This window comes from Pinus tabuliformis, chromosome J (assembly GCF_031772625.1).
Source record: "Pinus tabuliformis cultivar Carrire ecotype Pingquan chromosome J, CPIR1, whole genome shotgun sequence".
Taxonomy (NCBI): Eukaryota; Viridiplantae; Streptophyta; class Pinopsida; order Pinales; family Pinaceae; genus Pinus; species Pinus tabuliformis.
The window spans coordinates 1,428,067,931-1,428,140,019 of record NC_142295.1 but is presented as its reverse complement, the minus strand read 5'-3'; the positions used below and the strand labels follow the sequence as shown (position 1 = coordinate 1,428,140,019).

Sequence of the window (72,089 nt, the reverse complement as noted above, 5' to 3'; positions counted from 1 at the left end):
TCTTTATCGTATCATTAGAAGCACGTTTTGTTTAAAAAACATGTGCCTACTCTCTAAAAATTCAACACGTATTAAAAGCGTTCGCTCACTACCTTGATCCAGAATCCAGATATGAGTTTTTGTTAATACATGTATGTCTGTCTTAAAACCTAACCTCAGTTATGGTCGGTCAAATGATTGATTATGAGTTTTTGTTAATACGTAACCTGAATTATTTGTGTCACAGGATTTGAGATTGTGACGTAATTTATTTTTAAAAAGTCAAAATAAATATATCTTTCAAAAATATTATAATTTCTATACATGTGATAGAATTGATCTTAAATTCCCATAAAGTGTCTAACACGGAAGTTAGACTTTTATAAATTAATTTTGTTTTAAAATAAAATTTTAACATTATAATTTTTTGGTTTACATGTCATAGTTTTAAATTCTAGTCAAACCTACCTAAGGCTTAAATAAGATTGGTATAAAAACACGAGAGCTTAGTTAAACTATTGGGAGATGGACGAGAATGTTGCATTGCAAAACACTAATAACATTAAAAATATTGTTACTTCTAAGTTCAAAGAAAAAATGTGGTGTGAGAAAGATTTAGGAGCTAAAAGAAAATTAAGATATTATAAGGAGGTCATCAACCCCACCCTAGAAGATCAAAAGTATCTCTATGTTTTAACTAGCTCAAAGAAGAAAATTAATATAGCCAAGATTAAAACGAACACTCATGAGCTCCATAGTGAAACACCTAGTTGGGCAGTTCCTAAAACACCATGAATGGAAAGGATCTGCCATCTGTGTGAGAATATGAACATCGAGGATGAAAATCACTTCCTCTTAGAGTACCCAGCATACAACCACATTAGATCTCTATTTTGCAACACTGACCTTCCTAGCCTTTTACGATGTCAAAATTATAGTGAGCTCGGGAGGCTTCTCTCCAAACTTTTTGAGCATAGGAATAAAATCATAAATCAAACTAAATAATTCATTTCTTTAGGTCCATAAACCAAAATTTGGGGTGAGTGGACGTTAACCATCATGACCATCATAAAAAAATGTGGTTCATTGGATATTAAAATTAGCTATTTTTATGGAAAATCAGGTATAAATGAGTTGGTTAACTTTCATGTAAAAATTATTTTAAAAAATAAATATGTCAATTTTTCATAAAGAAATTACTCTCAAAAACAAACATTTCAATCTAGATTAAAATTGTAAAGAATAAAAACTAATTAATATATATATATATATATATATATTTCCAAAAAACAAAAATGTCAATCTTTCATATAAAAATTATTTCAAAAAAAAAAATTCAATCTCAGTGAAATTGTAAGAAGAATAAAAACAACTCTATATATAAATAATATCACTCAACTTTTGAAATTATTCCTAAGAAACAAACATTTCACTCTCAGTAAAATTGTAGGGAAAATAAAAGCAAATACATATAATATGATATTGTTTATTTTTTGATGGTATATATAATACGAGTTGTTTTTAGTGTGATTTTTTGAATGACTTTTCTTGTTTAATTTCTATAAAATCTGACAAGAATTTCATTAAATTCACAAGTTTCATGGGTAACACCTACAGAATAGATTTTTCGTCTAGCCTCTAGGAGGTGGGTGGTGGTTTGATCTCGGATCTGCAATGGCACCTCTCACTAGGGTTTTCAACGCGGCCGCATACATAGGGGTTGGATCACCCCAGAATCTGCTGGAAGCTAAGGCTCCACGTTTCCAAAACGAGCATGCACAGACTTTCTATGGAATTTATCAGCAATGCGGCACACGGAAGGTTTTCTTCGCTGCGGAATCCGCTTTTGCTCCGGCAACTGACCTCCTGGACAAGGCAGCGGCACTCTGTATGCCGATCCCCCTGAGCAAGATCCATGGCAAGAATGAAAACCCCTGCCACTGTTCGGCGGGTTGGATGCAAAGTGCCCAGAGCAGGGATCTCGCAGTAGGTCCAAAATATGACCGCATGGGCATATGGGAAGATGAGAACTACCAAGCGGATGGCCAGATTTGGGGCCTCCCCACGGATACCAGACATACCATTTTGGCTGTCTACGAGTACCGAAAGATAGTTGAGGAAAACTGTCAAGACCCGATTCTTCAGATCTTCAGGGCGGTTGGGCAACAGAAGGGGCAACGGTGTGTTACTGGGTCTGGATCAAACAAATCACACGACATCATTGTTGAATGCTTTGGATTTGCCAGACTACACATCGGATCTGCCAAGGCAGCACCTGGAAAATTGTTGGTTGGAGGCAGACATTTCTCTTCCACAGTGGGAAGATATATGAACCCAAGATCTGCCATCTTTTCGCCAGATTTGGCTTACAAACCAGTGAATCGGGGCCTACTCTGCATGGGTGTAGATCTGATCCAGATTTTCATCAAATCGATTGGGGGCAAACACTCTTGCATGCGGCTCAGTAAGGGGATCAACATCCATGCGTTAAAAAAGAAGATCCAGGGTCACCTTGGAACCCCAGCTCAATATCAAAACCTTATATATTCTGGATACAGTATATAGGGCAACCAAACACTCCAGCACTACGACATTGCCAACGATTCAACCATTATTCTTAATCTCTGACTGCGTGGCGGAAGCACTGGTACTAGCTCTAAAAATACAAGTTCCTTTCGGGATGCAGTGAAAGGAAAGGAAAAAATGAAAAATAAAGCAGCACCATCACTAGAGCTACCGGGACCCTACATTGTTGAACAAAAGCCAGAATCACCAACGCTACTAGTATCTGAGCCAAAGGTAACTAGTCTACACATAGATCTATCCAAAAATGCAGTTATTTGTAGATTTAATGGTTTCTGGCCAAAATCAGATGCCCTGCACCAATGGATATTTTCAACATGGACAACTAACTGTGAAATTTACCTATGCCCTAAAGGATTTTTCATAGTTAGATTTAACACAGAACAAGAATGTGACAACATTATCAATCAGGGGCCTTGGTTCTGGGGCAGTGCTGGCCTCTTCATTTCCCCTGGTATTCTGATTGACGCCAATACTATGAAAGTCTCAACTATGTCGGTATGGGTAAGGCTACATGGTCTCCCTCTACATTTTTGGCATCACAAAGTACTAATTTCCATTGGGAACTCTCTGGGGAAATTCCTAAAAATGGACGAAGACAGAGCTATAGGGAATATTTACATTTGCCAGAATATTTGTAGAAGTGGATCTGAGTCAGGGGCTACCTGATCATATCACCTTGAACTTCAATAATTCTCAATGGATACAACAACTCGACTATGAGAACACAGCGTTCCGATCAGGGGCTGTATGCAAACAGGGCACCTACAATATGACTGCCCATTTACTCGAAAGGACCCCAGGAGAACCAAGAAACAACAAAAAAAGCCTAGAGGGTGGCAGCATACAGACCCTTTGGAAGAAGAAGACATAAACGTGAATCCTACAAAGAATCAAACTGAACCTGATACTCAAATGAGACAGAAATACAAACAACAAGAGAACGCCCCAATTACTCACTTGGGGCCACACATTTCAGATCTGCAACAAGAGCCACAAATGGAAGTAAGTGGCATCAAACAAACTCATGGATTAGAGGGCTCAGAATTCGACAAAGAACTTCCATTGATCCCAATGGAAAATTAGCTAGCAATTATTACACGCACCCCTGACACTGGCGGTTGACGACGGGTGGAGAAGAAGAAGGGCATAAAAGTTTAGGCTTGTTGGAACTTATTTTTTTTCTATATTGTTATTTTTGTTGCTTTCCTGTCATTACAGGAACAACCATCTGCTATTCTGTGTTTTTCTCTCTGTTTGTTGCCTGTCATTACAGGAACAACCATCTGCATATACTTCAAGCATCTACAAAATGTAATTTTATCAATATGAATAAAATTACGACTTTTTTCTACGGGAAAACACCTACAGAATATAAGTGACTTAGGGGCTTTTCAGCGTGTTGAATCTATATATACAATCAAAAAACTAGTTTAAATAAAACAAATCAAAATTTCACCACAAAATTTTCCACTTAATTCCAACACTAGAAATTAAATTGTATTAAAAACAACTCCTATATAATATAGGACAAACTCAATTCTAACAACCCACACCAAACAATTGAAAAATAAAAAGCAAATGCATCTTTGGGCATTTGATATGCCAAAATGGTGGTAAGTCAATAGAAGCAAAGGTACCTTGAAATTGTAAGATCCCCATTTCACAAACACATTTTGCGCATGGGCTATGACGTGCTATGGACCGATTTGGATCTTTTAAAAACAAGTTCATGGTAGTGCAAATGTGGTGCATAATTAGTTACGTTACAAGATACACTTCTCCTGACAGAGAAAATAATTCTATATTTTTAGGATAAATATAATTTTATTAATTTTCAAAGTTATTAAAAAATATATTCATTATAAATTTAATTTATCATAGTTAAAAATTCAACGATTACTTTTGAACTTTGGTTCGAGTGTGCTGTAAATATTACATCTCATTACACTTTTTCTTCTTTCAATTTTGACTATTCAGGCCACAAAAATGATGCTGCATCTTAGTTGACTATTCAGGCCACAAAAATGATGCCGCATGTTAGAGTTGGACACGTGATTCATGGGTATGTGAAAGTAAGATTAATGATTTTAATAATAATGGAAAAATTGTTGTGTGTATTTATATTGTTAAATTTAAATTAGAATTGTTTCTTGTTATTGTTTGCTGTATTTGCTTTTATTTTTGAATATTCTAGTTTGCATAATTGTAGATATCAAATCAAGTTATAATGGGTGTATTGTTCGTGAAGATGATTTTAGTAAAATGGATTCTTGGGAGAATAGTTAAAGAGAATGTATTTGCATTATAGGAGAAAAATGAAAGTTGAGGAAAATTGATTTTTTTTTTTTTTTAGAATATTTTTAAAGGAAAAAGTTTAGAAATTTGATGGAAAAGGATTTCCATAATTTGGATAACACAAAGAATGAAGGATAGTTAGATAAGCATAAGAATCGTGAGAAGAAAAATACAGGCATAAACAACTCATGTTAGAGAGAAGATTGATGGCTAGAAGTTGTGAGAGATTGTAATAGTGTGTTGTTGAGAAGCAGGTAAAAAGGAGATTGCAAAGATTGTATTATTGGTTCAAGGAGAAACTCACAGATTGGAAAACATTGCACTAATAATGACCATGTGAGAAGAGAAATGTATAAGATGTTTACACAAATGACATCCTTAGATAAATCTCAACACAATAGGAATCCAAAGAGAATGGCTAGAGATAATGAAAAGAGTGGGAAATGGTGCTTACTCAAGATATATAAATTTTTATTAGAACATGGGAAGAAATTATTAAGTGGAACTCAAAAGAGAAGAGAAGCAACAAAAATTAAAGCAATGAAGAACCCAAAAGAGTTGAATTAATAGGGTGATGAGAGACAGCAATGACAAATGAATCAAATAGAGGATGAGGAATATCTACATATTCAAGTAGACATATGAAGAATGTAAGCCTAAAGAGGAGAGAAAACTTGGACCTTTAGCAAGATGTGTGCAAGCGAGATTGGAAATCCAAGCATAGTGATGTGAGAACCACTATTGTCAAAGGTCCCTTTTGTGATATATGAATTTAAAAATTTGAATTTGAATTGTGTTGTAGTTATGGATCATGTATTGATGATTGTACAATGAAACAGGAGGAGAATGTAAAAGAAGCTATTGAAATTAATAATGACAACAAAAATAAAGAACAAGGTGCAATTGTTGGTTTGAATATTGGCAACAAAATTGTAGAAGAAAATTTAGCAATGAGCTATATAATACACTAGAAGATGAGGATATAAAAGATGAACACAAAGTTGATGTGTTCATAAAAATGTAGTTATTGAAGGTGTGACCTAAACTAATGCAAATGTTGAACTAGTTAGGAAAGGAGCAAAGAAGATGGAAATGTCTAAACTAATGCAATCATGGACTAGTTAGGAAAATTTGAAGAAGATTGCAAAGTGAATATTTTGGAAAAGAAGGTTGAGGTGGAGATGGTTCAAAAGTAGATCTAAGAAGAAATAAGTAGTATACAAAAGGATATGAATGAAAAAAATATATAAAAATTAGTTTTGGAAAACATTTTGCAATTGTAGAAGAGGGGAGATTACAACCATGAAGGAATATGAAGAAAAAATGGAGTAGTAAGCACCAATAATAGTGCAGAGATAAGTGATGTACTATGAGTTGGAATTGTAGCAGGTTGCAAGAGTAATGTTTTAGATAAGTACAAAGAAAACATGACAACATTTCAGATGGTCTTTGCTTGGATTTGTGCTTGGCTAGATAGTTGGCACCAAGCTCATGTTTCTTTTTCCTTTGCATATCTAATAAGCTCTACAAAACCACTGAATTCACTTGTGCTTTCTTTTCTTATGATCAGACAATATTTTAAATGTCCTCCTTACAAATTCTTAGTTCAACTAGGCTCAATCTCTTAAGAGTATCTATCCAACCAGGAGAATTTTCCTTTGACCTCTTCCCAACTGATTGCTCTTCCTGATTATGATGAGATCTATTTGTACTATATTGTACAATTCTATTGCTCATTCCTCTATTTCTTGCTGGAATTTGTGTCTTCTTATCTCTCTCTCTTTCTTGTCACACACACACAATTGTCAGTTAAAATTGACATGAATATAGTAGTTTATTACCTTGGCCTATCAACACTAAGCATGTTGATCTAAAGTTGTTCACATAATGAAAACCCAATTCAATTATGACATATCAACATTCTATCAAGGTGAGCAACCACATCAACTATAAATCCAAAGAAAATTATCATATGCAATAATTAAATTATTGTATTAAATTTTGTACATGATCCTCTTCATGTCTGGTGTTAAACCTAAGCTCTGATACCACTCTCTAACATACCTTCCCACCTCATTGTCTTATCTTGGGTTGTGGGAGGTGTTACCTATTTTCTTTGACATAATCTCCAAGGTCTAATATGAAGATGAAGTCACACAACCTCTTTTTCTCAAAGACTTTAATCTCAAAAAACACACCACCATTACCTTCATCTTGTTAAGAGATTTCCGGTAATATAAATTTCACCTCAATCTAACTCCTAGATTGAAATGTATACCCATAAGAAGTTTACCCATTTAAATTAGGCCGCATCATCTTTATTCTTCCATGTGGAATCAAATGGTCCCTATCTACCCCCTATGGCATTACCACATCAACACAACATGAGGTCCACTAATGCTTCACTACTCTGCAAGTGTATTCGGTCTTAACCAGATTTAGGCTTGCACTTTTACGGAATCATCTATCATATCAGGATCGCCAATGGTCCTCAAGTGAATGTGAGGTTAATCTGAGGTAGGACCCAATGTTAAAAAATGTAGCAAGAAAGGCTCAATTTGACCTTAGCCTTAATCAAATTGAGTAAATCGAATTTCCACATCGGCAAGAGAACTTGGAGGAAGTTAACTAGTGTGACATGGCTCTTGTCACTCAGTTAGCTCTGTAAATTCGAGTTAGTGGGTTTGCAGTTTTCATGCATGTGTGATTGTTAAATTTTAGCAATATAATTCAATTATTTTCAATTGTATTTAGTTAAATAACCTCTAACTATTTATAGAGTCAGTTGCAGGCCAGTTGTGCAGTGGGATAACAGTCTAACTTAGAGATCTGTCAGTTAACTGATCAATTAGTTCAAAAGAGCTCATACATGCATAGAATTCGAATTGCTCAGCTGAAGTGAAGGATACGAAGGCTAGTGTAACATGGGTTGTATACTAGTTGAGTGTGCAGTTGTTGCATGCAGTTAGGAGATCAATCCCTTGGGAATTGAACAAGGAAATAGGGACTTCCCTATTGTTTAGGAGCTCAAATTTGCTCAGATTTACGCAAGGAAATAGGAGGCCTCATGAGAAAATAATTGGCTAAGTGTTGGCCAAAGTTTCTCATTGAACAAAGAGAACAATTATTCTTTTGCAGGTTGAGCTCAGACCTGGAGCTAGTAATTGTAATAGTTTCTTTATTCAAATTATTAATGAAAAGAGGCTTGAGGGATTTTTTTCCTATTTGGGTCCTCTAGAAATCACTATGTATTTGTGGTTTTGCTTATTCCATGTTTATGCATTTTTTTCTAAATTGTAATTTCCATTTCGGAGATTAGTAGAGTAGAATTGTGTCTCTTGTTTTTTAGTTTTAAATCTTGGGTAGTTGCAATATCTATCAAATTTCTACACTCGCCATTTAACATACGACCTAGGGCATATCCGGGTTTGGACCTAGGTGTACACCCTTTCCATACCTAGATCCTTCGAGATGCAAGTTATTACAAATAATTTGAAGGTAGCACATGACATGAAGAAGATTTATGCAGATAAACATAGAGAATTCAAGGAGTTTCTGGTTGGGGAGCATGTGTACTTGTGAATCAAGCCCAAGAAGATCTCCTTGAGGATTGGGTCATGTGCAAAGTTGGCACCTCGATATTTCGGGCCTTTTGAGATCCTCGAGATGATTGGACCAATGGCCTACATAATTTATTTTCCGCAATTGGTCAAAGTCCATGATGTTTTCCATGTTTCATTACTTAAGAGATATGTACAAGATGTTGATCATGTGATTGATTGTTATTTACTACAGGTGGAACCAGAGGAAGAGTTCCAACCATAGCCACAATGCATATTGAAACATAAACAAATCGTTCTCCCGAACATAGAAATAGAGCAAGTTAAAGTGCAATGGAAGCACTTTGGGCACAATGAAGCTACATGGAAGATGGTCGATCAAATGCGAGCATTATATCCTTCTTTACTTGTTGGTTGAAGAAAATGATTTTTTGGTATATGTGTGTGTGTGTGAGAGAGATTGTAATTACTACGTTTAGCTTTGTTTATAAATCTCCAATAAGTAGTATGTTTTGTTTTCAACGTTTTGGATGGTCATAAGTGTCATAGAACACTAAGGACGATGTCCCCCCAAGGGGCAGGGGTTTGTAATAGCCATGGGTTAAGTTTATATGTAAATAAAATAAGACCAAGGTCATGGGACACGTATTCGAAGCTGAATGGAGGGGGGAAGCATTACATTGGGAATCACTTATGGTTTATTATTAACTATGGAAATTGGCATTGAGATTGGAAAAGGACAAAGGAAATAACTCAAACAGTGATGTAAGTTTATCCGTGGTAAAGAAGAAGTGGAATAATCTTAGGGGGAGCTTCTCATGCTTCCATAAGTACCTTTTTGACATGTTGGTCTTACATTGGTTTATTGCAGACTGTTGATGTTGTATATCTAATGTTTATATGTGTTGAATCATGATCTTATATTTTTGTTGTTGTTGATCTAGTTCTTTGATGCATGTTTTGCTAACATCTTCAATGGTGAAGACGATATATATGTGTGTGTGTGTGCACGCGTACGTGCTATAGTGATAAAAATATGGCACATGTTCAAGGGGAGCATCTTCTATACTTATAATGGCTCATTGTTGGTATTATGGGCACTCCTTATTGCATGATGTTGATTATGATGAGTTCATATTATTGTTGCTGATATATATTCTTGCATTGTTGATCAACACTTTTACTAATTAGAAGGATATCCATATGATTTTGTCAATATGCCTTGGTTTATATATGTTGAAGCTATTGATGATGCCACATTATTGTTGTTATTGATGAAGGGAATAAATGATATGAAATTATCGTTGTTGATGATCATAGACACTCTTATGATTACTAACCAATTCTATGCATTATTAGTGTTGTAAATAGTCTTCATATATATATATCCATTGTTGTTATAGAGAGTATCTATGGATACCATGGTTTAATCTCATATATGTATTTTGATATACGGGTCATGAAAAGCCCCATATTGCAAGCATTGTAAAATTTAGTCATATATGGGTTATTGGGATCAAGTCATATCATGTATGTAACACCATTTTGGGTGATTGACGTAAACATGGGATCATAGAGTCATTGGTTATAAAATAGGTCATATGTGCAAATATGTCCTTGATGCAAACCTGGTTATAATATGATGATTATGAAACTACTCCAAATGACATGAGTATTGGTACATGTATTGCAAAGATGAGGAACTGTATTGACAATCTTGCCACATGTTTACTTTGAGAAAACATGAAAGTGTGAAGTTTGAAAAGTATACATGACTAGTGTAAATAAGAGTCAAGTACATATGCAGTTTTAATGAATGAAAGTCACAAACATAATCCTAACCATGGAAAATAGAAAACCAGGAGTTATTCCCATGGTAATCACCCATAGTATTGTGTCGGAAACGTTTATTTGATCCTCTCAATAATTATAGACAACATTACCAAGGGATTTTCCTGTTGTATTAGAAAGGAAAATAACTATATAAGGAGAAGGAGATCAAGGAGTAAAGTGTGAAATGAAATGGAACATTCATGTGTGATTTGATCTAAAACATGTGTGCACCAGGGAGCAAGGAGAAGGCTCAAATCTAAGAGATTCGAAGACGTGTTGAATTATATGCTTGTTGCAGAATGTTTGAATTGCTAAAAATGAAAGATTTGTGGTTATAATAGAACTCTGATGTGGATGTATGTGCAAAGATATATGATTTTGATAGAGTCTAAATGCAAGACAAAAATAATGCTTATGAAGAGGGTTTGATGTGTGTTAAGATATGTACATTGTTTTTTTTGTGGAATGTTGCATACATATGTGGATATGCTTTAGAATAACCACGTATACTCTCTAAGTAAATGTGGTTTGATTAATGATGTTGTTTGTTGATAAGTATGGTCCTGTTTGTTATTGGTAATGATTAACAAAGCTTGACAAAGTTTCAGTGATATATGGTTTGTTGTCAAAGACTAGTGAAAAATATGTTTTGAGATATGTACATAGGTTTTATGCATAAGAAGTGTGTATATGTGTGAATCTATTTAATGATAGTCATGTATATGTTCTAGGTTCGAAATGTTGCTTGGGGATAAAAAATAATTAGTTAATGTTAATGTTTTCACTAACTGAGGGCTACTAAATTAGTGATTTTTTATTTATTTTTATTGAGTGGAATCTTTATTGAAAATTTAAATATTGGTTAATGGAAAAGTTAGATGTAAAAATAAAATTATAAATATTAATATTATTTAAAAATTTAATTATAGTAAATTTGTGATTTCTATTAATTATTATTTAAGAAAAATTATTTAAACAAAACAATATTTTAGAAAATTTAAATAAAAAAAAATGTATTTTATAATTTTATAAAAAATTATTTTTGAATATTATTTTTTATAAAATATATTTTTTTTGGTTTTTTTTTTTAAGATGCGTTTTACACTCTCGTTTGAGGAAGATGTGTGATTTCTTTTCTTTGCTCAACAATGAGTTGACATGTTCGTTTTAAAATAAAAATGAAATAGTTTTTAAATAAAAACAATCTCAAATATTATTAAAAACAAAAATGAATATATTTATGTGATTAGTTTTAATTAAAAGTCTTGAGTTGACATATAGCCCTTTTAAAATTAAAATTAAATAGTTTTTAAATAAAAAACAATGTCAAATATTATTAAAAACAAAAATGAATATACTTATGTGATAAGTTTTAATTAAAAGCCTTATAAAATATCAATTATCTAATTTTCATTATGTTCATTAAGTTTGTTGTTAAAAACAAAATTGACTATATCTATTTGGTTAGTTTTAATTAAAAGCATTATAAAATATCAATAATCATATTGCTCGCTCAATTTGTTGTTGACATTACAACCTAGAAGATATAAAAAAAAAATACTCTCTCTCAACCATAAATATTTAGATATTAATGTGGAATAACATAATTTATATCAACTTTTAAAAGTGATTATATATATATATATATATATATATATAATTCTTATGTTCTTTAAAAATATTTCAATATAGGTAAAATATCTATATTAACTAATTTATTTCAATATCTAATTCAATTTTTATTTTTATTTTTTTTGTAAATGTGTGCATAGAGATTCATTAATGAAAAGTAGTTTAGAATACCCACCTGAAGGCCATATTTTTACACAGAGACCAAAACCAAATTGTAAGGAGACACCTAGGTAAACAGAGTAACAAAAACAAAAGTATCACCCAACTTGGGGCTGGTTTCCATATTTACTTTTTTTACTTTACTTTTTAGTTACTTTCACCCACCCATTCGCCAAAGGAGTAAGCACAACTTGTTGAAGAATTCCCTGAGAAGCTATTATTTTGTCCTTATCAGATTCAGAGGAAACTAATTCGCGGGCTCACTTTACCGCTCCCAACAAAATAGTAGTACTGTCTATTTCTTTGCAAAGTGTTAAACTTTTATTCTACTTACTCTCCTCGTAGTCCTCATTCGAAGAGAGCATTTCATCATTTGATTCATTGTCCTCCTGATCTGAAGACGAGAAGTCATCTTCCTCCATAAGGGGCAGGTTGCATGACTTCCAAGCCTTAGATTTAGTCTTCTGTTTTACTGGCTTTTGAGTGAAAGAGTTATGTAGGTGTCATGTTTGATGGTAGAGGCAACAATGAAAAGTCATGTTCTTATAGTCCAAGAGCTAGATCCAGTGGAAATCACCTATTTTCAGGTTGATTTTGTCAGGAAAGCCTTTACTAATGTCGAGTTCTACACAGATCCTACCGTAAGTATAAATTCCACTTTGGCCTTGCGTAAGATATGTGGCTAGGAAGTGACCCATGGTGTTTTTGATGCTTGTAATCACTGAATCATGAAATAAATGCGCTGACAAGTTTGGAAGCCAAACCTACATCGGAAGCTATATGATTACTGTCATAGAGGGGTCAAAGTCTAGGAACCAAGGGGTCATGAAAAGTCCCCCTTTCCCCAGAACCATGGGCCCTTAGATAGAGCACTATGATAATCTTCCCGACGGGAAAACACAACTATGAAGAAGCCCTTAGAATAGAAGAGAACCTTGCAAGATCTAGTCCAATTAGACAATATCCATTTGTAAAGATTTGTTGTTTGAGGCCATAGCCCATTGAAGTGGTAGATCAGGCCATTCTCTGCCATTAGCTTGTGAAGGTCTTCCAGATATGGATGGGAAATGTTAACAAACAGAATAGCCTTCGATTTTTCCATGATAAATGGACTAGGTACATCGTGGGAACCTCATCCTCATCCTCTGATCAGGGTTACTTCAAAACCCTTGCTCTGCTCCCTAATTATCAATCTAGTTTACGATGAAGGACTGGTTAAGTCTGGTTGTGGAGATAGGGCTTACTAGGCCCTGACTCAACAGGGTTAGATAAGATCATTTTCTCTTTCTTTTTTTGTAATATGGTCATATTGTCTTAATTATCAGGCACAGTCACACAGTTGACTGTAGTTTCTTTTGAAACAAGTCTAAACAAAATGTAACCAGACATTTGTTTAAGTTATGCGAAGCTTTTATCAGTTCTCCTAATTTTATGTATGATACTGTAATTTAAAACTGGGCCTTTTACCATGGTCGGTATTAATGCATGTTGTTTACTCGCATAGTTTTATATCTTGAATATAAGTCATTATATAGTAAGGTTTTGGCCTAGAATCGATACTTGTGGTTTACTATAATTTTGTCCTCATATATGCTTTACCAATGTTAGTTTCCAGTATTGTATTTGTCTCCACATGCGTGGTGCATGCAAATGTATTTAATCTGTTTTTTGTATACAATCATTACCTGCAAGTACATGTATATTATTTTGTTTCATATATATTTAATCATTACTAGGTCTAGAGCTTTATCTGGCCCCTTGTATCTATGCCAATGAAGATGGCACAGTGCTTTTAATTACTACATCTTTTTTTTTTTTTACTTTTCCCTTTCCTTAGTGGCTAAAAATTATTGAAACCCGACTCAGAAAACGTCCTGGGTATTTCGAGACTAGTCTCTCGACCCTTAAGGTATTTAGTTAGGTTACTTAGAATCTAGGTTTCCTAGGTGGAGCTCTGGATCGTCACCTCCTGCTAACCGGGTTCCCCTTGAATCTTTGTTATGAATCTTTTGTGAAGGTTAAGAAGTATACTGGTTTTTTTTTTGTCTCTGTATTTTTTTAAATAAGTACCTTATTACTCAACATTTTTACTAAAGATGACCGCGTTACATACATCACATAGTAATTATTTCATTCACAGGATCATGATACACAAGAATTATTCTTTCCACACGCATTTATCAACATTGGCTATAATAAAGAAAGACCAACTATTAACTGCTACACAACCTGTAATCCAAGAATAAAATTAGACCAAAACTAACACTATTGCACAGAGTTCACTATTAATATATACAAAACTTGTAAGAAACTTTTTTGTGTCTATCTTGACTGGTTGTTTAGCACCTAAGAAGACCAAGCCGCCCAACCATGGGTCTGGCAATGACATCCAGACTCTCCCCCCAGCTTCCTTGCTCCAGACAGTTACAGTATTCAACTTCTGAGTTAATCCGTTTTGAACCTCAAGACTTACTAGTCCAGCTCAGAATTACCCATTCTCAAGGTTTCTTGTTCGAGGGTTCCAATGGCTTAGTGTCCAGGTCAAAAACACCTCAAACCTAGTAGAACTATGTCCCCTTTCTAAAAGTTCTACATTGATTCTATTCCCCAAGTTTTTCACTTCTCCATTCTCTCAATCCTCTAGCTAACTTTTAGCCATCCCCCGGATTCCCCCACCGAGATCGGGTTTTCCTTCTTTTCCCTTTCTCTAGGAAAAGAGCAAGTGATAACTATTTCCAACTTTTTGGACATTTGGAGTTCATTACCCTTAGTCTCTTTTAATATTTTTCAAACACACCTTTTTGTATTTGTAATTAACAAAGTTTATTAAAAAGTTCCACTAGGTTCTTCCACCAAGCCACAAGTTCCAACCAACATACGAAAATCAAAAGTACCAAGATAATTAAAATAAAAGTAACCATAGTAACTTATGTATAATGGGGTGTTACATATGAAGATAGACACTAGTTACATTCTTCAACACCATTGATAGAAGACTTCGACTTTTGCTACCTTTATGGTTTGTGATCTTCCTTAAACCACCACTAATAGAACACTTTGAATTTTGCTACCCCATTTAGTTTGTGGTCTTCCTTAAACCACTAGATTTAGTGTTCGTATCTAGCCATTGGTTTTTATTTACCTTCATATTTTAGCTCTCTTCTTGGAATCACATACGCCCTTCAGATTCGTGAATGTTGGAAGCATTATCCTTAGGGGATTATGTAAATTGTAATATTCACTTGTGTGGAAATAAAAAAGCCACAAGTGAACATGAAGAGTTATGAGAAGTCCAAGAGACCTCTTGGAATATGAAACCAAGTGACACAATCTTTTGTATTTATGTGTATCATATGAATAATATTTGAATGTCATGTTTATCTAAACTTTCAAAAGGGCGAGATGCAAACATGAAAATGGAACCATCCATGAAGGATCAAGTCAATTAGAAAAGACAAAAAGTGTACACTTTCTGAAATGTGATAATAAAGAGAGGGATATGGTTACATGATAACTTCAATGTATTCACTAGTGAAGATATAATAAATTGATTTCAATTTTATCATTATTTTTAAAATTTTATGTAGATCATAATGAAAATTTCTTAAAATGGAGGAAGAAAGAGTTTAAATTAATTTTTAAAAAATTCATATAATCAATTCAACTTTGAAATTTCCTTTGGTCTAGCTCAAATGGTGGAAAGGATAATTTTTTATGATCTGTCAAGTTCATATCTTATTTATGACATGACTAAGATTTATGATGATCCCATAAATTAAGAATTTAAAATATTAATAATTAAAAACATTAAAAGAAAAAGAATTGTTGGAATTGTAAAGATCAGTTGTTGAGATAAAGGATAAATTGTTAGGATCTCTATCCAAATTCAAATCTTATTTATGATATATGATGTCTCGGTAAGTTAAACAATTAAGATATTGAGAATTAAAAACATTAAAAAAAAAATTATTAAAATTGCAAATATCACCAAATATTATGTAATTAAATATTGATATTAATTTGTTGAAAAAACTAAAAAGTTAAAATATTCATTAAACTAAATATTTAAATTTTAACATACATATATATGATCTCCAAAATATGTAAAAAATAAAAAAATATTTTAATTCTTCTTATTTTCAAAAACTTGTTTGATATCTTAATCATTCCTCACAATCAATAAACTAATATATATTAGATACATTTACATATTAAAATTTTTAAAATTCAACCTAATTTAAACTTGTTATGAATTCAATTTTTCTTAATTACTTTTATTCAAAATTCAATTAAAATATTCAAAAATTAGTTGGAATTATAAAATTAATAATTGAAATTGCACAATCTAAAAATGATAATTTTTAAAAATATTCAATATATTTATATTTTCAAAAATATAATTTCATTAAAATTATATAACAAAACTCCAATCATATTTCTTTTAAAAAAATGTAAGATTTTATTTTTAAATTTATAAAAGTTTCCATATTTAATTTTTTTTATTTTACCTAATATTAAATTTACAAAAAATTAATAAACAACTTTTCATATTTCCTCTTTACACATTTAAAAAAATTGAAACTTTATTTTACCTAATATTAAATTTACAAAAAATTAATAAACAACTTTTCATATTTACTCTTTACACCTTTAAAAAAAATTGAAACTTCAAAACTCCATTGTTGAATGGTTTACACCTTTAAAAAAATTGAAACTTCAAAACTCCGTTGTTGAATAGTTTACACCTTTAAAAAAAATTGAAACTTCAAAAGTCCATTGTTGAATGGTTTACCCCTTTAAAATAAACTTTAAACTTTTTGTTTAAACAAATCATTATTCTTATTAAACAAACCTTAAAAAAATAGAATACCATATAAATATTAAAATTCTTTTTAAATACATTTTATATTCATATATATAAAAAAAACCTTTACACTTCTCAGATAAAAGTCAAACTTCTCTTTTAAACAAATATTTATACTATGGTTAATATGTATATATAATTTTTTAAATACATTTTATATTTATATAAACAAAAATAATTAAAAAATGATAGAAATTGATAATATCATATGAATATAAAATCATTTAGATAAGACTCCTCAACATTATCAACCTCAACCAGAGAACCAAAACCACTGATACATTAAACGCTCAAATATTATCGCACCTTAATCAATGTGTGCACCATGAAATCAAATAGTAAAAATAAAATCCATTCATTACAGTGGAGATCATTGTGGTGCAATACCGGAGCAGTTTTTGTGCTTTGATAAAATAAAATGTGAAGAACTCTGCACACTCTTTATGCTGCGTGCGGTCATTGGCGCAGCTGCTTGACTTAATCCGCCACGACATTGTCGATTGTACATCAAGCATTTCCAACGCTCAACTGCAGACAACATCAGTAAATTGCAACACCTTTCCAAGTGATAACGTTTGAGGCCCGTTAACTTTTCCGACTGTGGGAGCATTTGCAAAGTGCTGCACCAATGCTTAATAAAGACTCAACAGGTTCAGCGAATCTGCAATCTTCTCTGCAATTATTTCCTTTAATCTGCTCTGCACAAGTCGACGTAGAAATCCACAATTGTTCCCTGTCCAAACATGCATGCAACTGTACAAACGGAGGCCTCAAACACTTAAAGAACTGCCCGACTCCATGTAAGAATGGTAAGGGAACGAAAACATCGTAAGAATGGTGATCTCTTCTGCTCTCCCGATGGGCTTACGCATGAATAAACATTGTGGTTCCCACTTCGAGCACTTCCAGCCAGCTTCAGTTCGGCAAGCAGAAATGGTTTATGAAAGACTGCAGAAGCGACACCGGTAAAAGAACAATCTTGTTGAATGAGGTTGGCTTCCTATATTTTTTATTTGGAAACACACCGCCAGAAAGCCTACCTCCCGAGGATTCATAAAGCGCTCTGCGCGGGCTATCAAAATTCAAATTTTAAATTTCAAAATTCAAATAGGAGGGATGCGTTAGTGAGGGCGAGTCCAAAATTCAAATAGGAGGGATGCCACGCTCTCCCGTCCGTCATCAATACGATCTCCGTCCGTCATCAATACGATCTGATGGGAGGCTGCGGGTGGCTACGGGCAGGGTCGCCGGGGGTTTCGATGGGCAGCCGGAGAGGGATGCCGGAGATAGATAAAGTTTACGATGCATGGTCCTATGATGTATGGTCGATGATGCTCTATGAGGCTGTTAGAGGGGTACCTCCATAGCATTAACTTTGCTATGGAGGTGGAAATAGGACTTGCCAAACTTTAGGCCTGCCCTTAGGCGCTCCACTTGACATTTGTGTGGGCCATTTTTTACGTCGGAGTTAGTGGCGGGTCCATCTGAGAATAGTCCGGAACCTGACAAGCGGAGTCTTCGATGTATTGGATTTGATGAATTGAAAAAGAGTAATTTTATTTTGACTTATTTTAAAGTTTGTTAACAAAAAAATATTTAGAAAAACATGTAAAAAAAAATGTAATTTTGTAATTTTTTCAAAGAAATAACTAAATTATGATTTTTTAGAAATAAAAAAATAAAATGTGTATTACAAAATTATTATTGAAAATAAATTAAATATAATAAATTTTTAATTTATTAAAATTATAAAAGTCAATATATAATCACTTTGAAATGAAATTTAGTTATTTAATTGGAATTTTTTTTATAAGTATTAATAAATTCATTATAAAATTGTTTAATGGATATAATTGCCATTAAAAAGTTTTATCACTAAGTTTGGGTCTTTTGGGTGTGATTTTTGGTGCCTTGAATCTAGATAAATCTTTGTCTGAGTGAATTTTGATTCGGGAACGAGGAAAAATAGGAGTAGTCTAGCTGGGCAGAAGAATGGCCCGTTTTCCGGCACCGGCCGGAAAATCGTCCGGCTGCGGCTGCCGGCCATCCCTCCGCCCTCCGCCACCTTCCCCCGCTCTGCCACCCTCCTTCACCGCCCAGCCTTCCCTCGCGATTCTGACAGCCTGACAATGGATTCGGCGTCGGACGATTTCCTGACATCCCCTGACGGATCGCGTTCGAGCTCGAAAGTCGGGAACAGAGAGGAATGAGGTCCCGCGGTTGCTCCCTCACGCAACTTCCTTGCCGCTCTGTAATTTTCATCTCTGCAATTCCGCGGTTGCTCCCTCACGCAACTTCCTTGTTTGTTAGTAATTCCTGAAACCATTTGTGTTTGACGGTGGAAGCGATGTCAGAATTGCTAAAGTGATTTGATACAAGCGATTTGTATTCTTCTCACTGCAAGGGGTCTGCAATTTTCAATCAGTAAGTGGTCTGCATTGTTCTCACTGCAAGGGGTCTGCGATTCTTTTGCTCGGTCCTTATCGACTCAAAAACAATGCATTAGTGTGTTTAATGTTTATAGGTGTGCATGCTATTAGTTTTTGAAATATTTCTTGCAACTCTTGTATGTCCCATTTGCATATGGGTTAAGGTCCTGAACGCTAAACATGCTTCTCCATTTCCATTTAAATGATATTTTATTTGAAGTATCACCGTTGTAAATTTGGGTATAATCGCTTTAAATTTGAGATACTTTGTTGCTACTTCTTTCTCTGTTCATATACAGTTGTGGTCCTGTGCCTATGATTTTATACAGTTGTGGTCCCGTGCCTATGATTTCTGGCGCTATTCCTCTATCCTCTTCAGTTAAAAACATGGACCGGTTTTCTAAAACCATGAGATTTGTGAAGCAAAGAAAACATAAAATCAAGAGATATAGAAGATGTTTCCACAGGAAGCAGTCTAATAACACATCCCAATAATTTTTTTAGGCTTCCATTTTTCTCTTGTGTTCCATTTATATCATCTGCAATTTGCTGTCTTTTCACTGTAATAATCCATTTGGTACCAAATTGAACTATTACTTCCCCAATAATCATTTCTTCCATTCCCTGTTCCCGGATAGAAATAACAATCCTCTCAAAAAGTTCCGAAGGCAGTGCAAGAAGATCCTTTATCCACCATTCTCTGTTTGTTGTTTGCCTTAAACTGCCACTGATATCACTCATTCTCCCCAGATATTTTTTCTTGAAGAAACTATGATGGATGGTGACAAAGTTGTAAAGTTAATTAAGGATTCTGTTCCAAATTGGGAATTTTTCGCCTTGGATGTGTCTAGCAGATTTGGAGGCCTTATCTCGAGATGGTTGAAGGATGTTTTAAAGCTTTTGTTTGCATGGTCAATTGAATTGGGTCTGGCAACAGAGTTTCATTCACTAGACCTGAAGATGTCCAAAAATTGTCTCAATTTGTATGGTCCATACATATATATGAAGGAATCTTGTGAAATCACCACAAAGAATCCTCATACAATCTGGTCAGATTATTATTGGAGGAGATCTAAACTTCACTTTGAGGTCATCTAAAATATGGGGCTTTTCTGCTCATCCTGATTCTATAGCAGATTTTATGTTGAACCACTTGAAAGAAATAGGGCTTCGAGGCATACAATCACCTAAACTTTTGCCCACCTAGAGAAACAACAAAGCTAGGGAGGCAAGGATTGCCAAAAGATTGGATCACTTTCTTATCTCCAAATCAATCCTTAAAACTAAATTAAGATTTTGTCAGTGGATCTTAGTGGGCAATGATTCAAACCACTGTCTCATCATCTTAGAAATGATTTCTTCCTATCCACGGCCTCCAAGCCCCTTCAAAAAAACCTACATTGGTTTGAAGATCCGTCCTTTTATCAGGCCATCAAAAACATTTGAAGACCCCACAATGTTGCAGACAAAGCATCACCTCCAATCCAATTTCAAGCAAATCTAAAAAGGGGTAAAGCAGCTACCATTTTCTTGGGCTTTGATAAAGAACTGCTTAGACAGAGAAGCTGAGGGTGTCCTTTTATATATTTCTCAGTCTCAGCTAAAAATCTTGGAGTATGAGTGTAGGAAATTCTTCTTGTCCGAGAGAAGGAATGAAGAACAAAGGGTCGTGCTCAAAAAGCATTATAAACTGATTAATTGGGGAACCAACAAGAAGCATTATAAACATGAGAAGCTTTGGTGAACATTATCCTCCAAGTTTGAAAATTGCCAAACCTGATATGGATTAAAACTCATAGATGTAGTTGGGTCCAATAATGAGCATTTCAAACTGTTATATGCTTGCACTTGTCTGACCTATTTCTGATGTACAGGGGACTGATACTAATGTTTCAAGAGATATTGGACACAGATATCATCTCCATATGTATCAAGCATTATTAATAGCCAGAATTTTGTATTGTGGATCCCTGCCATCCCCCCGAATGCTCTCTTTTATTGCATGGAGTATAGAAGTTAAAAATGTTTTGTAATAAACAGGGCCACTTCTTCGCCTTGAGAACAATTTCAACTTGAACTCTAACTTGTTGCTTTTTCTCTATTTATCTATTTTCCTTTTTTGAAAATGCTGCATATAGTAGTATACTAAAAGTCAGATACATCTACATCGAGATCATTACATCCAAGGGCCAAAGAGCAGCCAGACAAGAGTCCCCTGTGCCTACATAACCAAAGAGTGCTACCATATTTGTTGTGTCCATGATTTGGAGATTGTTTACATCTTCTTTAAACATGGCAATCCCAGTGGAAAGTTGGATAGCTGAGTCTGATCTAAATAGAACAACTTCTTCGAAAGTGAATGAAGTGCATAGCTCATGAAAAATTGATTAACAATGTCATTTATGCCTGTTAGATGGATTAGATCTGAGATAGGCTGTCTTGCATGATCAATCATCCATTTGTTTCCAAATACATCACCTTTCCAATGTAGAGGGAGAACACATTTGCTTTCTTGCTTCCAAGAGTTGGTAACTTTTCTTCTCCCCCTTGAATTTGCCTGAGAAGGTCTTGGTTTCTTGGAATTCAATCATTGCAGGATAAGCAAACACTGGGTATGGAAAGAAGGCACTTGGTTATTTTGTCCGAATGTTGAGGGCAGGGATAAGGCCAGACCAGAGCAACTTTCACTAGTGCTCTTGGTGTTTGTGTTGGTATTGAAAATTTCATTGCCTTTTCTTTGTTCTAACACATCTCTTTTGCCACGGGTAGTGGAATGTGAGTGTAATGATTGCCTGCTATAAATTTCACATATATTATGGCAGCACCGATTGCTAAATGTGTTTTTTGCAGAATAGTTGCTAAATGTGGTGATTGCTAAATGCGTTTTTTGCAGAATAGTTGCCAGTATTGAAAGTGTTGCAGTGTAAATGAACACAAATTATCTGCTTTTTTTAATTATATATGATTGAAAAACATGTTGAGTATTAGGAAATAGATAATTGTCTACTTGTTTAACATGAATTTATTGTTATTTATTTTTCAAGTTTTTGAAGTGTAAAAAATGGTGCAAAAGTGGCGTTTATGCATTGAAGTGTCTTGCTTTCCAAATCAAGGTCGAGCAGTTATTAAATTCGTCCTTTACAATATGGCAACAAATCATTTATTTCATGGAAAGAGAGAAGTGCCTGGAATGACGACAAACAATGAGGCATATTACATTGCCCTTGTTGAAGGGTTAAAAGAGGCAAAACAACATGATGTCAATGATATTGAAATCTTCACCAACTAGGAGTTGATATGTAATCAGATGAAAGGCATCTATCGGGTTCGGAAAGACAATTTAAAACCTCTTCATAAGGAAGCAATAAATTGGAGTTGTCAATTTCAACATTTTACCATCAATCACTCTGCAGATATTGAAAAGATGTCCACTGATATAATGTCCAGAGCATTTTTAAGCACGTATGTAGATGCCAAATATGACATAGGATCACCATCCACTGCAACAGAAATCATTGATCACCATCAATATAAATCCCCATTGTGCGAATGGGTTGTTGTTATCATTTTTCTGGGGTCTATCATAGCTTGGTTCTTTCACTAAAGAAGAACCTATTAATGTTTTATTTTTCCCCAACGTACAATGATTACTGTTTTTTGTATGGGAGAGAAATTTATGGACAAATGTATTTTGAGAAAAGTCACTGATTCATGGTTTTCTGATTGTCATCAATACATTACTGATCCTTCCAAACACCTTCTCAGATCTTTGTTTCTGGAGAGATATTGATATGCTATGTGATTTGTTCGTTGGTCGTTGATCAGTGATGAAAGGTTTCTTTACTATGTTTATAAGCAATTTATTCTTAATGACACATATTTCTCTTGAAACTAGTTTCAATTTATTTCTCTTCTAGTTTACATAACTGGCTGGATAGTACCTGTTTTTGGAAGACTTTGAGAGATAGTTCGAAAGTAAAGTTGCATTTTGCCAATTTATCTGTTCAATCTATATGAGTATTTGTTTTTTTAATGTAAATCAAGCATTTCATGGATTTTTTTAGTGTTCAAGACCGTATAACAAGATTTAAAGTCATTATATAATGACAGTTAAATTTGAGTAGAAACAGAAATTTCATGTATGTTTCATGACAATTAAATGGTATCAATTTAATTGATAATTAAATGGTATCAATTTAATTATCATGTATGTTTCATGACAATTAAATTGGTATCTACATGACAATTAAATGGTAGATATCACTAGATACAACCTTTAGGTAAAGGAGAAGGATTTCTAGCTCATGGGTGGTCTTCTTGATACACAATATTCTTTTATGCTATAGCTAATATATTGTTTATGTTTTGGTCTTGCAGGAAATTGTTGGGAATTTTCATGTGTAGTTTTTGTAGAGGGCATCCACTATATCTAAACAAGGAATTTGGTTACCCTATCAATTTAGCAATTTCTAGAGTGCAATACAACAAACTATGGTTGCCTGGTAGGGTATGTTAGCACTACCTTCAATATATTTAATGATTAATAATGAGATGGAAGTTTATATTTCATTTATGTATTTTTTCCTATTCTATTTTACTTTCAATTTATTTTTAAAAAATTATAATTTCCCCCAATTGGGTGAGGAACAAGGAACATTAAGTAGAGGTTAATTGGGTCTTCAACATTTTCTTTTGACTCTACCTATAGCACTTTGACATGTGCTAGACCTATTTCAATGAGCAAGAAACTCATTGATAAATATAACAAAAATAATACTTCTTTTCTTTTTTAAATACAAAGATGAAAATTACATTTACAAAGATGAAAATTACATTTATGAAAATTACATTTGCTTTTGTATATCACTGTTTGTTTAAGTTTGGAACATTACACTTAAAACAGATAATGAATACTCTTCCAAGCACTACTCTGCGACATATCTATTGTGAATCCAACATGGTGGCAGACTCTATCAAAAGAAGGTACCAATGGAGATTTTGGGGTGATGTGGTATAGATATATTGAGGACAACTCTCAGTTAGAGGGAGTGCTCCACCTACCATAGCTTCAGATCATTATTTTACTTGTTTCTGGATGCCTTTAAAGAAGTTTTTGAACATGATTGGAACAATTACATAATACTGACTATGTGGGCAGCAGATATGAGATTAATCTCAGGCATATACTGATATGTCTCCTTTTCACTGTCTTTATGTACTGGATTCTATTAAATATAATACAATTCCAACGCTTCTGGAAAAAAAAGAAAAAAGTGTGTTATATTTGTAGTTAAATTTGAATGAGTTTCGTTAGCAATTATCTTTTTACAATGCTTTTGTTACTGATAAGTGTGTTATATTTGTAGTTAGATTTGAATTTGAGTTGAGTTAAAAGTAGTCTCAACGAGTTATCAGCTCTTTCAGACTGAAAAAGAGAGAAAATACCTAAGGTGGTTCAGGTGCCCTTAGGTTCTTAATTGCAATACCTAAGGCCGGGCAGAAGTTGAAGTGTTATAGCGCAGATACTCAAAATATCATAAGAAATCAGAAATATACAATATGTACATCAATCTAAGCATGGAGCAAAACTCCAATATACATAAGAGAGATAAGTTGCACAGTAACTCCTTAAATAATAAGAGAAACTTCGAAAAATTTCAAATACATTCATACATCTAAATCACACGTCCTCAAGACTAGAGGAGTGAGGCATCTATAAGAGCCAAGAGGAACTGTTTTTGAGGACTAAAAGGCTATGCATCTAGCCTAGACAAAACCGAGCCCTTTGGAATAGAGATCGAAGTTCTGTGTACAATTCTAAAGGTCTGAAATCATCACAAGAAGTCTGAATTTTGGTGTCACATCAGAAGGTTCTAAATTCAAGTTCTGAGCATAAAGACAGGGTATCTGAATTAAGTTTGAGAAGCCCATGATAAAAGTCCAAGACCAAGGATGTTTAGTAGCATTGAAGGACTATTGAAAGACCTACTGTGAAAGCTACAGTCACCATAAAAAAGAGCCAATATTCCTTTAAAAGAGGACGAAGTCTTGTGCATAGGTGTATGCATAAGAAGACCAAGACCAAACTATTTGAAGGTGCTTTTGGGCTATTTTGGAAGGCCTGTCACCAAGCTACAGTCTCTATTTAGAAGTCGAGATACCTGGAACAGTGATATCTAAAAGAAGTCTGAACCTGAACCTTCAGTGATAGTCTATAACGTCCAAAGCAGTTCTTTTTGAGTCATTCTGAGCACACTTATAAACTAAGAATCATAGTATTTGTGAAGATATAACAAGCCTATTCAAGAAGTATATGAACAGTGGTTGGTGAAGCCCTATTCAAAGGGTCAACTTCAGAATTTGAAGGTTGTTGAAGTGAACCTAGTCTACATATCTTGGAAAGCAGCTAGATCTATGTCAAAAGTCCTAGACTAGGATCTGGTCTACAAAAGAAAGCTACACGTAAAAGAAATTAAAGAAGGTCTCTGAGCAAGGCTACTATCTCTGTCTCAAGAAGAAGGGTTAGTAATCTTAGAAGCTTCTACTACAATCAGTGATAGAAAAAAAAATCAAGCATATTACGTCTAGAAAAACTTTGTGTGAAGATCAACTTGAAGATCTGTAGCAGTCACTTCTAGAAGTAGAAGAACAACAGTGTTATCTTTCACTTTTGTGTGGCCCATTGAAAGAAATCCTGGGAGGAAGCAGCTTAAGACCAACTTGAAGCAAGTCAACAAGACTGTGTGTTCAAGTAGGTATTGATCTTGTTTTATGTCTCAAGCATCTAACACAATGTCTATATTCTGCGAGGAGAGCAACAAGCTCGATGGGACCTCTAACTTCCAAGGGTGAAAGAAGATGATTAACCTCTATGAGAATGATGTCATGGATTATGTTCAAAGAAAATATCTCAATTAAGAGATCAGTTGCATGCCCTTGGAGAAACGCATAAATCACTACATGTGTTCTCAATGCTCTGCCTCCGAAATGGAATTCGTTTGTGACCAACATATATTCAAGGAAGGAGACTCCCAACCTTGATGAATTATGGTCTCATTGTGTAATGGAAGAGAGCCAGTTAAAAGTAAAGAATGAAACAGATCCTCATGAGAAGTCACAAGCATATGCAGCAAGAATGAGGACATTGAACAAAGGAAAGTTCAGGAGGTCTCGTCAAAAGAAGAAGCCTGATATGTCAAAGATGAGATGCTTTGAATGTAATGAACTTGATCACTCCAAGAGAGATTGCCTGAAGATCTCTAATCAAAAGAAAGGTACAAAGAGGAAAGATGGAGCCCATGCAGTTGAAGAAATCAAAGACCCTGAAAACAAGAGGTTGAAGGAGGAAGATCCTAGGGATCTCTTCTTCTGAAGCAACTCCATCTTGATGAAATATGTACAAATTTGGAGCATGCTTCTAGAAGCTTGATGGTGCAGTTGCAGCATGATGGGATCTCATCTTCAGAGATGAGGTGCAGATTGAAGAATGCTAGATGATCAGGTGAAGTAAAAGGTATGCATGTGGAATTGTTCTTTGGTTTAGCTCATGTCTTTTGTTTGTAGGAAGAGCAGGTTGCAGGAATATGCTTGATTGCATAAGCATGAAATATCTTGGATAAAGTTTGGCCTCTTCCAGTTGAAGACATAGGGTAAATGTAACAAGAAAAGGAAATATTATTTTGTTGTAAAGAAAAATCTAGAGTCCACCAAAGATCTGGTTGGCCAGCCCTTTATGTCGGCCTAGAAGAGGCCCTTGCAACCCTTAAGAAGCATAGATAAAGGGAGGAATTTGACCTCCATTACACACACACTTGGCATACTTTGATCTGAGACAAGAAGGAAGTGCGAGGACCCTTAGAGCAAGAGCAGAATGCAGCGAAGAAAGAAAGAATCTCTCTTTCTTGTTTTCTAGATTTTTCTCTCTCTATAGCAGCCCTCACGTGTGAGGTCCTGTGGAATCTAGGGTTTCCACAGGTTTGAGTTATGCAGAGACATTGGCAGATTCGTTTGAGGAGCAGATCTATTGTTAGGTGGCTGACCTGGTCTTGGTGAGTTGGTCTTGTGTTTATAGTATTAGAAATCTTCTTTGAACTGATTCTATAAGGATTTCTTTGGCTTTTCCCCTGTTGAGGAGTTTTGCCTTGGCTTGGAGCCTATCTCTTGTGTTCTATTGTTGCATTTGTGATCTTGTTTTGGCATTCGTCTTGATGATGAAAGAACATGATAAATGCTAAAAAAAAATCATAATATATCACAAGAACTCGTCCAAATATAAGAGAAATCAGTTAAGAAACATGAATCACATGCTGCCCTAGATTTCTCAACAAAAGATACTGTTATTAAACTGTCAGATCTTTGAGGAAGTTTAAGTCAGTTTAGTCCAGAAAACTTTTCACTGATTTACAATCTCACTATTGGAATTCATGGGCATGCACTAACTAAGGCAAGATGGCCTCACCCTGTAGAATACTTTCACTCTAACTAATCTTTCCTGCTGCTGAATACACCCCACTCCATCAAATGTTAAGACTTGTTAAGAGTCCATGATAATCTATAATCACTATTCACAGCTTCTTGATAAGGCAGATTAAGATGTTAAACTTAAGGATTAGTTCAGGGTTGAACATTAATGTTGTCTACCCAAACATTTACTCCAGACACCATTTACAAAATATAAACTAATCACTGAAAACCTTTAAAATTACAGAAAACATATCTGATTACAGAAAATTACAGAAAATTCCATGTAATAAAAATTAATAAAGGCAAAATAATAACCACCATTGATGTCCAAAACACTAATTCATTCCCAAATTGTGGTGTGTATACAGCATTGTTACAGCTTAGTCTGCAGTATTATACCAATTACGTGAGAAAATACAGAAACATTGCAGTAAAAAGAACCAACAATTCAATTTGTTGAACAATTACAGAGCCATGTGAATTAACTCGACATTCCATGTCAAAGTTCAAAATTTCATGAAACTTCAGGAGAGTAGTGGCATATGATTGAACTTTTACTTTTGCATTGATGAGGGCTCAAACATTCCTCGGTGCTCATTAGGCACCCATATTTTTAATATTGCACTGATGAAGGCTCAAACATTCCTCGGTGCTCATCAGGCACCCATATTTTTAATATTGCACTGATGAAGGCTCAAACTTTCCTCAAATTTTGCACGCACACATGTTCTCAATGTACCTAGAGCCATCTGAAACAACCCAACATTCCATGTCACAAAGTTTCATGAACTTTAAGAGAACAGAGTATGTTCATGAACAAATTATGAAAAAGGTATTTTTATAACAACATAACAATGGGAAAACATAAATATACTTATCATATTCTTTGTGCATACCTCATTGATTCCCATTAGAGTTGAAGTCCTTCCATAGATGATCAGTCATGGTAGAAGATGATGCTTCTCCACTTATTCTATAGTTACCTAGAAAAATGTCAAATGTTATCGCAAAGAAATTTTCTAGAGCATCAAGGTATATGTGCACACATAATGAAAGAGTGTCAAATGTACCTGGCATGGGAGGTAAGGTTGGATGGTCTTGCATCTCCCTTTGGTCTTGGGTTATCGCCATGGTTGGGGATTGTTGCATTGCTGTAAAAAATAAACATACCACATGTTAAAGAATAGTGGTGATTAAATACTTAAATCTAAAACCATGACTCTATTCAACACATGAAACTAACCTGGAACCATAGAGACGACATTATTTGATCGATGACATCCTCGCTTATTGAGGTATTGAAACTCAAATGGTTCATATTTTGATGGATCAACATTTAAATCAATTTCCAAACCATTGTTTTTTCTGCTGCTTCTTCTTTTCTTTGTGGGGCTAAGGAAACTCTTCTTCCTCTTCAAAGATGGATCAAGAGATTCCAATCCAGGTGTGAAGTCAAAATCAGTAACGTGCAAATTATTGGCTTCATCCAACATTTTTTTAAGCATACCAGTCAACTGGATTGTCTTCGCCAAAGTATTAGGAGGGTTATCTAAAATGAGATGTGTATAGCTAAACAACTCCTCCCTTGCCAAATGAAGTGCCTCGGCATCTGCATCAACAACATTTGTGGCCATAAGAGTAGCATCGACATCTTCATCATGGTTTTGAGGCTCTATATTGATCTCAGGTGGGTCATTGCATATGTTATCATCTGCATGCTGATGAAGCAATGGATTTGAATTATCCAAGTTGAAATACAGCCAATTAACCTTTATGGCATGCTTGCAAATGTTTCCACGGATAGACCATGGACATTCACAGGTTATAAAATCCTTACGATACCAGGTGACAAGGTATTTTTTACTTCGATCTGTCTGACTTCTCACCCAATAGGCACGGGTTATGCTCTCATGAGGACAACAATCAGTATCCATAATTTTTCTTGCTCGTTCCACTGATGATTCTAGTTGCTTTTCTCTCTTATAGTTGTTTAGAAATCCTTCTTCTTTTAAGATATCCTTGAACCGATAACAAGGTTCAACTGTTGTTAGTAGCATATGCAATAACCAATCCATCCTCCGGGCACATTTTTTCCTTCTATCAGATAGAAATGTTGTTTTTAGGTAACAATGGTATGACTCAACAGCATTATTGGTCTCCTGATTTGCATGAGGAAACTCCCGACAACCTTTCACCCACATACCTAATTGCAAATAGAACGATGTCAGTCTCACTATATCACCTTTATAAAAGTAAAAAATGCATATAATACGAAAAAAATGTTTACTTACGAATTTTATCTCCAGTGACCCAATTCTTGTTGAAATAGTCTAAGAACTTCTCTTCATCTGCAAACTTGATAAAAAATTGATTGATTGCATCTTCCACTTCATAATTGAGAGTGTGTTTCATGATGAAACCTAACTCACTGAACATCTCTTTGGCTTTTGTGGAACTAGTGGCCAACCGATTGACATTTTTCAACCAAGCCCTCCGTACATGCCAAACGCATAAGATCACATCACAACCTGTGATCCTCCTGCCATAGTCAATGCATTTTAGTGTGGTATTTTTAGAAAAAATGCAAGTTTGGTTATGTCATGACAATGTTAAATTTACCTCAAGGCACTGATTTCAGCCAGTGCATCATCAACCATGAAAGCATTGACTTTCCAATCAGGACGGGTTTGGAAACATTTGCGCATGAGATGCTCCAGCCATATTGCAATATCATCTGAAGTGTTTCGTGATGCCACGACCCATGCAACAGGCATCCCGCTTTGTTGTTCATCAAATGCCACGAGTGTATACAACTGATACTGTCATTTTCAACATTACATAAATTTAAATACAAATTATTAATCATTTTCAATGTATACAACTTAAATAAATATATTCAATAAATCATTGGCATCTGACTTACCCCATATTTGTTTGTGTTAAATGTTGAATCCATGGTTATTAAGCTATTGTGCGATAGCTTGACCATTGTCTCCAACATCCACTTTGTTTGAATCCCTATTATAAAAGGGACCTCCACACCATTGGGCTTTTGGTAAAAGAAAAAATCTTCCCGATGATTTTGATACCAAAGGTTTACACTCATTTCATCCTTTTTATGAAGCTGATAATTTCCCTTCGCCAATCTATTATAGATGTTTACAATATCTTTCCTGCATAAGAAGAAATCTCTATCTCGAGCTGCCACATCGATGTCAACATGTCTCTTAATGTGGGTTCTATACACTACATCAATAGGCACTCCCAAAAAGAAACAACTCTCTACATATGCAACAATGTCCCTCGAAAGCTTTGGCCTATGCAAGGCCCTGGTCTCACCTGAAGTGTCACATTGACCATGACAAGCCCAACCTTCCCCATCTTCATGTTCATACATATTGAAAGTTAATATTGCTCTATCAGGCATTTCATGCATAACTTTTACAATAAAGTGGCATTGGCAACCCCTCTTCTGCACAAATGAGGTCCTTCGTTTAGCTGAAAGATTTCCTCTTTTGTCCTCTGGGCCAAACGAACAATGATAACTAAACCAAAAATTTAAATTGTTAGTACATACAAAGAAAGATAATTGTGGTTTCAAAAGATCTAAACAATATATATTTTAAATACTCACATATCATATTGCAATGCAGCAGTAGATCTTTCTTTTGGTTTCTTTTTTGTTTTTCTTATGAATTTGCATGGAGCAATAGGATTTTCTTCCTCTCCTTTGATAAAGTCAAATACTCGTCGTAAAGGGATTACAGCAACTCGATCAATACCATTGTTTTTTTTATTTATTTCTGTCCAAACCAAGTCTTTACTAGAGAATGCCATTTTTCCTTTGAGGTCTTGCACCTCAAGATCCATGATATATTGCCATTTCTTTTGCTTGCCCATTTTGAACTGATCTGGTCAAACAATATGCAAGAACATCAAAACCAAAATTTCAATCTTAGCAAGTTATCCAACATATATATTAATATAAAACATCTTTTATGCTTTTTTTGAGGTTTAAAATATCAATCACTCAATAATGACAAAAATAAATAGCACAACAGGATGCAAAAAAATTGGGATGCAAGCATTTCCTTTAAGACGCTTGGCAAACTGTACTCATATTTCTAATTTGATGTATTTGACAATTGGGCGTTGCAGGACGGTTACCGCCATATTGATACTGCAGCAGAATATGGCGTTGAGGAGGAGGTGATGATTATTTGCCTTTAGGCTTCTGTGATTATTGACCAAAAATTGTGGGTTCATTGAATTTTTGAAGACATTGAGTTGCTTCAATGGCCCTGCATGCTTGATTGCTTGGCTGTCTTTTGCAGGTTGGTCATGGACTGAGAGCTGCCATGGATGCAGGCATTGATAGGAAAGATCTGTTTGTGGTATCCAAGCTTTGGTAGGCATCACATTTTACCATTTTATATCTTTTCTACTTCACATTGTAGATTGATTGATCTCCGGGAGTTCAAACTATATGATTAACCAGCCTAGTTTTAAACCAGCAGCCCCCATCTGTGTCTAATGGATTTTTTTCCTCTTTTCTGTTTGGGATTTGGGCAGGTGCACTAATATGTCTCCTGACAAAGTCAGGGATGCTCTTGACAAGTCTCTCAATGATCTACAGGTTGACTATCTTGATCTTTACCTGGTATGTAATCCTCATGCTTGAGCTGGTGTAATATTGTTTTAATCCATAGATTTATCCTGTCATTTACCTGGTGTGTTTGACCCACTTGGTTTATATATATATATATAGGATATCTTATACTTTTGAATCAAAATATTGTGTAGTTAACCAGGGAGTTCATGAAAAAAATAATCAAAATCTCCTAATCTGAAAACCTTATATATCTTTGTTTCATAGAAACAAAATCAAACTCAAATAAGGAGTGGAGTTTAAGCAGGATTTCCTTTGAACCAATTAAAAATGACCAATTGATTTTATCTTTGTAGAAATTTCATTGACTACAGTCCAAGAGAGGCTCTCTTGACTTGATTTTCTGTTTATCGTCTGCTTTTTCATATCCATTGGCCATTTCACTTGAGAGAAGGGGCAAGCAGGCCTTCCAAAGCTGGTGATGTGTTAGATTTAGACATGGAGGGTGTATGGAGAGAAATGGAAAAACTGGTAGTAGAGAAAAAGGTTCGAGAAATTGGGATATCTAATTTCACAGTGAAAAGACAGCAAATTGCAGATGATATAAATGGAACACAAGAGAAAAATGGAAGCCTAAAAAAATTATTGGGATGTGTTATTAGACTGCTTCCTGTGGAAACATCTTCTATACCTCTTGATTTTATGTTTTCTTTGCTTCACAAATCTCATGGTTTTAGAAAACCGGTCCATGTTTTTAACTGAAGAGGATAGAGGAATAGCGCCAGAAATCATAGGCACGGGACCACAACTGTATAAAATCATAGGCACAGGACCACAACTGTATATGAACAGAGAAAGAAGTAGCAACAAAGTATCTCAAATTTAAAGTGATTATACCCAAATTTACAACGGTGATACTTCAAATAAAATATCATTTAAATGGAAATGGAGAAGCATGTTTAGCGTTCAGGACCTTAACCCATATGCAAATGGGACATACAAGAGTTGCAAGAAATATTTCAAAAACTAATAGCATGCACACCTATAAACATTAAACACACTAATGCATTGTTTTTGAGTCGATAAGGACCGAGCAAAAGAATCGCAGACCCCTTGCAGTGAGAACAATGCAGATCACTTACTGATTGAAAATTGCAGACCCCTTGCAGTGAGAAGAATACAAATCGCTTGTATCAAATCACTTTAGCAATTCTGACATCGCTTCCACCGTCAAACACAAATGGTTTCAGGAATTACTAACAAACAAGGAAGTTGCGTGAGGGAGCAACCGCGGAATTGCAGAGATGAAAATTACAGAGCGGCAAGGAAGTTGCGTGAGGGAGCAACCGCGGGACCTCATTCCTCTCTGTTCCCGACTTTTGAGCTTTGGATCGCTATCCGTCAGGGGATGTCAGGAAATCGTCCGGCGCCGAATCCATTGTCAGGCTGTCAGAATCGCGAGGGAAGGCTGGGCGGCGAAGGAGGGTGGCGGAGCGGGGGAAGGTGGCGGAGGGTGGAGGGATGGCCGGCAGCCGCAGCCGGACGATTTTCCGGCCGGTGCCGGAAAACGGGCCATTCTTCCGCCCAGCTAGACTACTCCGGAAAAATATGGCCTTAAAAGGGAACATCTAACTCCATCATGGACAGTACAAACGAATACGTCACGCATGGTGATGAAAAAACCTGACACCATATTGGCCGATAGGTCTTCTTTTCGGCAGCCTGCCATAGGGCATTAAATGCCCGCTGGATAGCCCAATAACAGGCGAATTCCCATTTTTTATTTAATACCCAGTTCCCGTGTTAACGGGTTATCCAGCGTGCATCTCCCCGGGCATTTAATGCCCTATGGCAGGCTGGTTAGCCGCGGCCGAAAAGAAGACCTATTGGCCAATATGGTGTCAGGTTTTTTCATCACCATGCGTGACGTATTCGTTTGTACTGTCCATGATGGAGTTAGATGTTCCCTTTTAAGGCCATATTTTTCCTCGTTCCCGAATCCCGATTACCATTTCAGAAGATGTAATAAATCCTTAATACTTAATAATATAAATTGATTGTAGTTTTGAAATTTAATGAGTAATAGATAAAAGCGAAGTTAATTATTTGATTTTATTAAATTTTAAAATATTATTATATTATGTTTAAACTATATTGTTTATAAATTACTTATTAAATTTTAAAATATTATTTTATTATATTTAACTGATTAATTATATTGGTTTTAATAGTAGAGTAAATTTTCATTTTTTTTTTTCCAAATTGATATTTGAATAATCAAAATTTCTTACTAAAATTATAAAATTTAGATACATAAACACTGAATTTTTCAAACAAATTAAAATTGTTTATATATTTAAAAACACATTTTAAATAAAAAACCGCATTTTCTATCTAATGCGTTTTAACATCTAATGTGATCTGCCTCTGTTAACGCGTCCAACTGCTGCTGCTGCTGCTGCTGACGGTTTGTTTTTTTTTTTTTTTTCAGCAAGGTGGGAAGTAAATACCACCCTATGGAAGTACATAAAACGGCTAAAAGCCTGTTTGAGAACACTACCAAGCATGCCATAATTATAATTAAGATACATAAATTTATAGCCATACTATATCCTACACCCTCTTTCCCGGCGTCACGTGTAACAGTTCCCTTTCTTTCCGCCCCCCTATTAATCTTCTCAGGCTGGAAATTTCCTATAGTTCTATTCACGCCTGGGCGCAGAAGCTGTGAGAGGGTAGTGGATTTGATCCCCTTACGTTTGGTAGCATTAGAACTCACTTTCCTGGGAAAATTAACAAATTTCGACAGTTTACTTCTCTTAGAATCCACTGTAACGGAGGTGCCACTGGCCTTAGATAAGTGCTCGATTGGTACCGGAATCGAGTGCGCTACTTCCTTTTTCTGCAGGATCTGATCTTGTGCTCTGGTCTGCCCCATTACTGGCATTTTGGTATCTTTTGTACGACTTCTTTGGAGAGGGTCTTGTGAAACCTTGGGTCCATTGCTTGACTTCACTGAAATATTGGGATCCCGTGACTTGACCTTAATCTCTGCTGCATCGAATCTCAATTGAGTCTTCTGCTTGGTGGGCTGCCTCTCATTGGACATTGCTTTCCCAACTGGTGACAGAATTACAGGAACGAATTCTCCGTCTCGAGAAATCGACACAATATTCACCAAAGCGTTCGATTTCCCGCTGATAAGGCAAACAGGAGAAATCTGGACAGCGTAATTTGAAAAAGCGACTGGCTTGGAAGACTGGCTTTCTTTTTTCTGTTTTAAACGCCCTTTGAACCTCGACCACACAGATTCCGACTTACATCCCATTTCGCTCGCCTCGGCTTCCATGGCAGACCCAAAGCAACTAGAACTGCACTTAGCACCCATGATACAGAAGAATTCGAAGCCTTTTGGGATATGGCTGCCTCACTCGTTGATTCGATTTGTTTGTGAATCTGTGTTCAATGAATGTCGATGCAGAATTTGCAAAGATGGGAATCGCGACTGTTTGTTTGTGTGTGGACAGTGCAAAGGTGAGGGAAGTGAATTTAAGATTTATAGTGGTAGCACAGGCCACTAACTTGCGTCGTTGATCACGCGAGGGAATACGGGAAAGCAAACCGCGTGGATTTGAGATAATATGTTGAAATAAATTTGAGATAATATGTTGAAATAAATTAAATTGGTCAAATTATTCGTTATCAGGTTAAATCTAGCTGTTGTTTTTTAGCTATTATTTTATCAAGAAATTTGAGTTATTCGATATTCTGTTCGGTTTATTTAAAGTGTATAAGTCAGATCTGCTTATTCAATTTATCCTGACGATGAACTTATCCTGACTATGAACCACATTAGTTCTAAAAGCGTAGACAAAAGTTTCTCCATGTGATTTTCGCCCAAAAATTCTTCAAATTGATGTTGCTAAGGCTCTCCAACTCTCGTATTATTAGAAGCACGTTTGGTTTAAAAAACATGCGCCTACTCTCTAAAAATTCAACACGTATTAAAAGCGCTCGCTCACTACCTTGATCCAGGGATGAGTTTTTGTTAATACATGTATCTATGTCTTAAAACCTAACCTCAATTATGCTCGGTCAAATGATTGATTATGAGTTTTTGTTAATTCATTTATTTGTTAATACGTAACCTGAATTATTCATGGTCAAATGATGGATTGTGAGGTAATTCATTTTTAAAAAGTCAAAATAAATATATTTTTAAAAAAATATTATAATTTTTATACATCTGATAGAATTGATCTTAAATTCCCATAAAGTATCTGGCGCTAGAAGTAATTTTTTTTATAAATTAATTTTGTTCTAAAATAAAATTTTAATTTTAACATTTCGTAAAATAATTTTCTTGTTTATATTTGATATAAAAATTATATATATATATATATATATATATATATATATTCCTAAAAACAAATATATCATTCTTCATGTAAAAATTATTTCCAGATAACAAACATTTCAATCTAAGTGAAATTGTAAGAAGAATAAAAACAATGTATACATAAATAATATCGCACTTTTGACTTTTGAAAGTATTCCTAATAAACAAACATTTCAATCTCAGTAAAATTGTAGGGACTTCTGAAATCATTCCAAAAAACAAACATTTCAATAAATTGTAGGGACTTCTGAAATTATTGCAAAAAACAAACATTTCAATCTCATTAAAATTGTACGGAAAATAAAAACAAATATATATAATATGATACTCTTAACATTTAAGATGGTATAAATAATATATAGACCTACTCAATTCTAACAACCCACACCAAAGAATTGAAAAATAAAAAGCAAATGCATCTTTGGGCATTTGATATGCCAAAATGGTGGTAAGTCAATAGAAGCAAAGGTACCTTCAAATTGTTAGATCCCCATTTCACAAACACTATTTTGCGCATGGGCTATGACGTCGTATGGACCGAATACGTCATTGGGATCTTTTAAAAACAAGTTCATGGTACTGAAAATGTGGTGCATAATTAGTTACGTTACAAGATACACCTCTCCGGATATAGAAAATAATTCTATATTTTTAGAACAAAGATATTTTTGGTAATTTTCAAAGTTATTAAAATATATATTCATTATGAATTTAATTTATCAAAAAAATTGAATGAGAACAATATTTTTCAAACTTTCTAAAATACATTTAATTAACAACATAATCTTGTATTAAAATTACACATCTCATTATACATTTTCTTCTTTCAATTTTGACCATTCAAGCCAAAAAATGATGCTGCATAGAGTTAGACACGTGATTCATGGTTATGAGAATTCAAGATTAATGAAATAAATGCTGGATTTACTTTAAAGGATTCAGATAATTAGAACTCAATTATCATGATTAAATAGTTTAAAATTTAAATATGTAAGAGTTTTATGAATTGTAATTCGTCTAAAATTTAAATATATAAGAGTTTCAAAATTTTAAATATGTAGGAGTTTCCTGAATTAGAACTCAATTATTATATCTAAATAGTTTAGAATTTAAATATATAGAAACGTCTTATTTCTCTCAGTGTTGTAAACTGTGTTATATGAGCTTCGTCATTTAAATGTGTGGGTTAGAATGAGTGCAATATTTTTTTATTATTATAATGAGTTAACATTTTAAATCTTTTATGATTTTAATAATAATGAAAAAATTGTTGTGTATTTATCTTGTTAAATTTAAATTAGAATTGTTTCTGGTTATTGTTTGTTGCATTTGCTTTTATTTGAACATTTTAGTTTGCATAATTGTATGTACCAAATCAAGTTATAATGGATGCATTGTTGGTGAAGATGATTCTAGTAAAATGGACTTCTTGGGAGAATAGTTAAAGAGAATGTACGTTTATTATAGGAGAAAGTTGAAAGTTGAGGAAAATTGACTTTATTTTTTTTAGTAAAATATTTTTAAAGAAAAAGGTTTATAAATTTGATGGAAAAGGATTTCCATAATTTGGATATCACAAAGAATGAAGGATAGTTAGATAAAAATAAGAAATGTGAGAAGAAAAATAGAGGCATAAACAACTCATGTTAGAGAGAAGATTGATGGGTAGAAGTTGTGAGAGGTTGTAATACTGTGGTGTTGAGAAGCATGCAAAAAGGAGATTGTAAAGATTGTATTATTGGTTCAAGGAGAAACTCACAGATTTAAGAACATTGCACTAATAATGACAATGTGAGAAGAGAAATGTATAAGATGTTTGCACAAGTGGCATCCTTAGATTAGTCTCAACACATTAGGAATCCAAAGAGAATGGCTAGAGATAACGAAAAGAGTGGGAAAAGGTGCTTACTCAAGATATATAAATTTTTATTAGAACTTGGGAAGAAATTATTAAGTGGAACTCAAAAGAGAAGAGAAGAAACAAAAATTAAAGCAATGAAGAACCCAAAAGAGTTGAATTAATAGAGTGATGAGAAACATTAATGGCAAATGAATTAAATAGAGGATGAGGAATATCTACATATTCAGGCAGAGATAATGAATAATGTACAACATGTGGTGGAATGCAAGCCTAAAGAGGAGACAAAACTTGCACCTTTAGCAAGTTGTGTGCAAGCGAGGTTGGAAATCCAAACATTGTGATGTGAGAACCACTATTGTCGAAGGTCCCTTTTGTGATATATGAATTTAAAATTTTGAATTTTAATTGCGTTGTAGTTATGGACCATGTAGTGATGATTGTACAATCAAATAGGAGGATAATGTAAAAGAAATTGTTGAAATTAATAATGACAACAAAAATAAAGAATAAGGTGTGATGTTTGGTTTAAATATTGGCAAAAAAATTGTAGAAGAAAAGTTAGCAATGAGCTATATAATATGCTAGAAGACGAGGATATAAAAGATGAACACAAAGTTGATGTGTTCATAAAAATGAAGTAGTTATGGAAGGTGTGACTTAAACTAATGCAAACGATGGACTAGTTACGAAAGGAGCAAAGAAGATGGGAATATCTAAACTAATGCAATCATGGACTAGTTGAAGAAGATTGCAAAGTGAATATTTTGGAAAAGAAGGTTGAGGTGGAGATGGTTTAGAAGTAGATCTAAGAAGAAATAAGTAGTATACCAATGGAGATGAATGAAAAACTATATAAAAAATAGTTTTGTTAAACAATTTACAATTGTAGAAGAGGGGAGATTACAACCATGAAGGGAGATGAAGAAAAAATGGAGTAGTAAGCACTAATAATAGTGCAAAGAGAAGTGATTGGAGTAGTAAGCACTAATAATAGTGCAAAGAGAAGTGATGTACTATGAGTTGGAATTGTAGCAGGTTGCAAGAGTAATGTTTTAGATAAGTACAAAGAAAACATGACAACATTTCAGATAGTCTTTTCTTGGATTTGTGCTTGCCTGGATAGTTGGCACCAAGCTCATGTTTCTTTTTCCTTTGCAGATCTGATAAGCTCTACAAAACCATTGAATTCACTTGTGTTTTCTTTTCTTGTAATCTCACAATATTTTAAATGTCCTCCTTACAAATTCTCAATTCAATTGGGCTCAATCTCTTAAGAGTATATATCCAATAAGGAGAATTTTCCTTTGACCTCTTCCCAACTAGTTCCTCTTCCTAATTATGATGAGATATAATTGTACCATATTGTACCATTCTATCACTCATTCCTCTATTTCTTGCTAGAAATTGTGTCTCCTTATCTCTCTCTCTATTTTGTCACACACACAAAATTGTCAGTTAAAATTGACATGAATATAGAAGTTTATTGCTTTGGTCTCTCAGCATAAGCATGTTGATCTAAAGTTGTTCACATAATTAAAAACCAATTCAATTATGACATATCAACATTCTATCAAGGTGAGCAACCACATCAACTGTAAATCCAAAGAAAATTATCATATGCAATAATTAAATTATTGTATTAAGTTTTGTGCATGATCCTCTTCATGTCTCGTGCTAAACCTAAGCTCTGATACCACTCTGTAACATACCTTCCCACCCCGTTGTCTTATCTTGGGTTGTGGGAGGTGTTATCTATTCTCTTTGACATAATATCCAAGGTCTACTATGAAGATGGAGTCAGACAACCTCTTTTTCTCAAAGACTTCTAATCTCAAAACAAACACCACCATTACCTTCATCTCATTCAATATAAGTTTCACCTCAATTTGACTCCTAGATTGAAATGTATACCCATCAGAAGTTTATCCATTTAAATTAGGCCACATCATCATTATTCTTTATGTGAAATCACATGGTCCCTATCTTCCCCTTATGGCACTACCACATCAACACAACATGAGGTCCACTAATGCTCCACTATTCTGAAAGTGTATCTGGCCTTAACTCGATCTAGGCTTGCACTTTTATGGAATCATCTATCATATCAGGATCCCCAATGGTCCTAAAGCGAATGTGAGGTTAATCCAAGGTAGGGCCCATTGTTAGAAAATGTAGCAAGAAAGGCTCAATTTGACCTTAGCCTTAGTCAAATTGAGTAAATCGAATTTCATAATGAGCAAGAGAACTTGGAGGAAGTTAACTAGTGTGGCATGGCTCTTGTCACTCAGTTAGCTCAGTAATTCGAGTTAGTGGACTTGTAGTTTAGCCATGCATGTTAACCAGTGTGGCATGGCTCTTGTCACTCAGTTAGCTCAGTAATTCGAGTTAGTGGACCTGCAGTTTAGTCATGCATGTGTGATTGTTAAATTTTAAAAATATAGTTCAATTATTTTCAGTTAACTGACCTCTAACTATTGATAGATTCAATTGAAGGTCAGTTGTGGAGTGGAATAACAGTCTAACTCAGAGACCTGTCAGTTAACTGATCAATCAGTTCAAAATAGCTCATGCATACATGGAATTCAAATTCTTAGCTGAAGTGGATGAGACAAAGGCTAGTGTAACATGGATTGTATATTGGTTGAGTGTACAGTTGTTGCATGCAGTCAGAAGATCAATCCCTTGGAAATTGCATAAGGAAATATGGACTTCCCTATTGTTTGGGAGCTCGATTTTTCTCAGATTTACGCAAGGAAATAGGAGGCCTGGTGAGAAAATAATTGGCTAAGTGTTGGCGAAATTTTCTCATTAAACAGAGAGAACAATTATTCTTTTGCAAGTTGAGCTCAGAGCAAGAGCTAGTAATTGTAATAGTTTCTCTATTCAACTTATTAATGCAAAGAGGCTTGTGGGTTTTTTTTCCTAGTTGGATCATCTAGAAATCACTATGTATTTGTGGTTTTGCTTATTCCATGTTTATGCATTTTGTTCTAAATTGTGATTTCCATTTCGGATATTAGTAGAGTAGAATTGTGTCTCTTGTTTTTTAGTTTGAAATCTTGAGTACTGGAAATATCTATCAAATTTCTACACTCACCATTTGACATACGACCTAGGGCACATCCGAGCTTGGACCTAGGTGTACACCCTTTCCATACCTAGATCCTTGGAGATGCAGGTTATTAAAAGGAATTTGAAGGTAGCACATGACAGGAAGAAGATTTATGAGGATCAACATAAAGCATTGAAGGAGTTTCAGGTTGAGGAGCATGTGTACTTGTGCATCAAGCCCAAGAATATCTTCTTGAGGATTGGGCCATGTCTCAAGTTGGCACCTCAATATTGCGGTCCTTTTGAGATCCTTGAGATGATTGGAACAATGGCCTACAAAATTTATTTCCCACAATTGGTCAAAGTCCATGATGTTTTCCATGTTTAATTGCTTAAGAGATATGTACAAGATGTTGATCATGTGATTGATTGGTATGTATTGCAGGTGGAACCAAAGGAAGAGTTCCAACCATAACAACAACACATATTGCAATGGAAACAAATCATTCCCCGGAACAAAGAAATAGAGAAGGTTAAAGTGCAGTGGAAGCACTTTGGGCCCAATGGAGCTAAATTGAAGATGGCCGATCAAATGCGAGCATTATATCCTTCTTTACTTGTTGGTAGAAGCAAATGATTTTTTTGTATACATGTGTGTGTGTGTGTGTGTGTCATTATAATTATTACATTGACCTTTGTTTATAAATCTCCAATAGGCAGTATGTTTTGTTGTCAACGTTTTGTATGGTCATTAGTATCATAGAACACTAAATATCGTGTCCCCCCAAGGGGCAGGGGTTTGTAACAACCCTGGGTTAAGTTTATATTTAAATAAAATAAGACCAAGGTCATGGGACACGTATTTCAAGATGAATGGAGGGAGAAAACATTACATTGGGAATCACTTATGGTTTATTATTGGCTATGGAAATTGGCATTGACATTGGAAAAGGACAAAGGAAATAACTCAAACATTCATGTACATTTCTTCGTGGTAAAGAACAAGTGGAATAACCTTACAGGGAGCTTCTCATGCTTCCATAAGTAGCTTTTTGAAATGTTGGTCTTAACAATGGTTTATTGCAAAATGTTGATGTTGTATATCTAATGTTTATATGTGTTGATTCATGATCTTATATTATTGTTGTTGTTCATCTAGTTCTTTGATGCATGCTTTGCTAACATCTTCATTGGTGAAGAGGATATATATGTGTGTGTGTGTGTGCGTACATGCTATGGTGATAAAATGTTGACTAATGTTCTGGGGGAGCATATTCTATACTTCTAATGGCTCATTGTTGGCATCATGGGCACTCCTTATTGCATGATGTTGACTATGATGAGCTCATATTATTGTTGTTGATCTATCTTCTTGCATTAGTCACTGTTGATCGACATTTTTACTGATAAGAAGGATATCAATATGATTTTGTCAACATGCCTTGGTTTATATTTGTTGAAGCTATTGATGATGCCACATTATTATTGTTATTGATGAAAGAAATAAATGATATGAAATCCTCATTGTTGATGATCATAGACACTCTTATGATTACTAACTAGTTCTATGCATTCTCATATCTTATTGCTCAGTCTTTATTACTGTTGCAAATAGTCTTCGTCTATATATATATATATATATATATATATATATATATATATATATATATATATCCATTGCTGCTATAAAGAGTATCTATGGATAGCATGGATTAATCTCATGTATGTATTTTGGTGAACGAGTCATGGAAAGCCCCATATTGCAAACATTGTAAAATTTAGTCATATATGGGTTATTGGGATCAAGTCATGTCATGTATGTAACACCATTTTGGGTGATTGATGTAAACATGGGATCATAGAGTCATTGGTTACAAGAGAGGTCATATGTGCAAATATATCGTTGATGTAAACTTGGCTATAATATGATGATTATGAAACTACTGCAAATGACATGAATATTGGTACATGTATTGCAAAGATGAGGAAGTGTATTGACAATCTTGCCACATGTTTACTTTGAGAAAAAATGAAAGTATGAAGTCTGAAAAGTATACATGACCCCTGTAAACAAGAGTTAAGTACATATGCAGGTTTAATGAATCAAAGTCACATACATAATCCTAACCATGGAAAGTAGAAAACCAGGAGTTATTCTCATGGTAATCACCCATAGTATTGTCTCGGCAACGTCTATTTGATCCTGTCAATAATTACAGACAACATTACCAAGGGATTTTCCTATGGTATTGGCAAGGAAAATAACTATATAAGGAGAAGGAGATCAAGGAGTTAAGTGTGCAATGTAATGGATCATTGCTGTGTAATCTGATCTATGACATGTGTGCACCAGGGAGCAAGGATAAGGCTTAGATTTGAGAGATCTGAAGACGTGTTGAAATATATGCTTGATTAATTTTACTTGTTGCAAAATGTTTGAATTGCTAAAAATGCAAGATTTGTGGTTATAATAGAACTCTGATTTGGATGTATGTGTAGAGATATATGTTTTTGACAGAGTCTACATGCAAGACAAAAATAATGTTTATGGAGAGGGTTTGATGTGTGTTAAGATATGTACGTTGTTTATTTTCTGGAATGTCGCGTACATATGTGGATATGCCTTAGAATAACCACGTATACCGTCTAAGTAAATGTCATTTGATTAATTATTTTGTTTGTTGATAATTATGGTCCTATCTGTTATTGGTAATGATTAACAAAGCTTGACAAAGTTTCAGTGATATATGGTTTCTTATCAAAGACTGGTGAAAAATATGTTTTGAGATATGTACACACGTTTTATGCATAAGAAGCATGTATATGCGTGCATCTATTTAATGACAGTCACGTATATGTTCTAGGGTTTGAAATGTCGCTTGGTGATGAAAATTAATTAGTTATGTATTATTCACTACTATTTGTCAAGGCTGTCTTGATTAGAATGATTGTTGTCTGATAATGTAGATTGATGATTGGTTATTGACTTTGAGTTTATTTAGTGGGTTGATTTAGTTATATCTTGGTATATTGGTATGATATGGTTATAGTGATTCAATATTACTATTCAGTAGTTTAGTATTCAATATTTGGTTTCATAATGGTTAATTGGTATTGCGCATAATGTTGGGTGTGGGTCTAGTTTGAAAATTTGATGAAAATGGCCTACATGCTTTGATGGTTGATTGAGATGGGTGGATCCAGTATCAAATATTATGAAATGTGGTCCATGAGGTGTTGAGGATCGTAGCCTTCAGTGAGGGACTTGATGCTTCCTTCCAGTAAGAGCCGATAAACTTGATTAGGGGTTGTAGCCCCCTTCTAGTAGGAGCTAGAGAACAAGTGGAGGTTGTATCCTCCTACAAGTAGGAGCCTGCATGCTAGCAAGAGTCTGTGCTAGTACAAAATTGCAAAAATACTTTCTTTATAATAAAATAAGAATACCTAGATGAAAACAACAATGGTTTTCTCCCACATTGGGTTTCCAACTAAAATCCCAATGTCCTTATGTGTTGATGTGTTGCTTATCTATTATTGTTTATCTACTCTTTACTACTCATGGTTACTGCATCATGAATGACTAAAGAAATAATGATGCAATGGTTAGGTTAAATCACTGATGAAATTTATGAAAAATTAGTAATCTGCACATACACATTTTTAATTCATTAATGGCACGTATACATGAATACAATAGCATACACTTATTTGAATTTGAAATTGAATTCCAAGTTAAATAAAAATACTCATTCAACGCCCCTCCCCGCCTCTCAATATTTTTATGAATAATCTAGAGCGATGGTAGGAGGGAAGACATGTGAGTTTCCCAACTTGGGTTTTAAGAACTCCCCTAAGTCAATTCAAAGGAGAGACTGTTAGGTAAACTTGACTTAGGCATATATTCAAAGTTGTTTGGTCTAAAATACATGGTTTTTGGGTAGATGGTATTAGTGACCCGTTGTATTGATCCATGATATTGGATGTAATGAAGCCTATAAATAGGCCTATAATACTCCATTGTAAGCTTGCAAGAAGAGATAAAATATTGGGATCACTCAGCTAATAATGTGGCTATATTTGGCCAAGATGTAATTTAAGCTTCATGGTTGGATTCTCCCTAGTTTAGATTTTCCTAGATAAATCCTATATGTGATTTATATGTTTCTAGTTTATGTTTATTAGTTGTTTATCTCTAGCATATCATTTATCTCTCACATTTTAGTGGTATCATAACTAGGGTCAATCTAAAATCTTTGAGGGGAGTGGTCAAATGTTGGCATTGAAGCATATGGAGTGCCACATGACACAACTACCAGAGGATAAATTTTAAGTGTGAGAGGGAAAGTCTCTCATAGGAAATTCTGAGTACAGAAGTAACAACTAAGAGAGCTACAAATGGAGATTAAGGTTGAGCTGGATTTGTTTACAACTAAAGATTTTGTGGCATGAGGAGAGCACCTGGTGTGAGAAGGTGATAATGTGAGAATGGTAGCATAAGTGCAGAGGTAATAACAAATACACATGTGCATGCGCGTGCGCCCACAAACACACACTTTGAAGATGGAACATTTTTAACTTCATATAAATGAGCATATGATTGTAAAAGCTAGTCAGATATGCATACCCATGGTAATTTCTAGAGTGATAAGGGGCCATGCAAGTTTTTCAAATTCAATTCAAATAATTTCCCCAATTCAACCCTAAAATGGGGATAAAGTCAAATGAGTGTAGTCTACAATCTTGGTTTTTGGGCACATGGCATTGGTGACCGTGGTATGTTTTCATAGTATTGCATGTAATTAACCCTATAAATAGGTTTTGGATAATCCATTTTAAGGTTCCTTTTGTCCAAAAGTAACAAATCTAATACTTTTTGGTTTCCGATTTAGGGTTTCCAAAATGAGTATGTGTCATGATTTATGTGGTTTCCATGTATATTCTATTATTACTAATTTATTGTTTACCTCTTGTATTTTATTCTTATACATTGACATGTTTCTTTTTATATGAATAAAATGTGTAACACATAATTTTAGGTTTTAATATATAGTGTTTAAAAAAAAATTATTGTAGAGTGTCATGATTGACATTACAACAATAAAATTATATAATTTCAAATGATATTTAAGCTTAATCTAGTATATGGTTGAGACTATATCAAATGGTTATGTTCTTTTAAATAATCTTTACCTTTCACCCAAATATTACGTGGATTACAATTTAATCTTCTATCTTAAAATTCAATTCAATTAAAATAAATCTTTACCATTCATAATAATTTATATATGATATAAATGCTTTTGGATAATCAAATTTATAAGAAATTTTCAATAATAATGTTATTATATTTATTGTTTTATAATATAAAAAATATAAATTTTATAATATATTTAAATTTAAATTTAATTAATTAATAATAAAATTATAAAGAAATTTTTAAGTTTAATAAAATTAAATATATAATTTTAAAAAATATGATTTAAATAAATATTATAATTAACATAATTATTACACAGTAAGGTGTTTCTCTCTGCAAAGAACCCTTTCAACTGTCACTCACTCTAGTGACACTCTACGCTTGTTGGCACCATTGATTTGGTGTGTTAGATGATTCAAATATTATGCGCCGTCCAATGCAAGTTTCGGTTATTTGGGTTAGTTAGAGTATGCACATTGATTTGAATTATCCGCCGTGCCATGCAAGTTTCGGTTGTTTGGGTTAGTTAGGGTACGGACATTGATTTGGGAATTCAGATTATTTTTCGTGGATGCAGAGCGTTTTTCAGTGGATGTATCAGAAACTGGAAGACTCATGGAATGAGCTTCATCCTTACATTACAAACATAGAAATTTATACACAGATCCATTACAGCTATTCACTTACTGCTATTTATTATCTACTTAAATCTATTGACTATAGCCGCTTTTCGTCGACTACAGCCGCTCTACGCCGACTAATGCCATCATACGGTCAGGCGTGATTAATGCTCTAACACCTCCCCTTAATCACGAGGACCTAAAATTTAACTTGCCTGTTGGTCTAAGTCTCAGCGAGGCTTACAACAAAACATTTCATTTTTTACTTCTTGCTAAGGGGTCCTTGTTTGTTCCAACGAAGGCTCTTGTGAGCTCTAAACATAAACAAAAGACCGCGGTGGCTCTCTCCTCATTTTGTGGCTGGAACACAGAAATCACATTCAGTAGACAGCTTCAACCAATTTGACCTTCACCAACAACTTCAACCAATTCGATCTTCACCAAAGCCTTTACCCGCTGCAAACCGATTTTTCTACAGCATTCAAAGAACATGAAGAACAGAGAGCAACAACAATGTTCCAATCTTCACAGCACCACAACGCTACTCAAACAGTCATCGACTCAAAATATAATTGTCTAGCAGTATTAATGCAGGTCGCTTCTCCAAGAAGCTCCTCATGGCTCTAATGCTTAACACACAGTCTCCTCCAAGATTCACAACAACGGCACTTCTGCGGCTCTCAACCTCTCAACATACAACGCCCTCTTTTCCTAGCGCTTCACAGCTCCTCCTGGGAAATCCGCAGCTCCTTCAACAAGCGGCTCTCCTTGGCCCTCCAGGCTCCACACACGGTGCTTCAATGATTCTCTTTCAACAACACTCTGCAACAAACAGCTTTTAAAAAAAATACTCCAGGTGGCACACAATCCACCACTCTTCAGACACAAATGGGATCTCGCTCCTTGAGACCTTCACACTACTGAGACCTCTAAGCAGCCCAGCAACACAGGACTCAACGCGTCCTCAACACACAAGATTTGACATGGTGATTGACACCCTGGCAGACACACATCAAGGCTAGCCACACCGCTCCGCCTCACCTCACATAGTCTGCACTTAACACAACACTCTTCTAACTCAGATCCTACCTTACGCAAGCACCATTGGGCCTTCCTCACAGCTCACCTGAGTGAGCCAACAACTGGCTGAGCACACAGCTCCCAACTCGATGAGCACACAGCTCCACCACACGCACAGCTACAGGCACAACTCCTTCTCAAGTTCACAGCCACACCATAACGCAACACAGTTCTTACAAACATATCTCTCCAGGCGGCAACAAACTCAAGTTCAAACCCTCAGCTCTGATACCATATCAGAAACTGGAAGACTCATGGAATGAGCTTCATCCTTACATTACAAACATAGAAATTTATACACAGATCCACTACAGCTATTCACTTACTGCTATTTATTATCTACCTAAATCTGCTGACTATAGCCGCTCTTCGCCGACTACAGCCGCTCTACGCCTACTAACGCCATCATACGGTCAGGCATGATTAATGTTCTAACAGGATGCACGTGCAGAGGGTTTTTCAGTGGATAGAGAGGGTGAACTGTCTCGCAAGGTAGGCTCATACAAATAGGAATTCCTTGTTAGTGTGGACTACCGTGGAGCTTGAAGTCGAAGGAGGGAATGCCTTGTCAGTTTGGACCCGACCGTGGAGCTTGAAGACGAAGGAGGCATCTCAGAATCCATGAAGTTGACCTGATAAAGGGATTTCAAAGCTCGCTAAATCGTAACGACAAGGTTCTTCAGGTCAGTCAAAACAACTCCTTTACATCACCCCGTAGAATTCCACCTTCGATGGCAGCATCCATTTAACACCTTTACTTGGCTTCTTTCTAAAATCTCCGCAACAATCTCTTGAACCCATGCCATAATCCCTGCATCTTTTAGACAATCCTTGCAATGGATTCTTGTTCTCTCGGGTAAGTGATTTACTCCCATTTCAAACTTTGAACGAGTTATTGCCACATTCAAATGATTTTCAAAAGATGCATCTGCTGTGATAAATGGTAGATTAATCTATGTCTCAGAAGAACATGACAGCTCCACCTTCGCTTTCTCTACAACCACGTGAAGCCTTTGTAGGGCTAGCTTATCCTGGGATAATTCATTTTTTTCCGTCTTTTTGAACTCACCAGCTAAATACTACCTTGGCTCGTTCGAATGAATTACAGATGGGCGCAAAGATGTCATACGAACTAATATTTCTGACTTTGTCATCCGGGATGATAATTCCCTTGTACGGGATGTCGATTTGGAAACCTTTGCACGATTTCCTGTTCAAAACATATTTGCTATAGTTGCTGAGTAGACCCTCATAAGTTTCATTTGATATTAAAGCACGTGTCCACAGGTATGTAAGTGTTGAGATTTTCTGTTTGGGATGAAATAGGAAAAATCTCAGCTGGTGACAACAATAGGAATTCAGGTCCTAGATTAACTCCAGGTTGTTGGGAGGGAGTTAATGCCTCCTATATTTGATGTGAGGGAATTAATGAGGCTGTTAGATTCTCTAGGCTATATAACAGGCAACCATTCGGATGTTTGCTAAGAGAGTGTGAGGATTTCATGATGTAATCTCCTAATTTGATTAATAAACTTCTGATGCCTATGTTTGGTGGGCGTAGCCCAGATTGGTTGGGTGAACCACGTTAAAAACTGTGTTTATGTGTTTGATTTATTTTGCTGTGTGTTTTATTGACTTGTTGTGCCTCTGAATTCCAACAATTGGTATCAGAGCATGTTGGAGGTGCCTGGAGAAGCTAACTGGAGGCGCTGCGTGCGTGACTGCTGATGCTGGCGGACTGTGCTGGTGCGGGCGTGAACCTGCCTGCGTGTGAATGCTGTTAGCGCTGAGACAAGTTCATTGCTGTGCGTGGAGCATATCATCGTTTGCTGTGTGGATACGTGGAACGTATCATCCTTTGCGTTGCTGGAGGTTCTGTTACTGAAACGTGGTGTTGTCCATCACATGGTTTCAATCAGATAGAAGCAACGTGTTGCTGCATTGCCGCAGAGTTCACATCCTATATAAAACTTTCTGCTGCGAAAGCATTCCACGGTGGAATACCTTGCTGCCAAAAACGTGAATAACTGAAGGTGCGTTTTGCTGTGCGGTGCGCCGAGAAGGTATGTCTCTCATACGTGGAGCGTTGATCATTGCTGCTTTGTAAAACGGTGTTTCAATGTTTGCAACGATGGTAATGGATATAAAACAGTGATATAAAACAGCGTGTAAATGTATTGAAAAACGTATGCGCAGTCAACAACGTTGATATGTTTTAACACGACGTTGATACATATGTTTTTGAAACCGGCGTGAATAGATTTGAAAACAATAATAGCGTGGATATATATGTGATAGCAGTGTGTATATATATATTGAAAAACAACGTGGGCATGGGCTTGGAAATATATATATGCAACAGCGTGGTCATGTGAATTGGACATATATATAGCTGCAAATTGGGTTCCTTTTTTGAATTGCTTTCATATTGTGAATTGGTAATTGAATGCACTTGAACGCATATTTGTTTTGCGTGTGGGTTTTTTGTTTTGCTGTGAGCGCCGGTTTTCTGAGGAGCTACATAAAGCCTGAACTTTGCTTACGGATATATGAAACTGACAGTGGCAAGAATCGTTTGCAAACTAAATTCTGGTTGTTTTATATATATTTGCTGGTTGTTTAAAACAGTTAAATAAAGGCAAATAGAATAAAGACAGTTCTCATATAAGTGCAAAGGGCAGTTTAAAAAAAAATAAAAAGGCACAGGTACAAAAGGCATAGGCAGTTTTTCTTTGTTGTGTAAAAACAAAGGCATAGGCAATTTTGTTTTTTAAATTGCTGGTATTTCAAATTGAAATTGGAGATTCTTTGACGAGATGGCCAAAACACAGAGTGCCCGTTTTGAAATAGAGAAATTTAATGGCAAGAATAATTTTGAGATCTGGAAGGTGAAGATGCACGATCTGCTGGTTCAACAAGGTGTGGCGAAAGCACTGTTGGGGAAAAACAAAAGACCTCCTTCCATGACGGAGGATGAATGGGATGAGATGGACGATAGAGCTCTGAGCGCAATTCGGTTATGTCTGGCGGACGATGTTCTGTTCAACATTGTGTCAGAGAAATCCGCCGCAGGCTTGTGGTCAAAGCTTGAGAAGCTCTATATGACGAAATCTTTGACAAATCGGATTCTCCTGAAACGGCAACTTTACGGTTTGCGGATGAAAGAAGGTACCTCAATTGCTGATCACCTGAATGTTTTTAATACCTTGTTGGTGCAATTAGACAGTCTAGATGTGAAATTTGATTCAGAGGATAAGGCAATAACTCTATTGTGTTCATTGCCTGAATCCTGGGATCACTTTGTTACTTCCATAAGCTTTAGTACATCAGATATCCTTGAATTTGACGATGTTGTTGGAGCCTTGTTGGCTGAGGAGACGAGGAAGAGGTCGAATGCAGACACCTCTACATAAGAGGTAATGATGGCCAGAGGTCGCTCACGAGAGAGACACTCTGGGGGAAAGCATAACGACTCTCGCTCAAAATCCAAAGGAAAGAAGCTAAAGATGAAGTGCTGGCATTGTGGCAAGGCTGGACATCTGAAAAAGGATTGCTGGAAGCGAAAGCAGGCTGCTAAAGAAGGTTCTTCGACAGAAAAGAAGGAAGCCAACACCTCAGATACAGGTTCAGTATCCTGTTCAGGTATGAGTGATGAGGTATTGTCAGTTAATATTTCAAAACATGATCAACATTGGTTGTTAGATTCCGGGGCATCTAACCACATGTGTATTCATAAAGATTGGTTTAAAACATATAAATCAATTGATGATGGTGTTGTGTACATGGGTAATGATATAACATGTAATATTGTTGGGATTGGAAGCATACAACTACAAATGTTTGATGGCACAACCAAAATATTAACTGATGTGAGGCATGTACCAGATTTAAGGAAAAATTTGATTTCATTAGGAGCACTTGATTCAAATGGATATAAAACTGTAATTCAAGGTGGAGTTATGAAAATCTATAAAGGTATTTTACTAGTGATGAAGGCTAAGAAAGTAGGAAATCTATTTCAGTTAGAAGGTAGAACTGGGTCAGATCATGTGTCTGTGTCTGAACATGACAGTAGTTCCATTCACTTATGGCATCAAAGATTGGGGCATATGAGTGAAAGAGGATTGAAAATTTTCGCTGACCGAAAGTTACTTCCTCATCTAAGATCTGGAAAATTGGATTTCTGTAAACATTGTTTGTTTGGTAAACAAAGTAAACAAAAGTTTAAAACAGGCAAACATACTAGTAAAGGCATACTTGATTATATCCATTCAGATGTGTGGGGTCCAACCCCTACAGCGTCGTATGGTGGCTCGTCGTATTTTGTATCGTTTATTGATGACTTTTCTCGAAAAGTATGGGTCTACATGTTGAAGAGAAAGTCTGATGTTTTTACAGTTTTCAAGCAATTTAGAGCATTGGTATAAAACAGCACTGGTAGAACTATAAAATGTTTAAGAACTGACAATGGTGGTGAGTTTTCATCCAAGGAGTTTGACAGCTATTGCAAGGATGCAGGGATCGAAAGACATAAGACCACGGTTTATACTCCTCAACAGAATGGAGTTGCTGAACGCATGAACAGTACTCTTCTAGAGAGAGCAAGGTGTATGCTGAGTAACGCCGGGTTGCAAAAGGAGTTGTGGACGGAAGCAGTGGCAACAGCTTGTTATGTGATAAACCGATCTCCATCAACGACAATAGGCTGCAAGGTTCCGCAAGAGGTATGGACAGGACACCCTTGTGACTATTCTAAACTCAGAGTGTTTGGTTGTGATGCATATGCTCTAGTGCCTAAACATCAGCGAACTAAATTAGATCCGAAATCGAAAAGGTATATCTTTGTTGGGTATGGTGATGGAACAAAGGGATTTAGATTGTGGGATCCTACTACCCGCAAAATCATCATCAACAGAGATGTAAAGTTTGATGAATCCTCTCTTGTACAGTTAGATGTAGATAGAAGATTGAAACAGGATGATGTATCTGATTTCCAGCATATTCAGTTTGACAGCATTTCTAATGATAGTCATAATGACCATAGTTCAGATTCTAGTCATGAACAGGTTTCAGAATCAGATTATGAACAGGGTTCAGATGGAGGACATGAACAGGTCTCAGATGGCGATCATGAAGAAGTTCCTTCAGTTGATAGACAGCCAATTGTGGAAGCACCAAAAACGTTCTTAAGGAGGTCTACAAGGATCAAACGCCTTCCGAGAAGGTATGATGATCATGTTACTTCAGTTGCTTTGATCGCTAATGATGATGAACCTTTGTGTTATCAGGAAGCTGTAGAAGGTTCAAATAGTGACAAGTGGAAAGCAGCCATGAAGGAAGAAATGATGGCCTTAGGTAAGAATGGCACGTGGGATCTGGTTGAACTTCCGAAAGGCAGGAAAACTGTGGGGTGTAAATGGGTTTTCAAGCTGAAACGGGGTGTGAATGATACGGAAGACAGGTACAAAGCGAGACTGGTTGCAAAAGGGTTTTCTCAGAAAGCTGGCATAGACTTTCATGAGATATTTTCACCAGTGGTTAAAATTGTTTCAATTAGAATTGTGTTAGCATTAGTGACTTTGTTTGATTTGGAGTTGCAGCAGTTAGATGTTAAGACTGCGTTTCTACATGGTGATTTAGATGAGGAAATATATATGGAACAACTGGAAGGGTTTGTTCAGCATCGCAATGAGAAATTTGTCTGCATGCTCAAGAAGTCATTATATGGCCTGAAGCAGTTGCCTCGGCAGTGGTATAAGAAGTTTGATTCTTTCATGTTGAGTCAGAAATATGTAAGAAGTGAATATGATCATTGTGTTTACTTTAAGCAGTTAAATAATGGCATGTTCATTATCTTAGTGTTGTATGTTGATGATATGCTTTTAGCAAGCAAAAGCATTGAAGAAATCAACAGGTTAAAGACTCAGATGGCAAGGACGTTTGATATGAAAGATCTAGGAGCCGCAAGACAGATTTTGGGCATGGAGATTTTCAGAGACAGGAGTAATGGTAAGCTGTGGCTATCACAACAGAAGTATGTTGAGAAAATACTTTTGAGGTTTGGTATGAATAATGTGAAGCCTGTGTCAGTCCCTTTAGCTTTCCATTTTAAGCTTTCTTCGAGTTTATGTCCTAATACAGATGAAGAAAAGGATTATATGTCTCGAATTCCTTATGCCAATGTAGTAGGATGTTTGATGTATGCGATGGTGTGTACGTGACCAGATATTTCTCATGCAGTTGGGGTTGTCAGCAGGTACATGGCAAATCCGGGTAAAGAGCACTGGTCAGCAGTGAAATGGGTGCTTCGGTACTTGAGAGGCACAAGTAGTTATTGTATTTCTTACAATAAGAGTAGTGAACTTGTTTGCGGATATGTTGATTCCGATTTTGCAGGTGATTTGGATAAGAGAAGATCAACTTCAGGGTACGTCTTTACTCTTGCAGGTGGAGCTATAAGCTGGATGTCAAAGCTACAGAACATTGTTGCTTTATCCACTACTGAAGCAGAATACATTGTTGCTTCTCATGCTTGCAAAGAGGCGGTTTGGTTGAAAGGTTTGCTTGGTGAGTTTGGTAGGTTACAGGACAACATCAGGTTACTTTGTGATAGTCAAAGTGCAATACATTTGGCTAAGAATCCGGCCTATCATAGTAAGTCAAAGCATATTCCAATCAAATATCATTTTGTAAGACAGGTTATCACTGAAAGGGGAGTTTCTCTTGAAAAGGTGCATACAAAGGAGAACTGCGCAGACATGTTCACGAAACCAGTTTTGTTGGAGAAGCTACGCTGGTGTTTGGCTTCTCTTGGCTTGCAGAAAAGATAAAATAATAATAACAGGGCATCAGGCGAATTGTTGTCAAGGTGGAGATTGTTGAGATTTTCTGTTTGGGATGAAATAGGAAAAATCTCAGCTGGTGACAACAATAGGAATTCAGGTCCTAGATTAACTCCAGGTTGTTGGGAGGGAGTTAATGCCTCCTATATTTGATGTGAGGGAATTAATGAGGCTGTTAGATTCTCTAGGCTATATAACAGGCAACCATTCGGATGTTTGCTAAGAGAGTGTGAGGATTTCATGATGTAATCTCCTAATTTGATTAATAAACTTCTGATGCCTATGTTTGGTGGACGTAGCCCAGATTGGTTGGGTGAACCACGTTAAAAACTGTGTTTATGTGCTTGATTTATTTTGCTGTGTGTTTTATTGACTTGCTGTGCCTCTGAATTCCAACAGTAAGGTGTCCAAGAATATTTGATTTTCAGTTCATTACATTGTTCCCCACCTGCATAAATTCAGGGAGCATGCTTGAAATTAATTGTGTACTCTACTAAGGGTTTGGAAGTTTATTAAAGAATCCGTTCACTGTTTGTTTATCACCATTACGTTTATGGTCAGAGCTCTTGTTTGAATAAAAGAATCCAAACATTATATTGGAAACTGCATAGTCAGAACTCTTGTTTGAATAAAAGAATCCAAACATTATATTTGGAAACTGCAGTAAGAACGAATGCTTGGTAATGAAATAGACGAAAAATTATAACCCAGAATGAATTTCAACGCAATCGATATACATTAGGTAGGAGGTACACTCATATCTACGCTATGAGGATTATATGTTGGTAGCCTAATGATCAATAATATTTATTGATATTAAATTACTTTATAAGATGTTAAGAAGGTAAAGAAAGGCTCATAATTCTTTATAATTTTATTTGTGTTGGAAAAATATTCAGCGAAGTTTTGTAACATTAAAATTTTACAATTTTGTTTAGTTGATTTTCTCTAATTAAGATTTTGAAAATAAGATATAATCCCATTATATATTTTATGTTTTATGTTCATTTTCAACTTAATAATTTTACAACTTATTTTAGTGCTAAAGTATTTAGAAAATTGAACAAAAATTCTAAAATTAATAAAAAATTATTTTATTTTAATAATATTTATTTATTAATAAAAAATTATTTTATTTTAATAATATTTATTTATTTTCTTCTTTACATGGATGAATAACATAGAAACATATTTTTATTCTGATGTGTGAAGACTAATAAACATATTTTTATTCTGATGTGTGAAGACTAATAAATCTTTTATAAAAAAGAAGTGTATATCTTCTCACTAAATTTTAATATAATAATGTTTTTTTTTATTATTAAATAATTTTCTTATAATAAATCAACATCTTATATCTATGTTTTCACCATAAATTTTTTAATAATGATATATAATTATTTTTTAAACATTCATTGGACTTCATCCATGGATGAATTTTATATTTAAATGGTTCTGTAAGAACAAATGTGTCAACAATTAAAGTACAAAAATACAAATATTTAACTTTTTTAGTAAATTAGATCAATTTCAAATTAAAAATAATTTAGAAAAAATATAGCCATATTAAGGGCTGCTGTGGTTAAACAGGATTCCCTACATGATTTTGATTGCTTATATGCTCACAAGTTGCAGTTTAGCAACTATGTAATCATCTCAAAACTCACACTACTTACAATTTTTTTCATTTCATAAATAGTGTCATAGTTATGTCCTTTTATTAGCTAAAACCAAAAATTAAGAAAAGTTCTCTACAACATTGCCAACAATGCTTTAAGCCAGCCATCATCAGGTTCCATTCTAGATGTGCTACATCCCACTAGATGGCCTGAGTTTTGAAAGGGATGAAGCTAGATGCCAGTCCGTTGCAATTTTTACTTAAAACGCTTTCGAAAATGACCAAATTATTTACCATTCTGGTGCAATTACATAAACTATACAATCTATAAGAAATTCAAATTTTTGCATCTTACATGATTGTCAAAACTGGTTGGCTTACATATGTGAGAAATAGATATTTTATACACAGCATAAGTAATCAAATCTCAACCATTTGTGCATTCTTGCAGCCACCAAATTGGAGCCATTTTACATCACAGCATAAGTAAACAAATCTCGACCATCTGTGCATTCTTGCAGCCACCAAAGTGGATCCAAAGTGGATCCATTGCATAAATGGTCATTTCACAAATTGGCTGTTTTGGCAGTTACAAAAACTACACCCTCAATGTTACATTTTGTTCATGTTACGTTCATGATCCCTTTGAACAAATAACAAATGAGATTGGTCATGATCTAGATACTTTCTACAAGAATCTTCTTTAGGCACAGAGTGGTATCAGTGAAATTGAGAGCTTTGATTGCTCAGAATTTCCAACTATTATTGTTTCTACATTTTTCTTTCTCTCGTGTGTTGCTTATAGACTAAGTTATGTTGCTAATAAATCGAGTGACATTGAGCCATTGAAAGTCTTATATAACCTCCATGCCCCATGCTCGAAACAATCTAGAGATATATTATAATTCAGTGGGTGGCCAGCCAAATCAACATGATCATAGTTTTTTATAGGAAACCAAATTTCTCCACAACATTTCCAACAATGATTTAAGCTATCCATCATGTTCCATTCTGGATGTGCTACATCCCACTCGATGGCCTCAGTCATAGTCTTTTATAGGAAACCAAATTTCTCCACAACATTTCCAACAATGATTTAAGCTATCCATCATGTTCCATTCTGGATGTGCTACATCCCACTGGATGGCCTCAGTTTTGAAAGGGACGAAGCTAGATGCCAGTCCGTTGCAATTCCTTACTTAAAACACTTTCCAAAATGACCAAAATATTTACTAGTCTGGTGCAATTCCTTACATAAAACACTTTCGAAATGAACAAAATATCTACTGATTACATAAATTATACAATCTATAAGAAACTTAGATTTCTGCATCTTACATGATTGTCAAAACTGGTACTGGCTTACATCTGTGAGAAATAAATATTTTATATCACAACATAAGTAAACAAATATCAACCATTTGCAGATTCTTGCAACCAACAAATTGGAGCCATTGCATAAATGGTCATTTCACAAATTGGTTGTTTTGACAGTTATAAAAACTACACCCTAACTGTTACATTTTGTTCATGTTACGTTCATGATCCCTTTGAACAAATAACAAAACGAGATCGGTCATGATCCAAATACTCTCTACGGGAATCTTCTCCAGGGACAAAGTCGTTTCAGTGAAATTGAGAGCTTTGATTGCTTGGACTTTCCAACTATTATTGTTTCTACATTTTTCTTTCTTGAAAGTCTTATATAACCTATATGCCCCATGCTGGAAACAATCTAGAGATATATTATAGTTTAGTGGGTGGCCAGTCAAATGAACATGATCATAGTTTTTTTTTAAATAGGAAACCAGATTTCTCTACAACATTGCCCACAATGCTTTAAGCCATCCATCATGTTCCATTCTAGATGTGCTACATCCCACTGGATGGCCTCAGTTGTGAAAGGGACGAAGCTAGATGCTAGTCGACACTTTCCAAAATTACCAAAATATTTATTAGTCTGGTGCAATTCCTTACATAAAACAAGTTCGAAATGAACAAAATATCCACTGACTACATAAATTATACCATCTATAAGAAACTCAGATTTCTACATCTTACATGATTGTCGAAACTGGTACTCGCTTACATCTGTGAGAAATAAATATTTATATCACAGCGTAAGTAAACAAATCTCAACCATCTGATCACTAGTTCAAAGTGATTGAATTTCTGACACTGGGTTATCATTAAATGTAGTATCAAATCTATATTTACTTTTCCAACTTTAGGGTGCAAGAAAATGAGTATTAAATCTAGATCCACTTCATACGAAGGAAGACGTGTCCAAACTGGTTGTAGATGTTTGTTGAAATTTAATATAACTTTTCCAGGTATATGGCCTATGATAAGTTATTATGTACAAAAATAATAAAGAAAAAGAAGCTTCACAACCGTGAATTTCGTGTGTTTTCATGAATAACAACTGTGAACTTCTTGTTTTTCATTAATAATGTAAAATTTTTAATGATTGGTATTTATATTTTTCCTTATATTTGAATCGAATAATCTTAACCATTAATTTGTACATTTTTAACCGATTTACAATTTTTCAAATTACTTAAATTTGACACTATTTCATTAAGCTAAAAGAAATCGTATAGAAAAATGCTTTTCCTGAATCTTGCCTTTCCCGAATCCGATTAAGAAAATTAATCATGGAATTTTCTTTTTCTGCAATTGTTTTTTTAATAATTTTTTAATAATCATATATATATTAGTTGGTTTGGATGTTCATATAATTGATATAATTTTTTTATCATGTAAGTTATTTGTTTGTATTTTCTAGTTTTGAATGACATTTTGTTTACTAATTTTGGTGCAATTGCTAATATAAATTAAATGGTTTGTATATTTTGATGGGCATCAATCCATAACAAGCATTGAAACACACATTTCATGATACATGTTATTTTGTCAAAATTTTAAAAGATCATAAAAGCCATCTAAATTGTAACTTTCTTTTAAATTATTATTAATTAAAAATATATATAATATATAAGTTAAATATGGACTAAAATTCTTAATTTGGAAATAAGCTTTCTAATGATTCAATGGACTAATACATTGACTTATCAATACCACCTGCCTAGAAAAACATAACTCAATTCCAAAAAAGTCATAGCTCAATTCATATGACATTTTTTTTAATTAATCATTTTAATTAGAAAAGAAAAAGGGCATAACTATAGCTCAATTCATATGACATTTTTTTTAATTAATCATTTTAATTAAAAAAGAAAAAGGGCATAACTACTTTGAAGATAACTTTCAACCTTTTCCCACAGTGTTCTATTAAGACACTCCTTATTTTGACAACTTAGATGTTAGCAAACAAAAAAAAACTTTAAACCTTTGATTTATGTGCATTATTGATAATTAAATTAAAATTCTAGAATCTCTACTCCAAAATAGACATATATATTGGTGAGATTAAAATTATATGTTTACTATTAAACAATTATATATTTAAATAAGATAAAAGATACAAATAAGATCATTAATTAAAAAATTAGTCTAGCTTATAGATGAAATGACCATTTTCATGACATTTTTTCAAAACTTTTAAAAACTTGAGTTTAAGTTGTTTGTCCTAGTGGCTTTTTAGGGTGTTGAATCCATTTATGCCTTCAAAAATGTATTTTAAGCAACATAAAATCACATTCTTTCTTGAAATTGTATTATTGGGTTCCTTTAAAAAATATTGTATAAAACATGAAACTATCTTATAATTTAAGGTCTTACTTAATCATAACTTTTAAATTTGACATTAATTTTTCTTATTTCAATTTAAAATTACCTTAAATATTATGTGTAATTTAAATATTATATATATATATATATGAATTCTACTTGAAATCCAATAAGAATTTGTGGGTATTACAAATTTGGGTTGTGATAGTTTTTAATATATATATATATATATATACCAAACTATATATGTGTGAGGAAAATCTAACATAACTTAGTTGTTAAATCAGTAGTGGGACAACCATCTCTAGATATTGTCTATAAATACACGATTCTTATTATTATTATTTAAAGAAAATTATACCATCTAAGATTACCATTTGTAAAAGATAAATTTTCACTTTTACTAAATACTTTTGTGTCTTAAGTCATTATCTTTTTCCAAAAAAACATCGTTTAACCAAACTTATATATGACACTGTTTGTGACGTTTTTACATACAAAGTCGGTTACCACAATATGATGAAAAAGCAAGATCAATAGCCTTGGGAAAAATATGATGCAAAAAGCAAGATCAATAGCCTGGGGAAAAATATGGTGTCAGGTTAACCATCTTGGTGAAAAGTATTAAATGACTATTTAATACTTAGATATATGAATAGATGAAAATTCATAAATTACTTTATTGTATATTTTGTATTATTTAAATTTTTGTAAATAAATGTAAATTAATAAATATTCAAGATTAAAATATTACAGATTATTTTGTTATTAAAAAATTATTATATTATAAAAATATATTCATATTGTTAGTGAAAAGAAGTGGGACGGAAGATTTGACTTACGTCTAATTTTTTAATTAAGAATCCATGAAATACGTTCAATTTGATGTGTGAATTATTAGTATATCTATGAGCAACCTTCCTCAAACATTTACTAAACCTAACCTATGTAATTTTGTTGCTTTACAACAACGTCGCTTAAATTTGTGGGTATGTCGTATGCTGTTGGACCATCTATTTTAGTGTAAATCATGTCATGGCAGCCTTGGCCCATGAGCATTGGTTGGAAAAGTATGATTATGATAATCTTCTTTGTACGCGGTCTCAAGATCCTTGAACAAAGATGCTCGAGAGTATCATAACGACCATCACAAAGATCAAGCACACCAATAAATGCAGTTATTTTTTTCCTGTAGCTTCCATTAACGTGTGATCCCATAATCACATTTTTATGATGATGAGTATACAAGGTACCCACAACCTGTTTGAACCAAATCAATTTACTATTTGCAAAACGCGAAGCTAGCACACATTGAACCGATGAGCGTTTGAAGCATTTTTTTTGTTTCCTCATCATGTCTTTGCATAACTCTTTCCGTTTTCAGAAGCATATTGTGGTGTGAAATTTTGTCATCCCAAAGGGAGAAGAAATCGGGTTGACTACTCGTATAATCATTCATGGTAGAGATGGTGCTGGCTCCCAACGTGGAAAGCAATTATTGATCTGACTGAAGAAGACCCATATGGTTCTGCAGATTTACAAAGTAGTTGTTGTCGAAGGTATTCAGAGTCACTATAACAAGTGAGGTTAACGTATTTGCATTTCCACTCTGCATGCACATGCTTTACAAGGTGGACAGATAGGAAGAATTCAGTATCGGATCCAGACTGCCCGTTCCACTGAAATATTAGTTTACTGCTGAACATCACGCGCTGAGCTCACCCAATCGTATGTCCCCTTGGTAGATCCAGGAAAAATAAATTGATACGACATAAAAAATGGCAACTATACTGAACACACTGTGTAGTTATTACTTTGTTAGTTTACCAAAGATTTTTCTAAAAAAACGATAAGTAACTATGTTAGTTAACCATCTTGGTGAAAAGCAAGATCCTGCCAAACACAATTAGTAGCGGGACAATGTCAGCCACACATTACACCCAGTTAAATAATGTTGGGTATTTTAGATGGGAAAATACCAAAACTAGACAAACAAACACCACAGAGCCAATGCTTTGTTCCATTTCTTCCAGGACCTTTGCACAGCGAAGCTATTAAAAACAAAATGACTCATAACAGTCTATTACAACAGCATAAAACATTTTCTATTGCTTAAAAAAAAAAAAAAACTGATACAAACTTCATCCTCTGCACAGAGAGGGATTTACAAGACAGACTCTGTCTCTGTTCTTCTCGTTCTTCCACTGCTGTGGGTATTACAAAAAAAATTTCAAACTGTTCCTGTGTTTTAGAATGGTCAACAATACATAACAATTTGCCTCTGTTATGTTTCCAGCACTGCTGTGCTTTCTTCTCACTGTTCTTCATTCATCCTTCGTGCGCGGGCACTCTCCACATTCTTTTCTTTGTTCTCGTAAACAATACACCCGCGCAGGCACTCCTCTGTTCTTCATGAACAACACTACAGCTCGCAGGCACAATGCAACATTGTTTTCCCTGTTCTCATTTAACAACCATCGCGCGCAGGCACACCACTCTCTGTTCTTCATGAACTCCCTGTTCTCTTCTAACTTCCTGTTCTCTCTTTCACAGCGCCCGCAGGCATATCTCCATATTCGTTTCCCTGTTTTCTTACAACTCCCGCGCGCAGGCACACTTACAGTTATTCGTAAACAACAGTCATAACACCAAAAAAAAAACTAAAACCGCACTAAAACATATGTGCCGTAGCCAAATTTTAAGACATTCACCAACTTCCTGCGATCAGACATAAAACCCATTAAATTTCATGTCCGGCGGTCAACGGGGAAACCAGACTCTGCACGCAAAAAATTTGATTTGACGCAGGCGGGGAGCAGCTTCGGAGATCGACGGCGGAGGTCGCACGTTGGGTCAGATCTTGGTCCCCTGGGCTGATCGGACGCAATTCGCACACCGTTCTCTCGCAAACCAAACGACCTTTATCGTCTGGGGAGCAGGCGGTAAAGCTGTTGTACAGGGGACGCGTGGCACGTCCTGATTGTGTCGGGGCCCCTCCTGCTGGTACAGCCATTTGCGAATGGCGGTGCGGGGAGACCGGGCCGGTTTTCCAAAAACTGCCCTGCGCTGTTGAAATTACAAATTTAACACTCCCCTTTAATTTCAACTGCTGGGCATTAGGACATACCCAAGCACTTCCTCACATAGAGGGATTCCTCAGTACTGCTGTTACAAAGATATCTTCCTCACATAGAGGGATTCACCAACTGCTTCTGATGCAGTTCACAAACAAACAAAGTTGTCTTCCTCTTAATAGAGGGATTAACCTGAAACTGTGCTTAAGAGCACCTTCCTCATGACAGAGGGATTCACCATAACAATGTGCTGAAGAGCACCTTCCTCTTGACAGAGGGATTCACCTGTGACTATGCTGAAAAGCATCATCCTCTTGATAGAGGGATTTACCATGTGTATGCTAAAAAGCATCTTCCTCTTGACAGAGGGATTTACCATGACACTGTGCTGAAAAGCACCTTCCTCTTGACTGAGGGATTCACCAAATGACTGTGCTGAAAAGCACCTTCCTCTTGATAGAGGGATTACTGCCAAACACTGCTTTAGATGCAGTTTCAAAACAAAACATTCATTGCACTGTTGTGCATACTCATTACATTGTTCTTTTATGCTGCTGCATATTCTCTGCTGCACTGTTGTGCCATCTTCTTTGCTGCGTCTACCCCACACTGCTGTGTCTACACTTGCTGTTGTGTTGCTGCACTTCACTTACATTTCTTTGCAAACTCTGCATTGTTGTGCATTCTTCAAAGACAGAATACTCTGTCTTTTCTGGAACAATTACTCTGTCCCACCTTACAAATTTACACTGCTGTGTGTAAACATTTCTTACATTCACTGCTGTTGCATATGTTGCATTTCAATTCAATGAACAACACATTCACTATACTTACATTTACTGCTGTAAGGAAAAATTTCTTTTACATCTGCTGCTGTCCATTACCTTTCATTTCTTCAACAAAAACTTCATGCTGCTGCATTTTCTTATGCACTGCTGTCCATACCCATAACCATAGACTGTCATCCCTGGGTTTTTATTTGCTGCTGCGTTGCCTCTGCAATTTGCACTGTGGCTGCCTTTTGTTTCATCATACTGTTGTGTGCCCATACACTAACTCTTTACTCTCCATTACTTGCACATAGAGAGAAATCATCCTCACGCTGTTTTGCGCTGCATTCTCCACACAACAAAAAAAATTAACACGGGCTGCTGCCTTTTCTTTTTACACCCTTGCTTCACACAATCTTAGTCTTCATTCATCATTTTTTTTTATTTACACAATGCACTGCTGTGCAGTTCCTTTCATTTTTCTGCTGCCACACATTATCATTCACCCATGTGCATTAAAAATCTGCTGTCCCTGTTTTTCTTTATGCATTTCTTTGCATGCTGCATTGCATATGAAGAAAAACATTACTTTTTTTTTACTGCTGTGTATTGTACTCACTCTGTTGTGAGTATGTTCTCTCACATTACATAGAAGGAAACTACCTTCCATTGCTATGCATTTCAATGCATGTGCTCCATAACAAAAAAAATTCAAAAACTGCTGTTTTATGTTCTATCTTCACACTGCTGTGAGGGTCTCCATGCTTTGCATACTTTTCTTATTGCGCTGCTGCACTTCACATTTGAGCGCTGCCCCTTTTTCTTCTCTGCTTTTATGGCAGATTTAACTTCATATTTTTCCCTTATAAAAGGTCTTCATCAAAGTGAGTCAAAATGGTGGTTTAATTTAGTTTGCAAGGGTCAAGGACCCCTGAAATGTGTCTTTTTTTTATGGTTTTCTGTGAAAGGAAAATTCTCACTTAGGATGTTTTAACAAAAAAAGGATGGAAAGGTCCTAGATTTTGTTTTTTTATGTCATTAGAACAATGAATCTATTAACCATTTATTTTATTTTTCATCCTTTTATGAAGACTGTTTGAAAAGTAGTTTTGTCAAGTGCTAAAATAAAAAGTTGGTGGTTTGGGAACTCTATTGAAGAAAGTCTCTAGCTTTGACTTGGCTTCAAAGATTTAGTTTGTCCTTGTTTAAATTTCTCTCGATGTTTATTATGTGGGGCATTTGGTTAGGGAGAAACAGATTCTCTTTCAGAATGATGTTGTATGCTCAACAATAATTGCACATAATTTTAGAGTTGCTTTTATGGAATAGGTTAAACCCTTGAAATCGAAGAAGACAAGAATTATAAGGGAGTTGGTGCTATCTAAAGGAAATGTATGGGGTTTCTTTGATGGTATTTATCAAAGGGAGAATTGTGGGACCAACGTTGTCATTCTATTCTCTAAGAATGTGGTTCTAAAATGTAAGTTGGGCATTATAAATGGTACAAACTTTGTTGCTGAGTTGATTGCTCTATGGTGTGCTTTGAGGTTAGCTTTGTGGAAGCAAGTGAAAGTTTTTACACTGATTAGTGGTTCCAAAATAATAATGGATTGGTTCAATGGAAATGTGGATCTTAGAGTCCTTTGATTGGAATCATGGAAAAGGAAGATCCAACAATTACAACAACAATTTAATGATCTTCAGATCCTTCACTATTATAAAGTGTTGAAATTTGGCAACTCAGGGAGAAATTCCCTTTTTTGGGAATCCTTCCTCACTCTTTGGAGACCCTACTATCCCTTGGAAGAATTTAATTTGCATAAGGAAAAATATTATTTTTAATGTGAAACCCTCATCTACACAAAAGTACAATTCATCTTGGGTAAGGAAATTCAACCTCCTAGGGCACATATAAATACACAAGATGTCACGTCACTTGGAGGCAACATTCACACATCATGTCTTCTCTTGATTGGTCCATGCAACTCTCAAATTGTAGGTCTAAGTTCACACATGCAAAGTGAAGGAATAATTTTCTCTTTGGTGCATTGAATTTGTGCTTGGGATTGTTTTAACCAACATTGACCAAGGAGGAATTGACTCTGTTTGACTTGGATTTTGACCTATTTTGGGAGGCCGAGTTGTCTAGAATTTGGACCAAAATCTTTTTGGGCATGTTTACTAAATTTGACCACATACTTTAACAAGGATTTGACCACAGATCTAACAATGATTTTCTCTCTCTTTTGACTGAGAATTTGAGGGATGATTTGACTAGGTTTGATTGAAGAGAGGAGGCTGCATATTTTGACTTGTTGACCAAACCTTTTCGAGATTGATTTTACTGTTGACTAGGACTAGATAGGGTTGTTGCTAATATTGTCGACTTCGACTAGAATTTGTAGATTTTACTTTTGACCAGAGTTTATTTTTTGGGCTCATCTTTGATTGTGTATTAGATGGTGAATTTATCTAGTCAAATCTTTGATCTTTGACTTATTGCTGATGTACTTAGATATTGTATTTCTGTTGAACATTTGATGAAAAGCTAATGGAAGAAGAATTTGGAAAGGGTTGTCCCCCTTATGGAGTTTTTCCCTGGTCTTTGACTAAGTATTATATCTCCATTTTCTTGGTTGTATTCTATTGTGCATTTTATTTACTGTCCTATCTACAATTGCTTATTGTTGCTGGAAGATTGAGCTATATTGGAAATTGATTGCTAATTGAAGAAAATTTTGAATAAGTGATTGTGTTAAACTTAGAACATTGGAAAATTAACATGGTATCAGAGTTTAGGTGAAGACAAGCCCAAGGAAACAAGAGCAATCACGTATGAAGGAATCTAATTTGAAGGAGCTTATTTGAATTGGTTAAGATGTCTACGTCATACGTCAAGATTGAAGAGAATAGTGAATGGCTCATCTAACTAAGCAGTTTGGAGAATCAAGTTGGATGTGACTTTGGATGAAAATGATGTCTTGGAATATGTTAAAGGAAATGTACTTGAACCTATGGAGAATGCTTTTGTTGGTATCATAACTAAGTACAAGAAAAGTGAGATCAAAGCTAAGAATATTATTATTAATTCATTGAAAGATCATTTGATTGTTTATATTTCAAAGTTGAAGAAGTCTAAGGAAATGTATGATAAGTTGGTTGGGACATTGTATGAAGTCAACAACTTGAGTCACATTCTTTCTTTGAAAAATCAACTCAAGGACATCAAAATGAATAAGAGAGATACTTTGCAGTGATACTTCATGATGATATCCCAACTCAAGGACCAATTGTCTTTTGTTAGAGAAGTTACTTCTGATAAAGAGCTGCTACTAATTGCACAAGGAATTACACCTATTTGGGAGACATTTATTACAACTATTATCAATAATGAAAGGTTCCCATCATTTGATGAGCTCATTGGCAAGTGCACTCAAGAGGAGACGAGGATGATATCTAGAGGTAGAATTCAAAAGCATGAAGATGGAGAGCCCACTGCATTTGCTACTCAAGGCAAGAAGAGGACAGGAAAAGGAAGACCATCTAATTCAAGAAATATTACTCATGAATCCAAGTACTGCACTAGAAGATTGAGAAAAATTGAATGCTACAATTGCCATAAGCATGGTCGCTATGCACAACATTGTTTAGAGAAGAGAAGTGCTCCAAGGCCCTACACTAATAATCATGGCTACAAGAACAACATGTTGAATGATAGAATAAGAAGAGATGTTGTTGTTGATAATGAAGAAAACCACTGTCCTTAAAAGAGATCAAGGAACTCAAGGACTCCTCATCAAGCAGTGGGTGACAAGACCCTCGAACAATTTTTCACAAGTGTGAAACTCGATGTTGGACACATGAGGATATTTGGTTGCTCTGTATTCTTTCATGTGTTGAAGGACAAGACGAACAAGATAGAAGCTTTAGGGAAGAATGGTACATTTGATGGCTATTGTGAAAATTCTAAAGTTTTAGAATATATGTGTCTGTTCAAAGGAATGAAAAGTTTAGAAGGGATGTGACATTTGATGAATATGTTTCCCTAAGGAAAAAAAGGGATACTCCTCCTCCTGCTAATGCTGAAAAGGAGGACGATGCCATGGATCTTCTAGAAGGGCCCTCTGGGGCTGAGTCTGAAATTGTTGATGATCTCATGGAACACATGGACCTTGAGTCTGAAATTGTTGATGATCCCATGGAACCCATGGACCCCTTGGATCCTCCTCCACGTGATCCTCCTGCCACGAAGATACCACTTTGGCTTCAAGATACTTTACAAGATGTTGAGAGACATGTTTTTGCCAGAGGAACCTTCAGGGAAAACAAAAAGGCATGTCGATATCAGGGATATGTTGTGGCTATGAGAAACATCATCTAGGCCGAACCACACACCTTTGTAGAAGCAGTAAAAGATCAGGTATGGAAGGACGCTATGACAGAGGAATATGAATCTATCATGAAGAACGATGTATGGGAATTGGTTCTGAGACCCGAAGGGAATTCTTTTGTAACTTCTAAATTGTTGTACAAGATCAAGCATGGAGAAAATGGAAGCATCGAGTAATATAAGGTGAGCTTCATGACTAGAGGTTTCTCCTAGAAAGAGGGAGAAGACTATGATGACATTTTTGCACCAGTTTCCCACCACACGACTATTTGGTCTATTGTTGCTGTAGTCACTAACCAAGGATGGAGTCTTCACCAGATGAATGTGAAGACCTCATTTCTACATGGAGTACTAGAGGAAGAAGTATATGTTGAGCAACCATAGGGATTTGAAGTACATGATAGGAAAACTCATGTGTGCAAGCTGAAGAAGGAAGTTTATGGAGTGAAGCAAGCCCCTAAGGCTTGGTATTCTCACATTGATAGCTATCTAATGAAGCTTGGATTCACAAGAAGCAATGCCAACCCAAACCTCTACTTCAAAGTTGTGCAAGGTATGCCCATTATTTTGGTATTATATGTTGATGAATTATTCTTGACAGGTGGAGAGCCTTTGATTCTTGAATGTAAGAGGGATATAGCCTCTGAATTAGAGATGAAAAACCTTGGATTGATGCACTACTTCCTGGGCTTAGAGGTGTGGAAGAGGCATGATGAGATTTTTCTTTCGCAAGGAAAACATGTTGTGAGGTTGCTGGAAAGATTTGGAATGATGGAATGTAATTCCATGGCCACATCAATGGAGATGAACTTCAAGAAGTTATGTGGAGAAGTTGTTGGACCTGATTTGACAAATCCCTCTAAGTCTCGATAATTGATTAAGGCACTGATGTTCCTTATGAACACTGGAATATACATATGTTTTGTAGTTAACATCCTAAGTCAATTTATGTTTGAGCCTCTACATTCACATTAGATCACTGCTAAGCATGTGTTGATATATTTATATGGGATGATTAATCTTGGACTGAGATATACAACTGAAGATGTGAGGCTACATGGATACATTAATGCTGACAGGGATGAAAAAGGTATTTACAAGAAAATCACATCAGGGTGTTGTTTTAGTGAGGGATCTACCATGATATCTTGGATGAGCAGGAAGCAGAAGTCTATTTCCCTTAGCACAAATGAGGTTGGGTATATTACTGCTAGCATGGCTAGTTGTGAGGTTGTATGGTTGAGGAAGCTCTTTGGAGAGTTGTTTGAGTAGGTTCTGAGTGCAATAGTGATATATGATGACAACAAGAGTGGGATTGACTAGAAGATAATCTTGTGTTCCATGAAAAATCAAAGCATATTGAGATTAGATACCACTACATCTAAGATATGGTTCGGAGAGGAGCAATGAGACTCCATCATATTTCAATTGATGATAAAATAGCAGATATTCTTACCAAGGCTTTACTGAAATGGAATTTCTTGGTCTTCAAAGAGAAACTTAGAATAACTGATGTGACCCTCGGGTCATGCCTGATCAAGGACATTGAGCTACACTCTTCCCCCTGTTTGAGCTCCGAGGGAGAGGAATTGATTCTGAGATGTCTTGGGGTTGAGGAAACTCTAGACAATAGGATAGACTATGATCCTTGCCTTCCATGGTAAATAGTATCCTGCCTATTGTCATTGTATGGTGTGCGTGTGATCTTTGTCACTTGTGGAAAGTGGGTATCTCCCCTTACCATCAAGTCTAGGAGTTGAAAAAGTATACCCCAATATGCATCCTACCCACAAGTTGGGCTTGTGGGATTGCCACCCATCTGGCTAAATGGTGAGGAGACTTGAGATAGTGTGTGATCCATACGATTTATGGTAAGTGGTATATTTATCAAGTGATGGGAATATTAGTGGACAATAAGATAGTTTGTGATCCTTACTTGTCACAGTAAGTGGTATCCTGCATATTATCATTGGATTATAAGGTGGTAGATAGATATCCCCTATGGCAATTCTTATTCTTTAGATCCAAGAGTGTTCATGTAGATGAGCATAGATGAACATAGTCGAGATATGACATGATTCAATGATGACGATTACGAGACATTTGAGGTGATACTTATGATGCAATCAAAAAATACTCCCTAACTAAGAGGGAGTGTTGAAAATTCACAGCTCAGGGAGAAATTCCCTCCTTTGGGAAGCCTTCCTCACCCTTTGGAGACCCTACTAGCACTTAGAAGAATTTAATTTGAACAAGGAAAATATTATTTTTAATATGAAACCCTAATCTACACAAAAGTACAAGTCAGCCTCGTGAGGAAATTCGACCTCCCAAGGCACATATAAATACACCACATGCCACATCACTTGGAGGAAACATTCACACATCACATGTTCTTGTTAATTTTTCTGAGGGCTATATTGTTCTTTCCTTAGATTATTTAATTTCTTCATTAACACATTAAGTTCACCCCATATCATCATTACATTATTCATATTTACATCATTATTCATTAGCATATGCAACTATGTAGAAAGAACAACATCATTATCATCAATGCAGTGGAACATAAAGGAACAACAAAAAAAAGTATGCACACATAGAGACACCAAGATTGGTTCATGGCCAGGGAAGAACCCACTATGGGGAAAACCCTTGTAAATTCTTTTTCTTAGATCGTCATCAAATGATTCAACAAAATACAGTACAATGATCCCAATACATAAACTTGCAGCAAATATTAATAGAATAGAAGCATACTACATAAATACAGAACAACAGAGAGAAACCCTTTATCCATCATACTACTAAAGCCAACTGAAGGCAACTATCAAACCTTGGATGCTCCCAGCAAGGCAAGCTGCGAATGAATCAAACTTCCTGGTTGCTCCCTTATCCACTGTGTGCGAGCATATGTGTCTGACCTGGATGCTCCCTACAAGACTATATGCATGCGTCTGAGGAAAAACACACTTAGAACCACTCCAAACTCCCAGTCGCTCCCTTCCTGCTACTGTGCGAACGAGTGGGACAGCTCAGTCGCACAGTTTACCTAACTATGCGAGCGTCTGGGGACCAACACTGT

General features: G+C 35.2%; 1 protein-coding gene across 1 annotated transcript; it reads right to left on the bottom strand.

Moving 5' to 3' along the window:
- Positions 1–34,813: 34,813 nt before the first annotated feature.
- Positions 34,814–35,909, bottom strand: LOC149232719 (uncharacterized). Its single transcript, XM_089381987.1, has one exon. It carries the CDS (start codon positions 35,795–35,797, stop codon positions 34,814–34,816), a length of 984 nt encoding a protein of 327 aa, XP_089238113.1. The 5' UTR covers positions 35,798–35,909.
- Between the last annotated feature and the right edge of the window lie 36,180 nt (positions 35,910–72,089).

Coding starts and splice junctions, on each gene's coding strand:
- LOC149232719 (XM_089381987.1), bottom strand. CDS start 35,797: ATGGGTGCTAAGTGCAGTTCTAGTTGCTTTGGGTCTGCCATGGAAGCC.